Below are 72,089 nucleotides of genomic sequence, written 5' to 3'. Positions count from 1 at the left end.
GTCATAAGGCCAGTAGCAGCAAAATGAGGGGATTCAGATACGATAATTCTAAGTGAAATAAGTCACACAGAAAAAGAAAATTATCATAAGATATCAATTATGAAGATCCTGTAAACATGGCTACACATGAACTGAGTTAGGAAAGAGAAGAGAGTCTCACATTTAGAAAACACACTTATGCCTTCTTAATGGGGAAGGAGAGGTGGGGTGATGCATAAAACCAGAGTTTGATATTAGTACAGGTACACTTCCAAAAACCAAATACGGAATAGACAAGACCAACACCTTCCTCAGTGAAAGGGACTCAACACCCCATATTCACCGCAGAGTAATATGTCTTACTAGTAAGGATCTTAAAACCTATGTATTGATATGTCTCCGTAAGGGAATCAAGTGTGTCTAGACTGGCATAAACATGGCAGTGAGAATCAGCTCAACCCACTATAAAAAGGAATTTCAAAAACAAAACAAAAAAACAGGGAAATTCCTTACAATTCTTTCAGGGTCTCTGATGAAACCTGGAATGACCCTATCTACAATGACAGCTGTATGTGGAATAAGGCTGGACACTTTGGACTGAGAGGATTGTTGAGATTGGGTGAGCAAATGCAGACCCTTTAAAGCAATAATGAGTGGCACCCATTCCATGGGTCCCAACTCTCCAGGTTGAAGGGAATATTACAACAGATATAACATGTACCGGAAACCTAGAGAATGGACACACTGTGAATACGAAAGGTTTCTAAAACTCAACAAATAGTCCCTCTCCTGGTGCTCCGGTTTGACTTTCCAACTGCTTTACTATCAATCTCCCAACTTAGAGAGACAGCCTCTTTAACCTCCTGGTTCTCACAGGTTGCCAATTTGGCAGAGGATGAAAGGGAAGAGGGAGAACCAATGAGAGAGTAGCTGTTAGGCATTTGGACCGGCAAATGTCGCTCTAATTTTCTGGCCGGAAGAAGAATTAACCAAAGTCTCAGCCACCCACTGGACACCAGTATAAGTCCTGAACCAAAATTTGGACTTGCATTCAGCTCACAAAAAACGAGTTGAAAAATGGAGCTCAGTGGCACAACAATTCAACAAATGGCAGCGTAGTAAAGGACAACTCTCATCCAAAACACTGTTGAGGGAAGGTTAAGAGGCAGACGTGAAAGTGAGGCAGAATAGCAGGAAACAGATTTCAAGAGGTATGCTGGATTCGCGTTGAAAGCACAGGAAGAGGAGCTCAACTTCGACAATGATGCACTTGGCCAAAAAGTGTGTATGAGTTTTCTCCTGAATATATACAGGAGAAAACACATACGCCCTTTTTGGCCAAGCAAGCAAGCAGGCAATGCAAATCTGCACTACAAAGAAGTATCACTTCCCACCGGTCAAAAGGGACATCCACAAAATGGGTAAAAACCAGAAAGGCAAGACAGGCCCTGGAGAACAGGGAGCCATGTTATGCTGATGGGCGGGATGTAAATTGCCAACTGCCTCTCTGGAGGAGTGCATTATGTTCCCTAAAACAAGTAAACAACAGAGCTACAGAGCCAAGGGCACTTCCAGTCTAGGAAATATAGCTTGGGAAAATTGAAAATTAATAAGACAGATCCACACCAAAATTCAGGGCTGCACTGCTTACAAAAACCTCAACTTGTGTACACCTTAAATATCCCAGGAAAGACAAAAATGGTTCAAGAAATTGTGGTACTTACGTATGACAGAATATCCCTCAGCCATGAAATCAATGTCATAAGGCCAGTAGCAGCAAAATGAGGGGATTCAGATACGATAATTCTAAGTGAAATAAGTCACACAGAAAAAGAAAATTATCATAAGATATCAATTATGAAGATCCTGTAAACATGGCTACACATGAACTGAGTTAGGAAAGAGAAGAGAGTCTCACATTTAGAAAACACACTTATGCCTTCTTAATGGGGAAGGAGAGGTGGGGTGATGCATAAAACCAGAGTTTGATATTAGTACAGGTACACTTCCAAAAACCAAATACGGAATAGACAAGACCAACACCTTCCTCAGTGAAAGGGACTCAACACCCCATATTCACCGCAGAGTAATATGTCTTACTAGTAAGGATCTTAAAACCTATGTATTGATATGTCTCCGTAAGGGAATCAAGTGTGTCTAGACTGGCATAAACATGGCAGTGAGAATCAGCTCAACCCACTATAAAAAGGAATTTCAAAAACAAAACAAAAAAACAGGGAAATTCCTTACAATTCTTTCAGGGTCTCTGATGAAACCTGGAATGACCCTATCTACAATGACAGCTGTATGTGGAATAAGGCTGGACACTTTGGACTGAGAGGATTGTTGAGATTGGGTGAGCAAATGCAGACCCTTTAAAGCAATAATGAGTGGCACCCATTCCATGGGTCCCAACTCTCCAGGTTGAAGGGAATATTACAACAGATATAACATGTACCGGAAACCTAGAGAATGGACACACTGTGAATACGAAAGGTTTCTAAAACTCAACAAATAGTCCCTCTCCTGGTGCTCCGGTTTGACTTTCCAACTGCTTTACTATCAATCTCCCAACTTAGAGAGACAGCCTCTTTAACCTCCTGGTTCTCACAGGTTGCCAATTTGGCAGAGGATGAAAGGGAAGAGGGAGAACCAATGAGAGAGTAGCTGTTAGGCATTTGGACCGGCAAATGTCGCTCTAATTTTCTGGCCGGAAGAAGAATTAACCAAAGTCTCAGCCACCCACTGGACACCAGTATAAGTCCTGAACCAAAATTTGGACTTGCATTCAGCTCACAAAAAACGAGTTGAAAAATGGAGCTCAGTGGCACAACAATTCAACAAATGGCAGCGTAGTAAAGGACAACTCTCATCCAAAACACTGTTGAGGGAAGGTTAAGAGGCAGACGTGAAAGTGAGGCAGAATAGCAGGAAACAGATTTCAAGAGGTATGCTGGATTCGCGTTGAAAGCACAGGAAGAGGAGCTCAACTTCGACAATGATGCACTTGGCCAAAAAGTGTGTATGAGTTTTCTCCTGAATATATACAGGAGAAAACACATACGCCCTTTTTGGCCAAGCAAGCAAGCAGGCAATGCAAATCTGCACTACAAAGAAGTATAACTTCCCACAAGTCAAAAGGGATATCCACAAAATATGTAAAAACCAGAAATGCAAGACAGGCCCTGGCGAACGGGGAGCTTTGTTATGCTGATGGGTGGGATGTAAATTGCCAACTGCCTCTCTGGAACAGTGCATTGTGTTCCCTAAAACAAGTAAACAACAGAGCTACAGAGCCCAGGGCACTTCCAGTCTACAGAATATACCTTGGGAAAACTGAAAATCAATAAGACACAGCCACCCCAATATTTAGGGGTGCACTGCTTACAAGAACCTCATCTTGGATTCACCTTAAATATCCCAGGAAAGATAAAAATGGTACAAAAATTTGTGGTACTTACGTCCGATGAAATATCCCTCAGCCATGAAATCAATGTCCTAAGACAAGTAGCAGCAAAATGAGTGGATTCAGGTACGATGATTCTAAGTGAAATAAGTCACACAGAAAAAGAAACTTATCATAAGATATCACTTATAGAGATCCTGTAAACATGGCTACACATGAACTGAGTTAGGAAAGAGAACAGAGTCTCACATTTAGAAAACACTCTTATGCCTGCTTAAGGGGGAAGGAGAGGTGGGGTGATGCATAAAACCCAGAGTTTTATATAACCACAGGTACCGTTCAAAAAATCAAATATGGAATAGACAAGACCTACACCTTCCTCAGTGAAAGGGACTCAAAACCCCATATTTCCCTCAGAGGAATATATCTGACTAGTAAGAATCTTATAACCTATTTATTGATATGTCTCCATGAGGGAAACAACTGTGTCTAGACTGGCATAAACATGGCATTGAGAATCAGCTCAAACCCACTATAAAAAGGAATTTCAGACACACAAAAAAAACAGGAAATTCTTTACAATTTCTTCAGGGTCTCTGAGGAAACCTGGAATGACCCTATCTATAATGACAGCTGGCTTTGGCATAAGGCTGGACACTTGGGACTGAGAGGATAGGTGAGATTCGGTGAGCAAAGGCAGACCCTTTAAAGCAATAATGCATGGCCCCCCTTCCATGGGTCCCAACTCTCCAGGGTGAAGGGAATATTACTACAACTATAATATGTATGGGAAACCTAGAGAATGGACACACTGTGAACATGAAAGGTCTCTAAAAGTCAACAAATAGTCCCTCTGCTGGTGCTCTGGTTTGACTTTCCAACTGCTTTACTATCAATCTCCCAACTTGGAGAGAAAGAACCTTTAACCTCCTGGTTCGCACAGGTTGCCAATTTGGCAGAGGATGAAAGCGAAGAGTGAGAACCAATGAGAGTGTAGCTGTTAGGAATTTGGACGGGCACATGTCACTCTTATATCCCGGGAGGAAGAAGAATTAACCAAAATCTCAGCCACCCACCGGGAACCAGTATAGGTCCTGTACCAAAATTTTGGACTTGCGTTCAGCTCACAAAAAAAGGAGTTAAAAATGGAGCTAAGGGGCACAGCACTTCACAAATTGGCAGAGTAATAAAGGACAACTATCGTCCAAAAATCTGTTGAGGGAAGTCAAAGAGGCGGACTTGAAAGCGAGGCAGAATAGCAGGAAACAGATTTCAAGAGGTACGTTGGAATCGCCTTTAAAGCACAGGAAGAGGGTCACAACTTCGACAATGATGCACTAGGGCAAAAAGGGTGTATGCGTTTTCTCCAGAATATATTCAGGAGAAAACGCATACACCCATTTTGGCCAAGCAAGCAAGCGGGCAATGCAAATCTGCACTACAAAGAAGTATCAATTCCCACCTCTCAAAAGGGACATCCACAAAATGGGTAAAATCCAGAAATTCAAGACAGGCCCTGGAGAACAGGGAGCATTGTTATGCTGATGGGTGGGATGTAAATTGCCAATGGCCTCTGTGGAGGAGTGCATTGTGTTCCCTAAACCAAGTAAACAACAGAGCTACAGAGCCAAGGACACTTCCAGTCTAGGGAATATATCTTGGGAAAACTGAAAATCAATAAGACAGGGCCATTCCAAAATGTAGGGCTGCACTGCTTACAAGAACCTCAACTTGGGTACACCTTAAATATCCCAGGAAAGATAAAAACGGTTCAAAAAATTATGTTACTTACATACAATGGAATATCCCTCAGCCATGAAATCAATGTCATAAGACCAGTAGCAGCAAAATGTGTGGATTCAGGTACGATGATTCTAAGTGAAATAAGTCACACAGAAAAAGAAACTTATCATAAGATATCACTTATGAAGATCCTGTAAACAGGGCTACACATGAACTGAGTTAGGAAAGAGAAGAGAGTCTCACATTTAGAAAACACTCTTATGCCTGCTTAACGGGGAAGGAGAGGTGGGGTGATGCATAAAACCAGAGTGTGATATAAGCACAGGTACCATTCCAAAAACCAACTATGTAATAGAGAAGACCTACACCTTCCTCAGTGAAAGGGACTCAAAACCCCATATTTCCCACAGAGAAACATATCTGACTAGTAAGGATTTTAAAACCTATGTATTGATATGTCTCCGTTAGGGAATCAAGTGTGCCTAGACTTGAATAAACATGGCAGCGAGAATCAGCTCAAACCCACTATAAAAAGGAATTTGAAAAACAAAAATAAGGATATTCTTTACAATTCCTTCAGTGTCTCAGATGAAACCTGGAATGACCCTATCTACAAAGAGAGCTGAATGTGGCATAAGGCTGGACACATGGGACTGAGAGGATTGGTGAGATGGGGTGAGCAAATGCAGACGCTTTAAAGCAATAATGCATAGCACCCATTCCATGGGTCCCATGTGTCCAGGTTGAAGGGAATATTACTACCGCTATAACATGTACGGGAAACCTAGAGAATGGACACACTGTGAATACGAAAAGTCTCTAAAACTCAACGAATAGTCCGTCTCCTGGTGCTCCGGTTTGAATTTCCAACTGTTTTACTATCAATCTCCCAGCTTGGAGAGACAGCACCTTTAATCTCCTGGATCGCACAGCTTGCCAAATTGGCAGTGGATGAAAGGGAAGAGGGAGAACCAATGAGAGCGTAGCTGTTAGGCATTTGGACGGGCACATGTCACTCTTATTTCCCGGGAGGAAGAAGAATTAACCAAAGTTTCAGCCTCCTACCGGGAACCAGTATAGGTCCTGAACCAAAATATTGGACTTGCGTTCAGCTCACAGAAAACGAGTTAAGAAATGGAGCTCAGTGTCACAGCAATTCACAAACAGTCAGAGTAATAAAGGACAACTATCGTCCAAAAATCTGTTGACTGAAGGCAACGAGGTGGACTTGAAAACGAGGCAGAATTGCAGGAAACAGATTTAAAGAGGTACGATGGAATCGCCTTTAAAGCACAGGAAGAGGGGCAAAACTTCGACAATGATGCACTTGGACAAAAAGGGCGTATGTGTTTTGTCCTGAATATATTCAGAAGAAAACGCATACGCCCTTTTTGGCCAAGCAAGCAAGAGGGCAATGCAAATCTGCACTACAAAGAAGTATCACTTCCCACCAGTCAAAAGGGACATTCACAAAATGGGTAAAATTCAGAAAGGCAAGACAGGCCCTGGAGAACTGGGAGCCTTGTTATGCTGATGGGCGGGATGTAGTTTGCCATCTGCCTCTCTGGAGGAGTGCATTGTGTTCCCTAAACCAAGTAAACAACAGAGCTACAGAGCCAAGGGCACTTCCATTCTAGGGAATATACCTTGGGAAAACTGAAAATCAATAAGACAGAGCCACAACAAAATTTAGGGCTGCACTGCATACAAGAACCTCAACTTGGGTACACCATAAGTATCCCAGGAAAGATAAAAATGGTTCAAAAAATTTTGGTACTTACGTACACTGGAATATCCCTCAGCCATGAAATCAATATCATAAGACCAGTAGCACCAAAATAAGTGGATTCAGGTACGATGATTCTAAGTGAAATAAGTCACACAGAAAAAGAAACTTATCATAAGATATCACTTATGAAGATCCTGTAAACATGGCTACACATGAACTGAGTTAGGAAAGAGAACAGAGTCTCACATTTAGAAAACACTCTTATGCCTGCTTAAGGGGGAAGGAGAGGTGGGGTGATGCATAGAACCAGAGTTTGATATAAGCACAGGTACCGTTCCAAAAACCAAGTATGGAATAGACAAGACCTACACCTTCCTCAGTGAAAGGGACTCAAAACACCATATTTCCCGCAGAGGAATATATCTGACTAGTAAGAATCTTAAAACCTATGTATTGATATGTCCCTGTAAGGGAATCAAGGGTGTCTAGACTGGCATAACCATGGCAGCGAGAATCAGCTCAAACCCACTATAAACAGGAATTTGAAAAACAAAAAAAAAGGTAAATTCTTTACAATTCCTTCAAGGTCTCTGATGAAACGTGGAATGACCCTGTCTACAATGAGAGCTGGATGTGGCATAAGGCTGGACACTTGGGACTGAGAGGATTGGTGAGATTGGGTGAGCAAACGCAGACCCTTTAAAGCAATAATGCATGGCACCCATTTCATGGGTCCCAACTCTCCAGGTTGAAGGGAATATTACTACAGCTATAACATGTACGGGAAACCTAGAGAATGGACACACTGTGAATACAAAAGGTCTCTAAAACTCAACGAATAGTCCCTCTCGTGGTGCTACGCTTTGACTTTCCTAACGCTTTATTATCAGTCTCCCAACTTGGAGAGACAGCACCTTTAACCTCCTGGTTCGCACAGCTTGCCAATTTGGCAGAGGATGAAAGGGAAGAAGGAGAACGAATGAGAGAGTAGCTGTTACGCATTTGGACGGGCACATGTCACTCTTATATCCCGGGAGGAAGAAGAATTAACCAAAGTCTCAGCCACCCACCGGGAACCAGTATAGGTCCTCAACCAAAATTTTGGACTTGCGTTCAGCTCACAAAAAACGAGTTAAAAAATGGAGCTCAGGGGCACAGCAATTCACAAACTGGCAGAGTAATAAAGGACAACTATCGTCCAAAAATCTGTGGAGGGAAGGCAACGAGGCGTACTTGAAAGCGAGACAGAATAGCAGGAACCAGATTTCAAGAGGAACGTTGGAATCAACTTTAAAGCACAGGAAGAGGGGCACAACATCGACAGTGATGCACTTGGCCAAAAAGCGTGAATGTGTTTTCTCGTGAATATATTCAGGAGAAAACACATACACCCTTTTTGGCCAAGCAAGCAAGCCGGCAATGCAAATCTGCACTACAAAGAAGTATCACTTCCCACCGGTCAAAAGGGACATCCACAAAATGTGTAAAAACCAGAAAGGCAAGAGAGGCCCTGGAGAACAGGGAGCCTTGTTATGCTGATGGGCGGGATGTAAATTGCCAACTGCCTCACTGGAGGAGTGCATTGTGCTCCATAAACAAGTAAACAACCGAGCTACAGAGCCAAGGGCACTTCCAGGATAGGGAATATACATTTGGAAAGCTGAAAATCAATAAGACACAGCCACCCCAAATTTTGGGCTGCACTTCTTACAACAACCTCAACTTGGATACACCTGATGTATCCCAGGAAATATAAATATGGTTCAAAAAATTGTGGTATTTACGTATGATGGAATATCCCTCAGACATGAAATCAATGTCATAAGACCAGTAGCAGCAAAATGAGTGGATTCAGGTACGATGATTCTAAGTGAAATAAGTCACACACAAAGAGAAACTTATCATAAGATATCACTTATGAAGATCCTGTAAACCTGGCTACACATGAACTGACTTAGGAAAGAGAACAAAGTCTCACATTTAGAAAACACTCTTATGCCTGCTTAAGGGGGAAGGAGAGGTGGGGTGATGCATAAAACCAGAGTTTGATATAAGCACAGGTACCGTTCCAAAAACCAACTATGGATTAGACAAGACCTACACCTGCCTCACTGAAAGGGACTCAAAACCCCATATTTCCCACAGAGTAATATATCTGACTAGTAAGAATCTTAAAACATATGTATTGATATGTCTCCGTAAGGGAATCAAGTGTGTCTAGACTGGCATAAACATGGCAGCGAGAATCAGCTCAAACCCACTATAAAAAGGAATTTCAAAAACAAAAAAACAGGGAAACTCTTTACAATTCCTTCAGGGTCTCTGATGAAACCTGGAATGACCCTATCTACAACTACAGCTGGATATGGCATAAGGATGGACACTTGGGACTGAGAGGATTAGTGAGATTGGGTGAGCAAATGCAGACCATTTAAAGCAATAATGCATGGCACCCATTCCATGGGTCCCATGTCTCCAGGTTTAAGGGAATATTACTACAGCTATAACATGTACGGGAAACCTAGAGAATGGACACACTGTGAATAAGAAAGGTCTCTAAATCTCAATGAATAGTCCCCCTCCTGGTGCTCCGGTTTGACATTCCAACTGCTTTACTATCAATCTCCCAGCTTGGAGAGACTGCACCTTTAACCTCCTGTTTCACACAGGTTGCCAATTTGGCAGAGGATGAAAGGGATGTGGGAGAACCAATGAGAGAGTAGCTGTTAGGTATTTGGACGGGCATATGTCACTATTTCCCGGGAGGAAGAAGACTTTATCGAAGTCTCAGCCACCCACCGAAAACCTGTATAGGTCCTGAACCAAAATATTGGACATTCGTTCAGCTAAAAAAAAACGAGTTAAAAAATGGAGTTCAGGGGCACAGCAATTCACAAACTGGCAGAGTAATAAAGGGCAACTATCGTCCAAAAATCTGTTGAGGGAAGGCAACGAGGCGGACTTGAAAGCGAGGCAGAATAGCAGGAAACAGATTTCAACAGGTACATTGGAATCACCTTTAAAGCACAGGAAGAGGGGCACAGCTTCGACAATGATGCACTTGGCCAAAAAGGGCGTATGCATTTTCTCCTGAATATATTCAGGAGAAAACGCATACGCCCTTTTTGGCCAAGCAAGCAAGCAGAAAATGCAAATCTGCACTACAAAAAAGTATCATTTCCCACCGGTCAAAAGGGACATCCACAAAATGGATAAAAACCAGAAAGGCAAGACAGGCCCTGGAGAACAAGGAGCCTTGTTATGCTGATGGATGACATGTAAATTGCCAACTGCCTCACTGGAGGAGTGCATTGTGTTCCCTAAAACAAGTAAACAACAGAGCTACAGAGCCAAGGGCACTTCCAATCCAGGGAATATACCTTGGGAAAACTGAAAATCAATAAGACAAAGCCACCCCAAAATTTAGGGCTGCACTGCTTACAAGAACCTCAAATTGGGTACACATTAAATATCCCAGGAAATATAAAAATGGTTCAAAAAATTGTCATACTTAAGTACGATGGAATATCCCTCAGCCATGAAATCAATGTCATAAGACCAGTAGCAGCAAAATGAGTGGATTCAGGTACGATGATTCTAAGTGAAATAAGTCACACAGGAAAAGAAACTTATCATAAGATATCACTTATGAAGATCCTGTAAGAAGGCTAAACATGAAATGAGACAGGAAAGAGAACAGAGTCTAACATTTAGAAAACACTCTTATGCCTGCTTAAGGAGGAAGGAGAGGTGGGGTGATGCATAAAACCAGAGTTTGATATAAGCACAGGTACCGTTCCAAAAACCAACTATGGATTAGACAAGACCTACACCTTCCTCAGTGAAAGGGACTCAAAACCCCATATTTCCCACAGAGGAATATATCTGACTAGTAAGAATCTTAAAACCTATGTATTGATATGTCTCCGTAAGGGAATCAAGTGTGTCTAGATGGCATAAACATGGCAGCGAGAATCAGCTCAAACCCACTATAAAATGGAATTTGAAAAACAACCAAAAAGGGAAATTCTTTACAATTCCTTCAGGGTCTCTGATGAATCCTGGAGTGACCCTATCTACAACGACAGATGGATGTGGCATAAGGCTGGACACATGGGACTGAGAGGATTGGTGAGATTGGGTGAGCAAATGCAGACGTTTAAAGCAATAATGCATGGCACCCATTCCATGGGGCCCAACTCTCCAGGTTGTAGGGAATATTACTACAGCCATAACATGTAGGGGAAACCTAGAGAATGGACACACTGTGAATACGAAAGGTCTCTAAAACTCAATGAATAGTCCCTCTCCTGCTGTTCCGGTTTGACTTTCCAACTGCTTTACTATCAATCTCCCAACTTTCAGAGACAGCCGCTTTAACCTCCTGGTTCTCACAGGTTGCCAATTTGGCAGAGGATGAAAGGGAAGAGGGAGAACCAATGAGAGAGTAGCTGTTAGGCATTTGGACGGGCATATGTCACTCTTATTTCCCGGGAGGAAGAAGAATTGACCAAAGTCTCAGACACCAACCGGGAACCACTATAGGTGCTGAACCAAAATTTTGGACTTGCGTTCTGCTCACAAAAAACGTGTTAAAAATGGAGCTCAGGGGCACAGCAATTCACAAACTGGCAGAGTAATAAAGGACAACTATCGTCCCAAAATCTGCTGAGGGAAGGCAACTAGGCGGACTTGAAAGTGAGGCAGAATAGCAGGAAACAGATTTCAAGAGGTACGTTGGAATTGCCTTTAAAGCAAAGGAAGAAGGGCACAACTTCGACAATGATGCACTTGGCCAAACAGGGCGTATGCATTTTCTCCTGAATATATTCAGGAGAAAATGCATACTCCATTTTAGGCTAAGCAAGCAAGTGGGCAATGCAAATCTTCACTACAAAAAAGTATCAGTTCCCACCTGTCAGAAGGGACATCCACAAAATGGGTAAAAACCAGAAAGTCAACACAGGCCCTGGACAACAGGGAGCCTTGTTATGCTGATCGGCGGCATGTAAATTGCCATCGGCCTCTCTGGAGGAGTGCATTGTGTTCCCTAAAAGAAGTAAACAACAGAGCTACAGAGATAAGGGCACTTCCAGTCTAGGGAATATACCTTGGGAAAACTGAAAATCAATAAGACAGAGCCAACCCAAAATTTAGGGCTGCACTGCTTACAAGAACCTCAACTTGGGTACACCTTAAGTATCCCAGGAAATATAAAAATGGTTCAAAATATTGTGGTACTTACGTACGATGGAATATCCCTCAGCCATGACATCAATGTCATAAGAACAGTGGCATCAAAATGAGTGGATTCAGGTACGATGATTCTAAGTGAAATAAGTAACACAGAAAAAGAAACTTATCATAAGATATCACTTATGAAGATCCTATAAACATGGCTACACATGAACTCAGTTAGGAAAGAGAACACAGTCTCACATTTATAAAACACTCTTATGCCTGCTTAAGGGGGAAGGAGAGGTGGGGTGATGCATAAAACCAGAGTTTGATATAAGCACAGGTACCGTTCAAAAACCAATTATGGAATAGACAAGACCTACACCTTCCTCAGTGAAAGGGACTCAAAACACCATATTTTCCGCAGAGGAATATATCTGACTAGTAATTATTTTAAAACCTATGTATTGATATGTCTCTTTAAGGGAATCAAGTGTGTCTAGACTGGCATAAACATGGCAGCGAGAATCAGCTCAAACCCACTATAAAGAAGAATTTCAAAAACAAAACAAAAAACAGGGAAATTCTTTACAATTCCTTCAGATTCTCTGATGAAACCTGGAATGACCCTATCTACAACGACAGCTTGATGTGGCATAAGGCTGGACACTTTGGACTGAGAGGATTGGTGAGGCTGGGTGAACAAACACACACCATTTAAAGCAAAAATGCGTGGCCTCCATTCCATGGTTCCAAACTCTCCAGGTTGAAGGGAATATTACTATAGCTCTAACATGTACGGGAAACCTACAGAATGGACACACTGTGTATACGAAAGGTTTCTAAAACTCAACTATTTATCCCTCTCCTGGTGCTCCAGTTTGACTTTCCAACTGCTTTACTATCAATCTCCCAACTTGGAAGACAGCCCCTTTAACCTCCTGGATAACACAGGTTGCCAATTTGGCAGAGGATGAAATGTAACCGGGAGAACCAATGAGAGATTAGCTGTTAGGCATTTGGACGGGCATATGTGACTCTAATTGCCCGGCAGGAAGAAGAATTAACCAAAGACTCATCCCCCTGCCGGGAACCAGTATATTCCTGAACCGAAATATTGGACTTGTGGTCAGCTCACAAAAAACGATTTGAAAAATGGAGCTCAGGGGCACAGCAATTCACTAACTGGCAGTGTAATAAAGGACAACTATCATCCAAAAATATTTTGAAGGAAGGCCAGAAGGCGGACTTGAAAGTGAGGCAGAATAGCAGGAAACAGATTTCAACAGGTACGTTGGAATCACCTGCAAAGCACAGGAAGAGGGGCACAACTTCGACAATGATACTCTTGGCCCAAAAGTGTGTATTCGTTTTCTCCTCAATATATTCAGGAGAAAATGCATACGCCCTTTATGGCCAAGCAAGCAAGCGGGCAATGCAAATCTGCAGTAAAAAGAAGTATCCCTTCCCACCAGTCAAAAGGGATATCGGCAAAATGTGTAAAAACCAGAAAGGCAAGAGAGGACCTGGAGAACAGGGAGCCTTGTTATGCTGATGGGCGGGATGTAAGTTGATAACTGCCTCTCTGGAGGAGTGCACTGTGTTCCCGAAAGCAAGTAAACAACAGAGCTACATAGCCAAGGGCACTTCCAGTCTAGGGAATATACCATGGGAAAACTGAAAATCAATAAGACAGAGCCACCCCAAAATTTAGGGATGCACTGCTTACAAGAACCTCAACTTCGGTACACATTAATTATCACAAGAAAATTATAAATGGTTCAAAAAACTGTGGTACTTACGTACGATGGAATATCCATCAGCCATGAAATCAATGTCATAAGACCAGTAGCAACAAAATGAGTGGATTCAGGTACGATGATTCTAAGTGAAATAAGTCACACAGAAAAAGAAACTTATCAAAAGATATCACTTATGAAGATCCTATAATCATGGCTACACATGAACTGAGTGAGGAAAGAGAACAGAGTCTCACATTTAGAAAACACTCTTATGCCTACTTAAGGGGGAAGGAGAGGTGGGGTGATGCATAAAACCAGAGTTTGATATAAGCACAGGTACCATTCCAAAAACCAACTATGGAATACAAAAGACCTACACCTTCCTCGGGGAAAGGGATTCAAAACCCCATATTTTCCGCAGAATAATATATCTGACTAGTAAGAATCTTAAAACCTATGTATTGATATGTCTCCGTAAGGGAATCAAGTTTGTCTAGACTGGCATAAACACGGCAGTGAGAATCAGCTCAAACCCACTATAAAAAGGAATTTCAAAAACAAAACAACAAAACAGGGAAATTCCTTACAATTCCTTCAGTGTCTCTGATGAAAACTGGAATGAACCTATCTACAACTACAGCTTGATGTGGCATAAGGCTGGACACTTGGGAGTGAGAGGATTGGTGAGACTTGGTGAGCAATCACAGACCGTTTAAAGCAATAATGTGTGGCCTCCATTCCATAGTTCCAAACTCTCCAGGTTGAATGGAATATTACTACAGCTATAACATGTACGGGAAACCTAGAGAATGGACACACTGTGTATACGAAAGGTTTCTAAAACTCAACTAATTGGCCCTCTCCTGGTGCTCCAGTTTGACTTTCCAACTGCTTTACTATCAATCTCCCAACTTGGAGAGACAGCCCCTTTAACCTCCTGGATAACACAGGTTGCCAATTTGGCAGAGGATGAAAGGGAAGAGGGAGAACCAGTGAGAGAGTAGTTGTTAGGCATTTGGATGGGCACATGTCACTTTAATTGCGTGGCAGGAAGTAGAAGTAATCAAAGTCTCAGCCACCCGCCGGGAACCAGTATAGGTTTTGAACCATAATTTTGGATTTGCGGTCAGCTCACAAAAACGAGTTGAAAAATGGAGATCAGGTGCACAGCAATTTACAAACAGGCAGCGTAATAGAGGACAACTATCGTCCAAAAATCTTTTGAGGGAAGGCAGAGAGGCCGAATTTAAAACGAGGCACAATAGCAGGAAACAGATTTCAAGAGGTACGTTGGAATCGCCTTTAAAGCACAGGAAGAGGGGCAAAAATTCGACAATGATGCACTTGTCCAAAAAGGGTGTATGCGTTTTCTCCTGAATATATTCAGGAGAAAAAGCATACACCCTTTTTGGCCAAGCAAGCAAACGGGCAATGCAAATCTGCACTCCAAAGAAGTATCACTTCTCACCAGTCAAAAGGCACATCCACAAAATGGATAAAAACCAGAAAGGCAAGACAGGCCCTGGAGAACAGGGAGCCTTGTTATGCTGATGGGCGGGATGTAAATTGCCAACTGCCTCACTGGAGGAGTGCATTGTGTTCCATAAACAAGTAAACAACCGAGCTTCAGAGCCAAGGGCACTTACAGTCTAGGGAATATACCTTGGGAAAACTGAAAATCAATAAGACAGAGCCACCCCAAAATTTAGGGCTGCACTGCTTACAAGAACCTCAACTTGGGTACACCTTAAATATCCCACGAAATATAAAAATGGTTCAAAAAATTGTGGTACTTACATACGATGGAATATCCCTCAGCCATGAAATCAATGTCATAAGACCAGTAGCACCAAAATGAGTGGATTCAGGTATGATGATTCTAAGTGTAATAAGTCACACAGAAAAAGAAACTTATCATAAGATATCACTTATGATGATCCTGTAAACATGGCTACATATGAACTGAGTTAGGAAAGATAACAGAGTACCGAATCTTATCATAAGATATCACTCATAGTGGGAATGTACACTTGGCTACGAATGAACTGAATTACAAACACAACAGAGTCACACTCTTAGAAAAAAATATTCTGCCTGCTTAAGGGGAAAGGCGAGGTGGGTTGATGCATAAAACCACAGTTTTAAATTAGCACAGATACCGTTACATAAACCAAGTATATAATAGACATCACCTACTCCCCACACAATGAACTCGACTCAACACCCCCTATTCATTGCAGAGGAATATATCTGACTCCAAGAATTTTAAAACATATGTATTATCATGTCTCCATAAAGGAATCATGTGTGTGTATAATCGCATGAACATAGCACTGTAATTCAGCTAAACACCCTTATAAAAATAAATTTCAAAAGCAAAATGCAAAAACAGCGAAACAGAGGGAAAGCCTTAAGAATTACGTTCAGGGCCTGTGATGCAACCTGGATTGTCCACCTTTACACCCACAGCTGGGTGAGACATAAAACTGGGCACTTGGGGCTGACAAGATTGTTGAGGTTGTGTGAGCAAAAGAACACCACTTAGAGCAATACTGTGTACTACCCATTCTAGTGGTCCCAACTCTCCAAGTTTAAGGGAATCTTCCTACAGTTAAAGCATGCAAGGGAAACCCACTGAATGGTACACTGTGTAATTGGGAAAGTTTTCTAAAAGGTACCTCATTTTTCCTTTTGTCGTGCTCGGCTTCGCCATTCCATCTGCATTACTAAAAATCTCCTCACTTGGAGTGTCAGCGCCTTTACCATCCTGTTATGCACAGTTTGCAAATTGTGCAGAGGATGAACAGGAAGAGGGGAAACAAATGAGAGATTAGCTATAGGTGTCTGGATGGGCACATGTCACTCTAGTTTCCCATCAGCAAGAAGAATTAACCAAAGGCTCCGGCTGACGCCCTGGAACCAGACTAGGGCCTACAGCCATCCTGCGGTATTGCAGCCAGCTCACAAAGAGGCGAGTTGAACAATGGAAATCAGGGGCAGAGAAATTGACAAACTTGCAGAGTTATAAAGGACAACTATCATCCAGAAATATATTGAGGTAAGGCAGTGAAGAGGATTTGAATGCAAGGCAGAATTGAAGGAAACAGATTTCAAGAGGTAGATTGGAGTTGTCTTTAAAGCACATGAAAAGCGACAGAACTTCGACAATGTTGCCCCTGGCCGAAAAGGGAGTATGTGTATTTTCTTGAATATATTCGGGAAAAAATGCGTACACCCTTTTTGGCCATGCAAGCCATCAGGCAATGCAATTCCACACTACATAGAAGTGTCCCTTACCTCCAGTCAAAAGGGCCATCCACAAATAATGTAAAAACCACAAATGCAGGACAGGCCATGGAGAAAAGGGAGCCTGGTTACGCCGATGGACAGGATGTAAATTGCCAACAGCCTCTCTGGAGAACTGTATGTTGTTTTCTAAAACAGAGCTACAGAGCATAGCACACTTCCACTCATGGGCGTGTATTTTGGGAAAACTAAAAATCCACAACACATAGCCAGCCCAAAATTTAGAGCTGCTCTGTTTACAAGAACCTCGACTTCAGTACACTTTAAATATCCCAGGAAAGGGAAAAAAATGGATATAGATATTGTGGTACTTATATACAATGGAATGTCACTCAGACATAAAATCAATGTCATAAGGCCAATAGCAGCATAATGAGTGGCTTTAGGTACGATGATGCTAAGTGAGATGAGCCACAAAGAAAAAAAATTATTGTAATATATCACTTATAGAAGGAATGTAAACATGGCTACACATGAACTGAATTTCAAATGTGAACAGAGTTACACATTTAGAAAACACACTTATGCCTCCTTAAGGGGAAAGGTGACGTGGGGTGATGTGTAAAAGAAGAGTTTGAAATTAGCACAGATCCCATTCCATATACCAAATATGTAATAGACAAGACCTACTCCTTTCTCAATGAACTGGACACAAAACACCCTATTCACTGAAGAGGAATATTTCTGACTGGTAATAATCTGGAAACATATGTATTTATATGTCTGCATAATGGAATCAAGTGTATGTAGATTGGCATAAACACAGATCAATGGAACAGGACAGAAGGCCCAGAGATAAACCTACATACCTATGGCTATCTCATCTATGACAAAGGAGCTAAGGATATACAATGGAGAAAAGACAGTCTCTTCAGTAATTGGTGCTGGGAAAACTGGATCCCTACACATAAAAGAATGAAATTAGAACACTCCATAACACCATACACAAAAATAAACTCTAAATTGATTAGAGATCTAAATATAAGACCAGACACTATAAAACACTTAGAGGAAACCATAGGCAGAACACTCTATGACATAAATCACAGCAAGATCCTTTTTGACCCACCTCCTAGAGAAATGGAAATAAAAACAGAAATCAACAAATGGGACATAATGAAACTTAAAAGCTTTTACACAGTACAGGAAAACATAAACAAGATGCAAAAACAACCCTCAGAATGGGAGAAAATATTTTCAAATGAAGCAATTGACAAAGGATTAATCTCCTAACTTTACAAGCACCTCATGTAGCTCAATAACACAAAAACAAACAACCCAATCCAAAAATGGGCAGAAGACCTAAATAGACATTTCTCCAAAGAAGATATACAGATTACCAAGAAACACATGAAAGGATGCTGAACATCACTAATCATTAGAGAAATGCAAATCAAAACTTCCGTGAGGTATCACCTCACAGCAGTCAGAGTGGCAATCATCAAAAAAATCTACAAAACAATAAATGCTGGAGAGGCCTTTATTGGAGAAAAGGGAACACACTTGCACTGTGGGTGGGAATGTAAATTGATATGGGCACTAGGGAGAACAGTATGGAGGTTCCTTTAAATAACTAACAATAGAAGTACCATACGACACAACAATCCAACTACTGGGCATTTGCCTTGTGAAAACCATAATTCAAAAAGAGTTATGTACCAAAATGTTCATTGCAGCTCTATTTACAATAGTCAGGACATGGAAGCAACCTAAGTGTCCATCGACAGATGAATGGATAAAGAAGATTTGGCACATATATACAATGGAATATTACTCAGCCATAAAAAGAAGCAAAACTGAGTTATTTGTACTGTGGTGGACGGACTTAGAATCTGTCCTACACAGTGAAGTAAGTCAGAAAGGGAAAAACAAATACTGTATGTTAACAGAGATATACGGAATCTAATGAAGAAAAAAAAAGATTTTGAAGAACCTAGTGGCAGGACAGGATTAAGGACACAGACATAGAGAAAGGACTTGAGGACACCGGAAGGGGGATGGGTAAGCTGGGACGAAGTGAGAGAGTGGCATGGACATAAATACATTACCAAATGTAACACCGATAGCTACTGGGAAGCAGCCACATAGAACAGGGAGATCAGCTCGGTGCTTTGTGACCACATAAAGGGGTGGGATATGGGGTGTGAGAGGGAGATGCAAGAGGGAGGGGATCTGGTGATATTTGTATATGTATAGCTGATTCACTTTTTTATACAGCAGAAACGAACACTCCATTGTAAATCAATTACACTCCAATAAACGTGTAAAAGGAAAAAAAAAGAAATCACAGGGATAAACCTACACATCTATGGTCACCTAATCTATGACAACAGAAGCAAGACTATACAATGGAGATAAGACAGTCTCTTCAATCATTGGTGCTGGGAAATATGGACAGCTACATGTAAAAGAATGAAATTAGAACACTCCCCACCACCATACATAAAAATATATTCAAAATGGATTAGAGACCTTAATGTAAGACCGGATAGTATAAAACTCTGAGAGGAAAACTTACGAAGGATACTCTGACGTAAATCACAGCAAGATCTTTTTTGATCCACCTCCTATAGTAATGAAATAAAAAAGAAAACTAAACAGATGGGACCTAATGGAACGTAAAAGCTTTTTCAAAGCAAAGGAAACTACAAACAAGACGAAAAGACAACCCTCAGAATGGCAGAAAATATTTGCAAACGAATCAATGGACAAATGATTAATCTCCAATATATATAAACAGCTCATGCAGCTCAATATTAATAAAACAAACAACCCAATACAAAAATGGAAGAAGATATAAATAGACATTTCTTCCAAGAAGACATAGAGGTGGCCAGTACGCACATGAAAATCTGCTCAACATCACTAATTATTAGAGAAGTGGAAATGGAAACTACAATGAGGTGTCACAACACACCTGTTAGAATGGGCATCAACAGAGAATCTACAAACAACAAATGCTGGAGAGGGTGTGGAGAAAAGGAACCTTATTCCACTATTGGTGGGAATGTAAATTGATACAGTCTATGGGGAACAGTATGGAGGTTCCTTAAAAAACTAAACATAGAATTACCATATAATCCAGCAATCCCACTACTGGGCATATACCCAGAGAAAACCATAAATCAAAAAGACACATTCACCACAATATTCATTGCAGCACTATTTACAATAGCCAGGAAATGAAAGCAACCTAAGTGCCCACAGACAGACGATTGGATAAAGATGTGGTACATATATACAATGGAATATTACTCAGCCATACATAAGAATGAAATTGGGTCATTTGTAGAGACCTTGATGGATCTAGAGACTGTCATACAGAGTGAAGTAAGTCAGAAAGAGAAAAACAAATATTGTATATTAATGCATATATGTGGAACCTAGAAAAATGATACAGATGAACCAGTTTGCAGGGCAGAGATAGAGACACAGATGTAGAGAACAAACATATGGACACCAAGGGGGAAACGCCATGTGAGGGTGGTGGTGGGATGAATTGGGAGACTAGGATTCACATGTGCACACTTATATGTATAAAATAGATATCCAATAAAAACCTGCTGTATAAAAGAAATAAATTTAAAAAAATAAATAGCATTTAATAAAAGAAAACAGAAAAAACGTTTTTCCCTTCACATAGACGTCTTTATATTAATGCATTACTTCCATGTTTATATCTCCAAATTAAAAAAAAAGAGGAATAAATAAAATCTACCTTGAACCAAAAAGAAAAAAAGAAAAAAATAAAAATACAGAACCCACCAGTTATACAGAGGAAAATCGTATCAGGGCACTTGCTGTAGTGGTAAAAAATTCTTAAGTTGGTCAGAGGTGGGAAATCGTCTCCCATGCAGTCAGCAGCGCTCCCCCTGACAAGGAGCATCCTCATTGCAAAGCTGGGGGACTGTGTCGAGGCGTCTGTGAGTAAATGTGAGCTGAGCCCCAGTCCTGCTGCAGCTGAACTCTTCCCACCCTTTCCAGGTAAAACACCTGAATATGTACAAGCAGTTGCAAGCCTAGAGGAAGGGCTGTGGAGCCACACCAGCGACAGCACGCAGGCCGACTTGGTGCCTGCAGGCCAGCCAGGATGGTCCTGGCCCCAGATGCTCTTCTGGAATCTTTCCATTTCCCTGCCTGAGATACTCCTCCTGCCACGGCCCCCACTGCTTTTTTACATCCTCACCTCTGCCTGGGGAGAATTTCAAGCAGCAGGTATGGATGACACATCCTCATCTTTAGCAGGTGGCAGCCTGGCAACTCCTGCAGAAAGTCCAGCAGAGCCCACTCACACTGGGCCACCCACAAAGCCACGGCCCCTCACTCCCTACCACCACCCCAGCCCCGACACTGCTGACGGGGCAGAGAATATGGCGTCAGGCACAGCTACAGGGGCTCTTGCTGACTGGAGAGGTGTTTATATTGACCTCAACCCAGGCACACCTGGGGAGGGCTGGCAGGCAGTGTCAGGCTGCCAAAATCAGGCAATCCTCACCCCTCAGGGGCTCACAGTTGCAGAAAATGAACCTTGCTAAACGGGCCCGGCCCAAGGAACAGGTGTGGGCCCTTGAGAGTCAGGCTAGACAAGGGGCTGCAGCTGCGTTTTGTTTTCTTATCATTTTATCTGGTCCATGAGTGGAAAACAACTTCAAGAAGACCCTATCCTAACGAGAGGAACCCAGGAGTCAGGGAGAGGAGTGATGGTGGGTGGAGACAGAGGCCTGGTGCCCTGGCTGCAGTGGAAGTGTCTGGAAGACCAGGCAGAGAGAGGCTGCACAGAGTGATAGCCAGGGTCACAGACCTGTCAGAGCTGCTGTTTGTTAGTTCAAGTCCTGCTCTGAGGTGTTCTGTGTCAGCTGTGAGCGACAGGTGAGCTGGGGGTTCTCTGCAAGGTGGGCTATGTGCACAGTTCCTGTGTGTCGAGCCCTGCTGGGGTACCTGCCCAGGGGAGCTCTGTATCCTGGGAAGGGCCTGACTATGAGAGCCCCATGGGCTGCTGGGTAGCTGCACAGGTGAGCTCCATACCCTGGGAGGGACTTGAACACAAGAGCCCCGTGGGCTGTGGGGGTGCAGGATGCAGCCCAGGTGAGCTCCATATCCTGGGTTTGGCCTGACCACGGAGCCCCATGGGCTGCTGGAGACCTGGTAAAGGACATCAGGACAGTCAGTGAAGCCACCGAGGATCTACATCCAGTAGCTCCTATTTCCTACACACTGCTGCTCATTCTACCATCCACCAGGCCATGACATTCTGTATTACACTTCAATGATGCCTTCTTCTGTATTCCGTTCATCTCAGAGTCACAAGAATTTTTGGCTTGTGAGTGGCAGGACACAACATGCAACAAAACCAATAATGCTGGGCCATCCTGCCCCAATGGTACAAAAATCCCCAAACCATCATTGGGGTAATGACCTCTAAAGACCAAAACGTTCTACCTCTGTAAAAGGGAACCCTCCTTCAATATGCAGATGACATTCTGATCGCCAGGCCTACTAAAGACGCCTCTGAACTACCTAGCCAAGAAAGGATAGAAGGTGTCCAAGAAAAAGGCTCAAATATCACAGGCTCAGGTGACATGCCTGGGCTTCATTCTCACAGATATTCAGAGAAACGCATCCCAGGATAGGGAAGAAGCCATTTGCAGCCTTACCTCTTCTAAAACTAGAAGACAGCTTAGGGGTTCCTGGGGAGGCCAAGGTTTTCTGCATCTGGATCCCTAACTACAGTCTAATAGCTGGGACTCTACATGAAACACTGACAGGAAAATATGATGATCCTTTTGTATAGAATCCCGAAGCAGACTTTCAAGAATGGAAAGAGCAGTCAATTCAGACCCTTGCCCAGGAACTCCCTAATTTAGCTAAAATCTTTGACCTTTACATACCCGGTCAAAGGTTAATCGCCCTTGGAGCCTTAGTGCAAAAACTGGGACCACTTGAAATGGAGCAACACAAGAATGCCCTTCAGGTATGATAAACTATGGTCCCCAAGGGCTTTGCCCACCGACTCATCAGGCCAGGATACTGGGGTATCTAAAAAGCTAGAAATCAGCAGCCCACAAGGCCAGCTCCCTCCTAAGCGAAAAGGACCCCACGTCGTGATCCTAACCACCCATCATGCCCTGAAGTTGCAGGGGTCGCTCTGTGGACACACTGACCTCGAGTGAGGAGGCCCTCCAACTCCAACCTCCAGAGAGACAAATGGGGGCAACGGGCCGCCAAGATGACTCGTGTGACCATCACTTGACCTGGAGTTTCTCTCAGAAAACAACAAGACTGTGCCCCGAAAGAGCAGACTACTGCTTGCAGGACTTACTGCACCCAGAGGGGAGCTAATAAGCTTGGCGGGGGAAACGTATATCACGCTTTCACCATAGAAAACCCAACAGACACCGTGGTGATGGTGGCCAATATGACCGGCTGGACTGCTGGCTACTTCTAAAGGCCGTTGTCTCAGTGGACGTCATGGTCCTGGATCACCACTGACCCTGGACTGTCTGGGAGTTGCACAGGCAGGGCTCTGACACATGGTGCTGTTTGTACATTAATTCAGGGACCTAATTAAAGAAAGCACAGACTACTGGTCAGAGCATCTAGGCTGGCAAAAACCGTCAGCCTAAGGTCACCGAACAAATGTGGGGTGGGGTGAAACCTGCCACCTCAGCATCTCTGCACATCTCTTTCCTGGAATTTTAAAGGTCATTAGAATCTATAACACTTCCAATGCTGGTGCTCAGGCAGATGAGAAGTGAGGCAGGAGGCCTTGGGACAATCAACCTCACCAGGAGGCTGGTGGGGAGATGTTTTCCCCTCCCCCCAGGTATCAGGGCTGCTATCACAGCATGAAGCAGTTACAAAAGAGGGGTCTGCACCCTCAACACCCCAAGAATGAGGAACGGAACAAAAAGCAGAGGAGGTGTTCGTCTCCGGCAACGTTCATTAAAAATTCCTGGGAGATATAAAGAGAATCTGGGCAATAAAATAAAGTCTAACCTGTTTTTCCTTTGTGCTTTGTCTAATTTCACGTGCTCCTAGGGTTCCGCATGCAGAGGTCCCACGCCCGGCACTTCAGACCCGATTTCCTAGTGCAGAATGGCTGGGTCAACACCTCAGCTAGCGGGGTCCCAAGCAGACTCCACGGCATAGAGCCTGAGCTGCAGCCAACCCAGCCCTCGAGTGCTCCATCCCCTCCCTCCCATTGACGCTGCTGGGATCCCTACACAGCAGCCCAGCCCACAGCCCATGGGGGACTGCAAGCTCTCACCTCTCCATTCTGTTTTCAAAATAATGTTACCTTTGCTTCTGACGCAAACTCAGTCATGATCTCTTGGCTCCAAAGACACTGTGCATGGGGACTCCTGTTGGGGTACACTCTGGAGGATCAGTAACAGAAATTGAGAACATTGTAACTTCAATGAACAGATGTGTGAGCCAAACTGTAGTTAACATAGAGCAGTGTATAATGCTCGGGTGAAATAAGATGTTTCTAAGACTTACATTTGATATTTCCATCACTTTACTATAAGCAAGTTCAGTGAAGACGTCTGTCTTATTTGTCAGGTCAACATTAGAGAAATGAAGTGATTTATTTCCATGGATGTACATCGAATACTCTTGGCTGAAGCTTCAATCTTGTTTTGAATGCTTTTCCATTGAAAATGATACCTCTCTTTCAGCTCCCCCATTTCTGAGAAGTATAAAATCTTATAATTTATAATTACCAAAGGGGAAAGGTAGGAGAAGGGATAAATTAACAGTTTGGGATTAACACATACACACTGCTATGTATAAAATAGATCATCAACAAGGAACTACTGTATAGCACAGGGAACGACACTGAATATTTTGCAATAACCTATAAGGGGAAATAATCTGAAAAAGAATCGATATTTTTTTGACATCATCTATCAATGACAGATAAAATGTAACCTAAGCAAGGCAGATGGTGAACGCTTCTGACCCTGAAGATTTCAATCATCTAAAGTATGGGTTCTGCCTATTTCCCAAGGCCTTTAATGGCCATACGTGTAGCTGTAGCTTAAAAATTCCCCAATTTGTGGTACGGGGAGGCACTGATTTGGAAAAATCCCTGGTGTTCACCTTCCATGCACGGGACCCTTCCTACAGCTAAAACATGCCTGTTACACCTAGAGGATTGTACACCGTTTGATCGGAAAGAGTTTGGAAAAGGCACCTCATCTCCTCATTGTCTGGTGCTCGGGTTCACCCCTCCAGCATCTTTCTAACAATCTCCTCACTTGGGGATATCAGCACCGTCAACATCCTGTTGCACACAGTTTGGAATTTGTCCAGAGGATGAAGCGGAAGGATGAGAAAAATTTAGAGACAAGTCTTAGTTGTTCAGACAGGCACATGCCACTCTAATTTCCAATCCGGAAGACAAATTCATGAAAGGCTAGAATTGCCCACGGAAAGAGAATAGGGCTAGAGGAAATCCCGCTGTTTTGTGTCCAGTTTCCAAAAACACAAGTTGAAAAATGGAACTCAGGGGCACTAAAATTCATGAAACTGCAGAGTTGAAAATATCTATCGTCCAAAACTGTCTTGAGGTAAGTCACAGAAAAGGACTTGTAAGCAAGGGAGAGTGGCAGGAAACCGATATGAAGAGGTAGAAAGGTCTCCCCATTAAAGCACAAGAAAAGGGGCTGAACATCGCCAATGATGCAGTTGGCCCAAAAGGGCGTATGCATTTTTTTCTGAATATATTCAAGTAAAGGCCATTCACACTTTTTATCCAACCAAACAGGTGGGCACTGGAAATCAGTACTACAAAATGTATAACTTCACATCAGTCAGAAGGGCCATCCACATAAAGTGTAAACACCAGAAATGCAGGACAGGGCGGGGAGAAAAGGGAGCCCTGTGAGGCTGATAGTGGAAATGTAATTTGCCAACGGCCTCTCTGGAGAAGTGTATTGTGTTTGCTAAAACATCTAAAAGATGAGCTACAGAGCATAGTGCACTTGCACTCATGGGCGTATACCTTGGGAAAAACAAAAATGGACAGAAAACAGGCACCCCAACGTTTACCACCTCTCTGTTAAAAAGGGCCTCCACTTGGATATAACCTAAATGTCCCTGGAAGGATAAAATGGATAAAAGAGATGGGGTACTTATGTAGAGTGGAATATTACTCATCCAGAAATCAATGAAATAAGGCCAGTTGGAACAACTCTGGAGGAGTTACATACGATCATTCTAAGTGACATATGTCAGAAAGAAAAAGACACATATCATAAGATGCCACTTAAAGGTGGAATCAAACATGGCTGCACATGAAATAAACTACAAAACAGAAACATAGTCAAATATGTAGAAAATAGACATAAGGCTGCTAAATGGGAAAGGTGGGGAATGGTGAGGTCTTATCCAGGAGGTTGAAATTAACAAAGATACCATTCCAAGTACCAAATTGAATAACTGACAAGGCCTACACGGTACCTCAAAGAACTGCACTCAGCCCACTCAAGTCACTGGACAATAATACATATGACTCGTAAGCATCTGAAAAAGAATGTATTGTTGTCTCACAGTACATGAATCAAGTGGATGTACAGCAGCAAAAAACAGAGCTTTGAAAATCAGCTGTAACCAATATAAAAATAAATTTTAAAATATTTATAAAAACGGTGAGACAGACAAAAATTCTTACAACTTTTGTTGAAGGGTTTCGATGTAACATGGATTGAACACATGTAGACCCACAGCAGGATGATATATAAGGCTGGAAGCTATGCACGCTAAGAGATGTTAGAGAGGCTGGGTGAGGAAATGCAGACCTTTTAAAGTAATACTGCCTGGTACCCATTCCATGGGTCCCAAATCGGCAGGTTCAAGGGAATCTTCTGACAGCAAAAACATGCCTGCGAAACCAAGATGAATGTACACCGTGTGCTCAGGAAAGGTGTCTAAAATGCACCTCATTTTTGATCTCCTGGTGCTGGGGTTCGCCATTCCAGCCACATTATTATCAATCTCCCCTCTTGGAGAATTAGCACCTTTAACCTCCTGTTTCACACAGTTTGCAATTTGTGTAGATGATAAACTGGAAGAGGGGGAACCAATGAGAGATTAGCTGTAGGAGTTTTGACAGGCACATGTCACTCTAATTTCCCATTAGGAACAAGAATTAACCAAAGGCTCATCCTGCCTCCTCAGAACCAGAATAGGGCCAGAAGCAATCCAATGGTTTGGCGGCGAGCTCACAATAAAATTGAGTTGCAAAATGGAGCTCAGGAGCAGACAATTCAAAGACCTGCAAAGATATAAATGATAACCAACGTCCAAAAATATATTCAGGTAAGGCAACAAAGAGGATCTGAATGAGAGGCAGAATTGCAGGAAACAGATTTCAAAAGGTAGATTGTACTCACATTTAAAGCATATGAAAAGCAGCAGAATTTCTAAAATGATGCAGTTGGGCAAAAGGGTGTATGCCTTTTTTTCGTGAATATCTTCAGGAAAAAAACACATACAGAGTTTTTGGCCAACCAAGCAAGCGGGAAATGCAAATCCGCACAACAAAGTCTCAATGTCCACTGCTCAGAAAGGCCATCCAAAAAATGTGTACAAACCAGAAATGCTGGAGAGGCCATGGAGAACAGGGATCCTAGTCACGCTGATGGGTGGGGTATAAATATCCAAGAGCCACTCTGAAGAAGTGTATGCTGTTTCCTAAAATATTTAAATGCAAAGCCCCCGAGCAAAGGGGACTTCAACTCATGGACATATAACTTGGGAAGACTAAATATCGACAACACACAGGCACCCCAAAATTTAGGGCTGCTCTGCATACAAGAACCTCAACTTCGGTACACCTAAAATATCCCAGGAAAAACAGAAATGCATAAATAACTTGTGGTAATTTTGTACAACAGGATATCACTCAGACGTGAAATCAATGTCATAAGGCCAGTAGCAGCATAAAGAGTGGATTTAGGTATGATGATTCTAAGTGAAATTAGTCACACAGAAAAAGAATCTATTCATAAGATATCACTTACAGAGGGAATGTCAACATCACAACACATGAACTGAATTAAGAAAGAGAACAGAGTCTCACATTTAGAAAACACTCTTATGCCTGTTTAATGGGAAAGGAGAGGTAAGGTGATGCATAAAACCAGAGTTTGATATTAGCACAGGTACCATTCCATAAACCAAACAGAGAATAGACGAGACCTACCCCTTCCTCAGTGAACGGGACTCAAACCCCCTATTCCCCGCAGAGGATTATATTTGACTAGTGAGAATCTTAAAACTTATGTATTGATTTGTCTCCATAAGGGAATCAAGTTTGTCTAGACTGGCATAAACACGTCAGCGAAAAGCAGCTCAACCCCATTATAAAAATGAATTTCAAAAACAAACAAAAGGGCTTCCCTGGTGGCGCAGTGGTTGAGAGTCCGCCTGCCGATGCAGGGGACACGGGTTCGTGTCCCGGTCCGGGAAGATCCCACATGCCGCGCAGCAGCAGGGCCCGTGAGCCATGGCTGCTGAGCCTGCGCGTCCGGAGCCTGTGTTCCACAACGGGAGAGGCCACAACAGTGAGAGGCCTGCGTACCACACAAAAAAAACAAAACAAAACAAAACAAAAACAGCGAAATTCTTACACAATTCCTTCAGGGGTTCTGATGAAACCGGGAATGACCCTATCTGCAAAGACAGCTGGATGAGACATAAGGCTGGACACTTGGGACTGAGAGGACTGGTGAGATTGGGAGAGGAAATGCAGACCCTTTAAAGTAGTAATGCATGCCACGATTCCATGGATACCAAAACACCAGGTAGTAGGGAATATCACTACACTTATAACATGTAAGGGAAACCTAGAGAATGGACACCCTGTGATGGTGAAAGGTTTCTAAAAGTCTCCTAATTTTTCCTCTCCTTGTGCTCCAGTTTGGCATTCCAACTACTTTACTATCAATCTCCCAACTTAGGAGAGCCAGCGCCTATAAACTCCTGGTTCGCACAGTTTGCTAATTGTGCATATGATGAAAGGGAAGAGGGAGAACCAATCAGAGAGTAGATGTAGGCATTTGGACGGGCACATGTCACTCTAAATTCCCGTCAGGAAGAAGAATTAACCAAAGCCTCAGCCACCTGCAGGGAACAGTATAGCCACCCCTGGAACAAGTATAGGTCCTGAAGCAAAATTGTGGATTTGCGGTCAGCTCCCAAAAATGGGATTTGAAAATTGGAGCTCATGGGCACAGCAATTCACAAACCTACAGTTATAAAGGACTACTGTCTTCCAAAAATCTGTTGAGGGAAGGCAACGAAGCTGACTTGAAATTGAGGCAGAATTGCACAAAACATATTTCAAAAGGTAAATTGGAATCGCCTTTAATGCACAGAAAAAGCATCACAATTTCGACAATGATGCACTTGGCCAAAAAGGACGTATGCTTTTTCTCCTGAATATATTCAGGAGAAAACGCACACGACCTTTTTGGACAATCAAGAAAGTGCGCAATGCAAATCCACACTACAAAGAATTGTCACTTCCCACGGGTCAAAAGGGACATCTGAAAATCAGTAAAAACCAGAAAGGCAAGAGGGAGATGACAAGGGCATGAAGCAATATGATCCAAAATGTCATGAAGGATTGTGATGACAAGCGCATGGAGCATTGTGATGACAAGATTGTGTAGCATATTGCTGACAAAGGCATGGAGCATTGTGATGACAAGGTTCATGGAGCACTGTGATGACAAGCGTCACAGAGCATTGTGATTACAGGGGTCATGGAGCATTGGGATGACAAGGGCATGGAGCATTTTGATGACAAGAGTCCCGGATCATTGTGTTGTCAGGGTTCATGGATCGTTGTGATGACAGGAGTCATGGAGCATTGTGATGACAGGGCTCATGGAGCATTGTGATGAGAAGGTCAAGGAGCATTGGGCTGAAAACGTTCATGGAGTATTGGGATGACAGGGGCCATGGGGGCTTGTGATGAGAAGTCTCATGGAATATTCTGATGAAAAGGGGCATGGAGCATTGTGATTACAGGGGTCTTGGGGCATTGTGATGACAAGGGCATGGAGCATTGGGATGAGATGGCCATGGCACGTTCTGATGGTATGCATCATGGAGCTTTGTGATGACAAGGGCATGGAACATTGTGATGAAAAAGGCATGGAGCCTTGTCATGACAGGGTTCAAGGAGCATACTGACGACAAGTGTCAGGGAGCATTGTGATGACAAGTGTATTGAGCATTGTGATGAAAAAGTTCATGGAGCATTGTGATGAGAAGACCATGGAAAATTGTGATGACGAGCGTCATGGGGCATTGTGATGATAAGTGTTATGGAACATTTTGATCACAAGGATTTGGAGCATTGTGATGACAGAGATCATGGAGAATTTTGATTTCATTGTGATGACAATAGCATGAAGCATTTTGATGATGGGCATGGTGCATTGTGATGACAGGGTTCATGGATCATTGAGATGAAAAGGGGCATGGAGCATTGTGATTACAGGAGACTTGGAACATTGTGATTAGAAGGGTCACGGAGCCTTGTGATGGCAAGGGAATGGAACATTGTGATGAGAAGGCCATGGAGCATTCTGATGACATGCATCATGGAGCTTTGTGATGACAAGGTCATGGAGCAATGTGATGAGAGCGTTCATGGAGCATTGTGATGACAATGACATTGAGCATTTTGATGAAAAGTTCATGGAGCATTGTGGAGACAAATTTCACAGAGCCTTGTGATGATGAGGGCATTTACCTTTGTGGTGACACAGGTCATGGAGTCTTGTGATGACGGGACACACGGAGCATTGTGATGACTGGGGTCATGTAGCATTTTGATGACAGGAGCATGGAGCATTGGTCTGACAAGTTTCATGGATAATTGTGTTGACAGTGGGCATGGCACATTGTGATGACAAGGGCATGGAGCATTGTGATGACAAGGTCATGGAGTATTGTGAAGACAGGTGTCAGGGAGCATTGTGATGGCATATTTCATGTTCAATTGTGATGACAATGGCATGGAGCATTGTGATGCCGAGTGTTATGGAGGATTGTGATGACAAAGGTAATGGAGCATTGTGATGACAAGGGCTTGGAGCATTGTGATGACAAGGGCATGGAGAATTGTGATGACAACGGCCATTGAGAATTTTGATGAAAAGGTCGTGAAGCATTGTGATGACAAAAGCATGGAGCTTGCTATGACAGGGGTCATGGGGCATTGCGATGACAAGTGCATGGAGAATTGTGATGACAAGAGCATGTAACATTGTGATGAGAACTGTCATGGAGCATTGTGATGACAAGGACGTGGATAATTGTGATGACAAGGGACATGGAGCATTGTGATGACCAGGGCATGGAGCATTGTTATGGCAAGACCGTGGAGCACTGTGATGAGAAGACCATGGATAATTCTGGTGACGAGCATCATGGAGCACTGTAATGACAAGGGGCATGGAGAATTGTGATGATACATCTCATGGAGCATTGTGATGACAGGGGTCATGGATCATTGTGATGACAAGGGTCATGGAGCATTCTGATGACAAGCTTGTGCAGTATTGTGATGACAAAGCATTTAACACTGTGATGGGAAGTGTCATGGAACATAGTGATGCCAAGAACGTGGAGAATTGTGATGACAGGGAACATAGAGCATTGTGAGGACCAGGGCATGGAGCATTGTGATGGCAAGACCGTGGAGCACTGTGATGTGAAGACCATGGATAATTGTGATGACGAGCGTCATGGAGTGCTATAATGACAAGCGGCATGGAGCATTGTGATTAGAGGGGCCTTGGAGCATTGTGATGACAAGGGCATGGAGCATTGTGAAGACAAGGCCATGGAGCATTCTGATGAATGCGTCATGGAGCACTGTGATGACAAGTGCATGGAGCATTGTGATTACAGGTGTCTTGGAGCATTGTGATGAAAAGGGCATGGATCATTGTGATGAAAAAGGCATGGAGCCTTGTCATGACAGTGTTCAAGGAGCATACTGACGACAAGTGTCAGGAAGCATTGTGATGACAAGTGTATTGAGCATTGTGATGACAAAGGTTATGGAGCATAGTTATGAGAAGACCATGGATAATTGTGATTATGAGCATCATGGGGTGTTGTGATGAGAAGTGTTATGGAACATTGTGATCCCAACGGTTTGGAGCATTGTGATGACAGAGGTCATGGAGCATTTTGATTTCATTGTGAGGAAAATAGCCTGAAGCATCATGATAATGAGCATGGTGCATTGTGATGATAGGATTCATGGAGCTTTGAGATGAAAAGGGGCATGGAGCATTGTGATAAAAAGTGTCTTGGAGCATTGTGATGACAAGGGCATGGAGCATTGTGATGAGATGTCCATGGAACATTCTAATGACATGCATCATGGAGCTTTGTGATGACAAGGGCATGGAGCATTGTGATTACAGGGGTCTTGGAACATTGTGATGACAAGTGTCATGGAGCCTTGTGAATGACAAGGCCGTGGAACTTTGTGATGGCAGGGTCATGGAACATTGTTATGACAGTTGTAATGGAGCATTGAGATGAGAAGGACAGGAAGCATTGGTGTGAAAAGTTTCATGGATTATTGTGATGAGAGTGGGCATGGAGCATTGTGATGACAAGAGCACGGAACACTGTGATACAATGGTCATAGAGGATTGTAATGACAAGGGCATGGAGCATAGTGATGAGAAGGGCATCGATCATTGTGATGACATGAGTCATGGAGCTTTGTGATGACAAGGGTATGGAGAAATATGATGAGAGTGTTCATGGAGCATTGTGATGAAAATGACATGGAGCATTGTGATGTCAAGGGTCATGGAGCTTTGTGATGACAAAAGTCATGGAGCATTTTGATGACAAGGGTGTGGTGCATTGTGATGAGAAGGGCAGGGAGCATTTTGATGACAGGGTCATGCAGCAATTTGATGAAAATTGTAATGGAATATTTTGATGACAGGGGTTATAGAACATTGTGATGTCAGGGGTCATGGAGCTTTGGGATGAAATGGGTCATGGAGCATTTTGATGACAGGGGTTGTGGAATATTGTGATGTCAGGTGTCATGGAACATTGTGATGATAAGGGGATGTAGCATTGTGATGACAGGGGTCATGGAACATTGTTATTAGAGGGGTCTTGGAGCATTGTGATGAGAAGGGTCATGGTGCCTTGTGATGACAATGCCACGGAACATCGTGATGGCAGTTGTCATGGAGCATTGTTATCACAGGGCTAATGGAGCACTGTGAAGGCAAGGGCATGGAGCATTGTGATGAGAAGGCCATGGAGCATTCTGATGACATGTGTCATGGAGCTTTGTGATGACAAGCTCATGGAGCAATATGATGAGAGCGTTCATGGAGCATTGTGATGACAATGACATGGAGCATTGTGATGCCAAGAGTAATGGATCTTTGTGATGACAAGGGTCATGGAGCATTGTGCTGAGAAAGGCATAGAGCATTGTGATGACAAGGGTCAAAGAGCATTGTGATGAAAAGTTCATGGAGCTTTGTGGTTAAAAAGGTCACAGAGACTGTTGATGACGAGGGCATGGACCATTTTGTTGACAAAGGACATGAAGAATTGTGATGACTGGAGTCACGGTGCATTGTGATGACAGGGGTCATGGAGCATTGTGATAACAAGGGCATGGATCATTTTGATGACAAGGGCATGGAACATTAGTCTAATAAGTTTCATGGATTGTTGCGATGACCGTTGGAATGGCACATTGTGATGACAAGGGCATGGAGCACTGTGATGACCAGGTGATGCAGTATTGTAAAGAGAGTTGTCAGGGAGCATTGTGATGACATATGTAATGGCCCATTGTGATGACAATGGCATGGAGCATTGTGATGCCAAGTGTCATGGAGAATTCTGAAGAGAAAGGTAATGGAGCATTGTGATGACAATGGCTTGGAGCATTGTGATGACAAGGGTCGGAGCATTGTGCTGACATGTGCATGGAGAATTGTGATGACAAGGGTCATGGAGCATTCTGATGACAAGCTTGTGGAGTATTTTGTTGACAATGGCATGGAGCATTGTGATGAAAACGGCATGGGACATTGTGATGAAAAAGGCATGGAGCCTTTTCGTGACAGGTTTCAAGGAACATTCTGATGACAAGTGTCAGGGAGCATTGTGATGACAAGTGTATTGAGAATTGTGATGACAAAAGTCATGGAGCATTGTGATGAAAAGGGCATGGAGTATTGTGATGACAGGCATCATGGAGCATTGTGATGACAAGTGTTATGGAACATTGTGTTCACAACAGTTTGGAGCATTGTGATGACAGAGGTCATGGATCATTTTGATTTCAAGGAGCATGGAGCATTGTGATGACAAGGGCATGAAGCAATGTGATCCCAAGGTTCATGGAGGATTGTGATGACAATGGTAAAGGAGAATTGTGATGACAAGCGCATAGAGCATTGTAATGACAAGGTCATGTAGCATTTTGCTGAAAAATTCTTGGAGCATTGTGATGACAGGTGTCATGGAGCATTGTGATGACAAGCATCAAGGAGCATTGTGAATACAGGGGTCATGGAGCATTGGGATGACAAGGGCAAGGATCATTGTGATGAAAAGTGTCATGGAGCATTGGGCTGAAAATGTTCATGGAGTATTGTGATGACAGGTGTCATGGAGCATTGTGATGACAGAGGTCATGGAGAATTTTGATTTCATTGTGCAGACAATAGCCGGAAGCATTATGATGATGAGAATGATGCATTGTGATGACAGGGTTCATTGAGCATTGAGATGAAAAGGGGCATGGAGCACTGTGATTACAGGTGTCTTGGAGCAATGTAATGACAAGGGCATGGAGCATTTTGATGAGAAGGCCATCGAACATTCTGATGACATGTGTCATGGAGCTTTGTGATGACAAGGGCATGTAGCATTGTGATTAAAGGGGTCTTGGAGCATTGTGATGACAAGTGTCATGGAGCCTTGTGATGACAAGGCCGTGGAACATTGTGATGGCCGTGGTAATGGAGCATTGTTATGACACGGGTAATGGAGCATTGTGATGAGAAGGGCATTGAGCATTGTGATTACAAGGTTTATGGATCATTGCGATGACAAATTTGTGGACCGTTGTGATGAAAAGCGCATGGCACATTTTGATGACAAGGGTCATGGAGTATTTTTCTGACAAAGGCATTGAGCATTGTGATGACAAGAGTCACGGAGCATTGTGATGAAAAGTTCATGGAGCATTGTGGTAACTAAGGTAACAGAGCCTTGTGATGACGCGGGCATGGACCATTGTGATGAAAAATGATATAATGCATTGTGATGACTGGAGTCACAGAGCATTGTGATGACAGGGGTCATGGAGCACTGTGATGACAAGGGCAAGGAGCATGTGCTGAGAAGAGCATAGAGCATTGTGTTGACAAGGGTCAAAGAGCATTGAGATAAAATGTTAATGGAGCATGGTGGTTAAAAAGGTCACAGAGACTGTTGATGATGAGGACATGGACCATTGTGATGACAAAGTTCATGAAGCATTGTGATGACTGGAGTCATGGAGCACTGTGATAACAAGGGCATGGAGCCTTGTGATGACAAGGGCATGGAGCATTGGTCTTATAAGTTTCATGGATTATTGCGATGACAGTTGGAATGGTGCATTGTGATGACAAGGGCATGGAGCATTGTGATGACCAGGTGATGCAGTATTGTGAAGACAGGTGTCAGGGATCATTGTGATGAGATATGTAATGGCCCATTGTGATGACAATGGCATGGAGCATTGTGATGCCAAGTGTTATGGAGGATTCTGATGACAAAGTTAATGGAGCAATGTGATGAAAATGGCTTGGAGCATTGTGATGACAAGGGTCAGGGAGCATTGTGCTGACAACTGCATGGAGAATTGTGATAACAAGGCTCATGGAGCATTCTGTTGACAAGCTTGTGGAGTATTTTGATGACAATGGCATGGAGCATTGTGATGAAAATGGCATGGGGCTTTGTGATGAAAAAGGCAAGGAGCCATTTCGTGACAGGGTTCAAGGAGCATTCTGACGACAAGTGTCAAGGAGCATAGTGATGACAAGTGTATTGAGAATTGTGATGACGGAGGTCATGGAGCATTGTGATGAAAAGGGCATGGAGTAATGTGATGACAGGTGTCGGAGCATTGGGTTGACATATTTCATGGTCCATTATGATGACAATGGCAGGGAGCATTGGATGCCAAATGTAATGGAGGATTGTGATGATAAAAAAAAATGGAGCATTTTGATGACTGGGGCTTGGAGCATTATGATGACAAGGGCCATTGAGAATTTTCAGGACAAGTCATGAAGCATTCTGATGACAATGTCCTGGACAATTGTGATGAGAATACCATGGAGCATTGTGATGTCAAACCTCATGGAGCATACTGATGAAAAAGGGCATGGACCATTGTGATTACAGGGGTCTTTGAACATTGTGATGACATGGGCTTCGAGCATTGTGAGGAGAAGACCAAGGAGCATTCTAAAGACATGCGTTATTGAGCTTTGTGATGACAAGGGAATGGAGCATTGTGATTACAGGGGTCTTGGAGAACTGTGATGAAAAGTGCATGGACCATTGTGATGAAAAAGGCATGGAGCCTTGTCATGACAGGGTTCAAGGAGACTACAGACAAAAAGTGTCAGGGAGCATATTGATGACAAGTGTATTGATCATTGTGATGACAATGGTTCTGGAGCACTGTGATGACATGGGCATGGAGCATTGTGATGACAGGGGAATGGAGCATTCGTCTGACAAATTTCATAGATTATTGTGAAGACAGTGGCCATGGTGCATTGTGATGACAAGGGCATGGAGCATTGTGATGAGAAGGTCATGGAGTATTGTGAAGACAGGTGTCAGGGAGCATTGTGATGACATATGTCATGGTCCATTGCGATGACAATGGCATGGAGCATTGTGATGCCAAATGTAATGGAGGATTGTGATGACAAATATAATGGAGCATTGTGATGATTAGGTCTTAGAGCATTATGATGACAAGGGTCATTGAGAATTTTCATGACAAGGTCGTGAAGCATTGTGCTGACAAGCTCCTGGAGCAATGTGATGACAAAACTATGGAGGCTTGTAATGACAAGTCTCATGGAGCATACTGATGAAACGGGGCATGGAGCATTGTGATTACAGGGGTCTTGGAACATTGTGATGACAAGGGCATGGAACATTGTGAGGAGAAGACCAAGGAGCATTCTGATGGCATGTGTCATTGAGCTTTGTGATGACAAGGGCATGGAGCATTGTCATTACATTTGTCTTGGAGCATTGTGATGGAAAGGGCATTGATCATTGTGATGAAAAAGGCATGGAGCCTTGTCATGACAGGGTTCAAGGAGCATACAGACAACAAGTGACAGGGAGCATTTTGATGACAAATTTATTGAGCATTGTGATGACAAAGGTCATGGAGCATTGTGATGAGAAGACCATGGATAACTGTGATGACGAGTGTCATGGGGCACTGTGATGACAAGTGTTTTGGAATATTGTGATCACAAGGGTTTAGAGCATTGTTATGACAGAGCTCATGGAGCATTTTGATTTCATTGTGATGACAATAGAATGAAGCATTATGATGATGGGCATGGTGCATTGTGATGACAGGGTTCATGGAGCATTTAGACGAAAAGGGGCATGGAACATTGTGATTACAGGGTTCTTGGAGTGTTGTGATGAGAAGGGTCATGGAGCCTTGTGATGACAAGGCCATGGAACATCGTGATGGCAGGGGTCATGGAGCATTGTTATGACTGTGGTAATGGAGCATTGTGATGGCAAGGTCATGGAGCATTGTGATGAGAAGGCCATGGAGCATTCTGATGACATGTGTCATGGAGCTTTGTGAACACAAGGGCATGGAGAAATGTGATGAGAGCATTCATGGAGCATTGTGATGACAATGACAGGGAGCATTGTGATGACAAGGGTCATGGATTTTTGTGATGACAAAGGTCATGGAGCATTTTGATGGCAAGGGCATTGTGCATTGTGATGAGTAGGGCAGGGAGAATTGTGATGACATGATCATGGAGCAATTTGATGATAATTGTCATGGAACATTTTGATGACAGGTGTTATGGAACACTGTGATGTCAGTGGTCATCGAGTATTGTGATGATAAGTGCATGTAGCATTGTGATGACAGGACTCATGGAACATGGTGATGACAGGGGTGAGGGAGTATTGTGACAAATAGTGATGTAGCATTGTGATAACAGTGGTGAGAGCATTTTGGTGAGAAGTGCATGGAGCATTACGATGACAATGTTTATGGAGCATTGTGATGACAAGATTGTAGAGCACTGTGATGACAAGCGCATGGTGCATTGTGATGATATGTGTCATGGAACATTGTGCTGACAAGAGCATGGAGCATTGTGAAGACAACGGTCATGGAGCATTGTGCTGAGAAAGGCATAGAGCACTGTGATGACAAGGGTGAAAGAGCATTGAGATGAAAAGTTCATGGAGCATTGTGGTTAAAATGGTCACAGAGACTGTTGATGACGAGGGAATGGACCATTGTGATGACAAAGGTCATGAAGCATTTTGATGACTGGAGTCACGGAGCATTGTGATGACAGGGGTCAGGGAGCATTGTGATAAAAAGGGCATGGACCATTGTGATGACAAGGGCATGGAACATTAGTCTAATAAGTTTCATGGATTGTTGCGATGACAGTTGGAATGGTGCACTGTGATGACAAGGGCATGGAGCACAGTGATGACCAGGTCATGCAGTATTGTGAAGAGAGGTATAAGGGAGCATTGTGATGACATATGTAATGGACCATTGTGATGACAATGGCATGGAGCATTGTGATGCCAAGTGTCATGGAGGATTCTGATGACAAAAGTAATGGAGCATTGTGATGACAATGGCTTGGAGCTTTGTGATGAAAAGCGTTAGGGAGCATTGTGCTGAAAACTGCATGGAGAATTGTGATGACAAGGGTCATGGAGCATTCTGATGACAAGCTTGTGGAGTATTTTGATGACAATGGCATGTAGCATTGTGATTAAAACGGCATGGGACATTGTGATGAAAAAGGCATGGAGCCTTTTCGTGACAGTGTTCAAGGAACATTGTGATGACAAGTGTCAGGGAGCATTGTGATGACAAGTGTATTGAGAATTGTGATGACAAAGGTCATGGAGCATTGTGATGAAAAGAGCATGTAGTATTGTGATGACAGGCATCATGGAGCGTTGTGATGACAAGTGTTATGGAACACTGTGATCACAGGATTTTGGAGCATTGTGATGACAGAGGTCATGGATCATTTTGATTTCAAGGAGTATGGAGCATTGTGAGGAGAAGGGCATGAAGCAATGTGATCCCAAGGTTCATGGAGGATTGTGATGACAATGGTAATGGAAAATTGTGATGACAAGCGCATAGAACATTGTAATGATAAGGTCATGTAGCTTTTGGCTGACAAAGGCATGGAGCATTGTGGTGACAGGTGTCATGGAGCATTGGGATGACTAGGGCATAGATCATTGTGATGACAATGGCTATGGAGCATGGGGCTGAAAAAGTTCATGGAGTAATGTGATGACAGGGGCCATGGAGCACTGTGATAACAAGGGCATGGAGCATTGTGATGACAAGGGCATGGAGCTTTGGTCTAATAAGATTCATGGAATATTGCGATGACATTTGGAATGAAGCTTTGTGATGACAAGGACATGGAGCATTGTGATGACAAGAGTCCCGGATCATTGTGTTGTCAGGTGTCATGGTGTGTTGTGATGACAGTGGTCATGGAGCATTGTGATGATATTGGTCAGGGAATATTGTGATGAGAAGGTCATGGAGCATTGGGCTGAAAATATTCATGGATTATTGTGATGACAGGGGTCATGGAGCATTGTGAGGAAAAGGGCATGGATCATTGTGATGAAAAAGGCATGGAGACTTGTCATGACAGGGTTCAAGAGCATACTGACGACAAGTGTCAGGGAGCAATGTGATGACAAGTGTATTGAGCATTGTGATGACAATGATCATGGAGCATTGTGATGACAACGCCATGGATAATTGTGATGATGATCGTCATGGGGTGTTGTGATGATAAGTGTTATGGAACATTGTGATCACAAGGGTTTGGAGCATTATGATGACAGAGGTCATGGAGAATTTTGATTTCATTTTAATTATAATAGCCTGAAGAATTATGATGATGGGCATGGTGCATTGTGATGACAGTGTTAATGGAGCATTGAGATGAAAAAGGGCATGGAGCATTGTGATTACAGTGGTCTTGGAGCATTCTGATGACAAGGGCATGGAGCATTGTGATGAGAAGGCCATGGAACCTTCTGATGATATGCGTCATGGAGCTTTGTGATGACAAGGGCATGGAGCATTTTGTTTACAGGTGTCTTGGAGCATTGTGAATACAACGGTCATGGAGCCATGTGATGACAAGGCCGTGGAACATTGTGATGACAGTGTTCATGGAGCATTGTTATGACAGAGGTAATGGAACATTGTAATGAGAAGGGCATTGAGTACTGGTCTGAAATATTTCATGGATTATTGTGATGAGAGTGGGCATGATGCATTGTGATGACAAGGGAACAGAACACTGTGATACATGGGTCATGGAGGATTGTAATGACAAGGGCATGGAGCAATGTGATGACAGTGTTCATTGAGCATTGTGATGAAAATGACATGGAGCATTGTGAGGAGAAGGCCATGGAGCATTCCGATTACATGCATCATGTAGCTTTGTGATGACAAGGGCTAGGAGCATATTGATTACAGGGGTCTTGGAACATTGTGAAGAAAAGGGCATGGATCATTGTGATGAAAAAGGCATGAAGCCTTGCCATGACAGGGTTCAAGGAGCATACTGACAAGTGTCAGGGAGCACTGTGATGACAAGTGTATTGAGCATTGTGATGAGAAGGATCATGGAGCATTGTGATGAGAAGACCATGGATAATTGTGATGATGATCGTCATGGGGTGTTGTGATGATAAGTGTTATGGAACATTGTGATCACAACGGTTTGGAGCATTATGATGACAGAGGTCATGGAGGATTTTGATTTCATTGTAATGACAATTGCCTGAAGCATTATGATTATGGGCATGGTGCATTGTGATGACAGGGTTAATGGATCATTGAGATGAAAAGTGCATGGAGCATTGTGATTACAGGGGTCTTGGAGCATTGTGATGACAAGCACATAGAGCATTGTAATGACAAGGTCATGTAGAATTTTGCTGACGAAGGCATGGAGCATTGTGATGAGAGGTGACATGGAGCACTGTGATGACAAGTGTCACGGAGCATTGTGAATACAGGGGTCATGGAGCATTGAGATGACAAGGGCATGAATCATTGTGATGACAAGGGTCATGGTACATTGGGCTGAAAATGTTCATGGAGTATTGTGATGAGAGGAGTCATGGAGCATTGTGATGACAGAGGTCATGGAGAGGTTTGATTTCATTGCACTGACAATAGCCGGAAGCATTATGGTGATGGGCATGATGCTTTGTGATGACAGGGCTCATGGAGCATTGAGATGAAAAGGGGCATGGAGCACTATGATTACAGGGGTCTTGGAGCATTGTGATGACAAGGGCATGGCTCATTTTGATGAGAAGTCCATGGAACATTCTGATGACATGTGTCATGGAGCTTTGTGATGACAAGGGCATGGAGCATTGTGATTACAGGGGTTTTGGAGCATTGTGATGACAATTGTCATGGAGCCTTGTGATGACGAGGCCGTAGAAAATTGTGATGTCAGGGGTCATGGAGCATTGTTATGACAGGGGTTATGGAGCATTGTGATGAGAAAGGCATGGAGCATTGTGATTACAAGGTTTATGGAGCATTGCGATGACAAATTTGTGGACCGGTGTGATGAAAAGTTCCTGGCACATTTCTATGACAAGGGTCATGGAGTATTTTTCTGACAAAGGCATGGAGCATTGTGATGACAAGGGTCACGGAGCATTGTGATGAAAAGTTCATGGAGCATTGTGGTAACAAAGGTAACAGAGCCTTGTGATTACGTGGGCATGGAACATTGTGATGACAAATATTATGAAGCATTGTGATGACTGGATTCACAGAGCATTGTGATGACAGGGGTCACGGAGAACTGTGATGACAAGGGCAAGGAGCATTGTGCTGAGAAAGGCATAGAGCATTGTGATGACAAGGGTCAAAGAGCATTGTGATAAAATGTTAATGGAGCATGGTGGTTAAAAAGGTCACAGAGACTCTTGATGTTGAAGGCATGGACCATGGTGATGACAAAGATAATGAAGCATTGTGATGACTGGAGTCATGGAGCATTGTGATAACAAGGGCATGGAGCATTGTGATGACAAGGGTCATGGAGCATTGGTCTAATAATTTTCATGGATTATTGCAATGACAGTTGGAATGAAGCATTTTGATGACAAGGACATGGAGCATTGTGATGACAAGAGTCCCGGATCATTGTGTTGTCAGGAGTCATGGAGTGTTGTGATGACAGTGGTCATGGAGCATTGTGATGATATTGGCCATGGAGCATTATGATGTGTAGGTGGTGGAGCATTGGGCTGAATATGTTAATGGATTATTGTGATGACAGGGGTCATGGAGTATTGTGATGACAAGGGAATGTAGAATGGTGATGACAAGGTCCTGGCGCATTGTGATGAGATGACCATGGAGACTTGTCATGACAAGTCTCATGGAGCATTCTGATGAAAAGGGGCATGGAGCATTGTGATTACAGGGGTCTTGGAGCGATGTGATGACTAGGGCATGGAGCATTGTGATGAGAAGGCCATGGAGCATTCTGATGACATGCTTCATGGAGTTTTGTGATGACAAGGACATGGAGCATTGTGATTACAGTGATCTTGGAGCATTGTGATGAAAAGGGCAGGGATCATTGTGATGAAAAAGGCATGGAGCCTTGTCATGACAGGTTTCAAGGAGCATTCTGACGACAATTGTCAGGGAGCATTGTGATGACAAGTGTATTGAGCATTGTGATGACAAAGGTCATGGAACATTGTGATGAGAAGACCATGGATAATTGTGATGATGATCGTCATGGGGTGTTGTGATGACAAGTGTTATGGAACATTGTGATCACAAGGGTTTGGAGCATTATGATGACAGAGGTCATGGAGAATTTTGATTTCATTGGGATAACAATAGCCTGAAGCTTTATGATGATGGGTACGGTGCATTGTGATGACAGGGTTCATGGAGCATTGAGATGAAAAGGGTCATGGAGCACTGTGATTACAGAGGTTTTGGAGCATTGTGATGACAAAGGCATGGAGCACTGTGATGAGAATGCCATGGAACATTCTCATGACATGCGTCATGGAGCTCTGTGATGAGAATGTCATGGAGCATTGTGATTACAGGGGTCTTGGAGCATTGAGATGACAGAGGTAATGGAGCATTGTGATGAGAAGGGCATTGAGCACTGGTCTGATATGTTTCATGGATTATTGTGATGAGAGTGGGCATGTAGCATTGTGATGACAAGGGCAGGGAACACTGTGATACATGGGTCATGAAGGATTGTAATGACAAGGGCATGGATCATTGTGATGAGAAGGGCATCGAGCATTGTGATGACAAGTGTCATGGAGCTTTGTGATGACAAGGGCATTGAGCAATGTAATGAGAGGTTTCATGGAGCATTGTGATGACAATGACATGGAGCATTTTGATGCCAAGGGTCATGGAGCTTTGTGATGAAAAATGTAATGGAGCATTTTGATGAGAAGGGTGTGGTGCATTGTGATGAGAAGGGCAGGGAGAATTTTGATGACAGGGTCATGCAGCAATTTGATGAAAAGTGTCATGGAACATTTTGATGACATGGGTTATAGAACATTGTGATGCCAGTGGTCATGGAGCTTTGGGATGAAAAGGGTCATGGAGCATTTTGATGACAGGGTTTATGGAACATTGTGATATCAGGGGTCATGGAACATTGTGATGATAAGCGGTGAGGGAGTATTGTGATGACTAGGGATGGAACATTGTGATATATCTGGTGAGAGAGCATTTGGATGAAAAGTGCGTGGAGCATTGTGATTACAATATTTATGGAGCATAGCGATGACAAGTTTGTGGACCGTTGTAATGAAAACCGCGTGGCACAGTGTGATGAAAAGGGTCATTGAGCATTGTTCTGACAAAGGCATGGAGCATTGTGATGACAAGGGTCACGGAGCATTGTGATGAAATGTTCAAGGAAGACTGTGGTTTAAAAGGTCACAGAACCTTGCAATGACGCGGGCATCGACGATTGTGATGACAAATGTTATGAAGAATTGTGATGACTGGAGTCACGGAGCATTGTGATGACAGGGGTAATGGAGCATTGTGATGAGAATGGCATGGAGCATTGTGCTGAGAAAGACATAGAGAATTGTGATGACAAGGGTCAAATAGCATTGTGATGAAATGTTCATGGAGCATTGTGGTTAAAAAGGTCACAGAGACTGTTGATGATGAGGGCAAGGACCATAGTGATGACAAAGTTCATGGAGCACTGTGATGACAGGAGTCACGGAGCATTGTGATGACAGGGGTCATGGAGCATTGTGATGAAAAGGGCATGGATCATTGTTCTAATATATTCATGGAGTATTGTGATGACAGTTGGAATGTCGCATTGTGATGACAAGGGCATGGAACATTGTGATGACCAGGTCATGCAGTATTGTGAAGATAGGTGTCAGGGAGCATTGTGATGACATATGTAATGGCCCACAGGGATGACAATGGCATGGAGCATTATGATGGAAACGGCATGGGGCATTTGGATGAAAACGTCATGGAGCCTTTTTGTGACAGGTTTTAAGGAGCATTCTGAAGACAAGTGTCAGGGAGCATTGTGATGACAAGTGTATTGAGAATTGTGTTGACAAAGGTCATGGAGCATTGTGATGAAAAGGGCATGGAGTATTGTGATGACAGGCATCATGGAGCATTGTGATGACAAGTGTTATGGAACATTGTGATCACAAGTGTTTGGAGCATTGCGATGACAGAGGTCATGGATCATTTTGATTTCAAGGAGCAGGGAACATTGTGATGACAATGGCATAAAGCAATGTGATCCCAAGGTTCATGGCGGATTGTGATGACAATGGTAATGGAGTATTGTGATGAGAAGCGCATAGAGCATTGTAATGACAAGGTCATGTAGCATTTTGCTGACAAAGGCATGGAGCATTGTGATGACAGGTGTCATGGAGCACTGCGATGAAAAGCGTCACGAAGCATTGTGAATGCAGGGGTCATGGAGCACTGGGATGAAAAGGGCATGGATCATTGTGATGACAAGCGTCATGGATCATTGGGCTGAAAATGTACATGGAGTACTGTGATGACAGGGGTCATGGAGCATTGTGATGACAGAGGTCATGGAGAATTTTGATTTCATTGTGCTGACAATAGTCAGAAGCATTATGATGATGGGAATGATGCATTGTGATGACAGGGTTCATGGAGCATTGAGATGAATAGGGGCATGGAGCATTGTAATTACAGGCGTCTGGGAGCATTGTGATGACAAGGGCATGGAGCATTTTGATGACACGGGAATGAAATATTTGTCTGATAATTTGCTTAGATTATTGTGATGACAGTGGACATGGTGAATTGTGATGACAAGGGCATGGAGCATTGTGATGAGAAGGTCATGGAGTGTGGAGAAGACAGGTGTCAGGGAGCATTGTGATGACATGTGTCATGGTCCATTGCGATGACAATATAATGGAGCATTGTGATGCGAAATGTAATGGAGGATTGTGATGACAAATATAATGGAGCACTGTGATGACTAGGGCTTGGAGCATTATGATGACAAGGGCCATTGAGAATTTTCATAACAAGGTCATGAAGCATTGTGATAAAAAGGTCCTGGAGCATTTTGATGAGAAAACCATGGAGCCTTGTGATGAAAAATCTCATGGAGCATACTGATGAAAAGGGGCATGGACCATAGTGTTTACATGGGTCTTGGAACATTGTGATGACAAAGGCATGGAGCATTGTGAGGAGAAGGCCAAGGAACATTCTCGTGACATGCGTCATTGAGCTTTGTGATGGCAAGGACATGGAGCATTGTGATTACAGTGGTATTGGAGCATTGTGATGAAAAGGGCATGGATCATTGTGATGAAAAAGGCAAGGAGACTTGTCATAACAGGTTTCAAGGAGCATACAGACAACAAGTGTCAGGGAGCATTTTGATGACAAGTGTATTGAGCATTGTGATGACAAAGGTCATGGAGCATTGTGATGAGAAGACCATGGATAATTCTGATGACGAGCGTCATGGGGCATTTTCATGACAAGTGTTATGGAATATTGTTATCACAAGGGCTTGGAGCATTTTTATGACAGAGGTCATGGAGCAATTTGATTTCACTGTGATGACAACAGCATGAAGCATTTTGATGATGGGCATGGTGCACTGTGATGACAGGGTTCATGGATCATTGAGATGAAAAGGGGCATAGAGCATTGTGATTACAGTGTTCTTGGAGCATTGTGATGAGAAGGGTCATGGAGCATTGTGATGAAAAGGCCATGGAACATCCTGTTGGCAGGGGACATGGAGAATTTTTATGACAGGTGTAATGGAGATTTGTGATGGCAAGGGCATGGAGAATTGTGATGAGAAGGCCATGGAGCATTCTGATGACATGTGTCATGGAGCTTTGTGATGACAAGGGCATGGAGCAATGTGATGTGAGCGTTCATGGAGCATCGTGATGACAAAGACATGGAACATTGTGATGCCAAGCGTCATGGATCTTTGTGATGACAAAGGTCATGGAGCATATTGATGACAAGGGCGTTGTGCATTGTGATGAGAAGGGCAGGGAACATTGTGATGACAGGATCATGGAGCAATTTGACGAAAAGTGTCACTGAACATTTTGATGACAGGGATTATGGATCATTGTGATGTCAGTGGTCATGGAGCATTTTGATGACAGGGGTTATGTAACATTGTGATGTCAGTGGTCATCGAACATTGTGATGATAATGCATGTAGCATTGTGATGACAGGAGTCATGGAACATTGTGATGACGGGGGTGAGGGAGTATTGTGACGAATAGTAATGTAACACTGTGATATCAGTGGTGAGAGAGCATTTTGATGAGAAGCGCATGGAGCATTGTGATGACAAGGTTTATGGAGCATTGTGATGATAAGATTGTGGAGCACTGTGATGACAAGCACATGGTTCATTGTGATGACATGTGTCATGGAGCACTGTGCTGACAAGCGCATGGAGCATTGTGATGACAAGTGTCATGGAGCATTGTGCTGAGAAAGGCATAGATAATTTCGATGACAAGGGTCAAAGAGCATTGAGATGAAAAGTTCATGGAGCATTGTGATTAAAAATGTCACAGAGACAGTTGATGATGAGGGCATGGACCATTGTGATGACAAAGGTCATGAAGCATTGTGATGACTGGAATCACGGAACATTGTGATGACAGGGGTCATGAAGCATTGTGATAACAAGGGCATGGAACATTGTGAGGACAAAGGCATGGAGCATTGGTCTAATAATTTTCATGGATTATTGCGATGAGAGTTGGTATGGCGATTTGTGATGACAAGGGCATGGAGCATTGTGATGACCAGGTCATGCAGTATTGTGAAGAGAGGTGTCAGGGCGCATTGTGATGACATATGTAATGGCCAATTGTGATGCCAAGTGTCATGGAGGATTCTGATGACAAAGGTAATGGAGCATTGTGATGACAATGGCATGGAGCATTGTGATGACAAGGGTCAGGGAGCATTGTGCTGACAAGTGCATGGAGAATTATGATGACCAGCGTCATGTAGCAATCCGATGACAAGGTTGTGGAGTATTTTGATGACAATGACATGGAGCTTTGCGAGGAACACGGCATGGGGCATTGTGATGAAAATGTCATGGAGCCTTTTGTGACAGGTTTCAAGGAGCATTCTGATGACAAGTGTCAGGGAGCATTGTGATGACAAGTGTATTGCAAATTGTGATGACAAAGGTCATGGTGCATTGTGATGAAAAGGGCATGAAGTATTGTGATGACAGGCATTATGGAGCGTTGTGATGACAAGTGTGATGGAACACTGTGATCACAAGTGTTTGGAGCATTGCGATGACAGAGGTCATGGATCATTTTGATTTCAAGGAGCATGGAGCATTGTGATGACAAGGGCATGAAGCAATGTGATCCCAAGGTTCATGGAGGATTGTGATGACAATGGAAATGGAGTATTGTGATGGCAAGCACATAGAACATTGTAATGACAAGGTCATGTAGCATTTTGCTGACAAAGGCATGGACCATTTTGATGACAGGTGTCATGGAGCACTGTGAAGACAAGCGTCATGGAGCATTGTGAATACAGGGGTCATGGAGCATTGGGATGACAAGGGCATGGATCATTTTGATGACAAGGTTCACGGAGCATTGGGCTGAAATGTTCATGGAGTATTGTGATGACAGGGGTCATGGAGCATTGTGATGAGTAGGGAATGGAGAATTGTGATGAAAAGAGGCCCGGATCATTGTGTTGTCAGGTGTCATGGAGTGATGTGATGACAGTGGTCATGGAGAATTTTGATGACAACGGAATGGAGCATGGTGATGACAAGGTCCTGGAGCATTTTGATGATTAGACCATGGAGACTTGTGATGACAAGTCTCATGGAGCATTCTGATGAAAAGGGGCATGGAGCATTGTGATTACAGGGGTCTTGGAGCATTGTGATGACAAGGGCATTGAGCATTGTGTGGAGAGGGACATGGAGCATTCTGATGACGTGTGTCATGGAGCTTTGTGATGACAAGGGCATGGAGCATTGTAATTACAGGGGTCTTGAAGCATTGTGATGAAAAGGGCATGGATCATTGTGATGAAAATGCATGGAGCCTTGTCATGACAGGTTTCAAGGAGCATACTGACGACAAGTGTCAGGGAGCATTGTGATGACAACTGTATTGAGAATTGTGATGACATGGTCATGGAGCATTGTGATGAGAAGACCATGGATAATTGTTATGATGAGCGTCACAGGGTGTTGTAATGACAAGTGTTATGGAACATTGTGATCACAAGGTTTTGGAGCATTATGATGACAGAGGTCATGGATAATTTTGATTTCATTGTGATGACAATAGCCTGAAGCATTATGATGATGGTCAAGGTGCACTGTGATGACAGGGTTCATCGATCACTGAGATGAAAAGGGGCATAGAGCATTGTGATTACAGGGTTCTTGGAGCATTGTGATGAGAAGGGTCATGGAGCTTTGTGATGAAAAGGCCATGGAACATCGTGATGGCAGGGTTCATCGAGCTTTGTTATGACTGGTGTAATGGAGCATTGTGATGGCAAGGGCATGGAGCATTGTGATGAGAAGGCCATGGAGCATTCTGATGACATGTGTCATGGAGCTTTGTGAAGACAAGGGCATGGAGCAATGTGATGAGAGCGTTCATGGAGCATTGTGATGACATTGACATGGAGCACTGTGATGCCAAGGGTCATGGATCTTTGTGATGACAAAGGTCATGGAACATTTTGATGGCAAGGGCATTGTGCATTGTGATGAGAAGGGCAGGGAGAATTGTGATGACAGGGTCATGGAGCAATTTGATGAAAATAGTCATGGAACATTTTGATGAAAGGTGTTATGGAACATTGTGATGTCAGCGTTCTTGGAGCATTTTGATGAGAAGCATCATGGAGCTTTGTGATGACAAGGCCATGGAACATCGTGATGGCAGGGGTCATGGGGCATTTTGATGAAAAATGTCATGGAGCATTTTGATGACAGGGGTTATGGAACATTCTGATGTCAGTGGTCATGGAGCATTTTGATGAAAAGGGTCATGGAACATTTTGATGACATGGGTTATGGAACATTGTGATGTCAGGAGTCATCGAACATTGTGATGATATGTGCATGTAGCATTGTGATGACAGGAGTCATGGAATATTGTGATGACAGGGGTGAGGTAGTATTGTGACGAATAGTGATGTATCATTTTGATATCAGTGGTGAGAGAGCGTTTTGATGAGAAGTGAATGGAGCATTGTGATGATAAGTTTTATGGAGCATTGTGATGACAAGATTGTGGAGCACTGTGATGACAGGTGCATGGCGCATTGTGATGACATGTGTCATGGAGCATTGTGCTGACAAGCTCATGGCACTTTGTGATGACAAGGGCATGGAGCACTGTGATGACAAGGTCATGGATTATTGTGAAGAAAGGTGTCAGGGAACATTGTGATGAAATATGTCATGTTCCAGTTAGATGAAAATATCTTTGAGCATTGTGATGCCAAGTGACATGGAGGATTGCTGTGACAAATTAAAGGAGCATTGTGATGACAACGGCATGGAGCATTGTGATATCAAGGGCCATTGATAATTTTAATATCCAGGTCTTGAAACATTGTGATGAACAGCGCATGGAGCTTCCTATGACAGGGGTCATGGAGCATTGCAATGACAAGTGCATGGAGTATTGTGATGACAAGAGCATATAAAATTTTGATGTGAAGTGCCATGGAGCATTGTAATGACAAGGACGTGGAGAATTGTGAGGACAAGGGACATTGAGCTTTGAGATGACAAGGCATGGAGCAAGGTGATGGCAAAACCGTGGAGCATTGTGATGAGAAGACCTTGGGTAATTGTGGTGTTGAGCATCATGGAGCACTGTAATGACAAGGGGCATGAAGCACTGTGATGACAGGTGTCAGGGAGCATTGTGATGACAGGTGTCATGGAGCAATGTGATGACAAGGGCATGGAGCATTGTGATGACAAGTGCATGGAGCATTGTGATGACAAGTGCATGGAGCATTGCAATTTCAAGTGCATGGAGAATTGTGACGACAAGAGCATGTAATATTTTGATGAGAATTGTCATGTAGCATTGTGATGACAAGGACGTGGAGAATTGTGATAACAAGGGACATGGAGCATTGTGATAACCAGGGAATGGAGCATTGTGATGACAGGGGTCATGGAGCATTATTATGACAAGGCCATGGTGCATTCTGACATAAGATATCACTTATGAAGGGAATGTAAACATGGCTACATATGAACTGAATTAGGGAAGAGAACAGAGTCTCAGATTAAGAAAACACTCTAACGCTTACTTAAGGGGAAAGACAGGTGTGGAGATGCACAAAACAAAAGTTTGAAATTAGCACAGGTAACGTTCCATAATCCAAAAACAGAAGAGACAAGCCCTACTCCTTCCTCGGTGAACGGAACTCAACATCCTTATTCCCCGCAGAGAAATATATCTGACTAGTAAGAATTTTAAAACCTATGTATTGATATGTCTCCATAAGGGAACTAAGTGTGTCTAGAACGACATAAACATGGCAGTGAGAATCAGCTCAAACCCAATATAAAAATGAATTTCAAAACAAAACATAAAAACAGTAAAATTCTTACACAATACCTTCAGGGGTTCTGATGAAACCTGGAATGACCCTATCTAAAATGACAGCTGGATGTGGCATAAGGCTGGTCACTTGGGACTGAGAGGCTTGGTGAGATTGGGTGAAAAAATGCAGACCCTTTAAAGCAATAATGCCTGCCACGCATTCCATGGTTCCCAACTCTCCAAGTAGAAGGGAATATCACTACAGTTATAACATGTATGGGAACCTAGAGAATGGAAACCATCTGATGGTGAAAGGTTTCTAAAACTCTACTACTTTTTTCTCTCCTTGTGCTCCAGTTTGACATTCCAACTGCTTTACTATCAATCTCCAAACTTGGAAAGTCAGGCCCTATATCCTCCTGGTTCGCACAGCTGGCAAATTGTGCAGAGGATATAAGGGAAGAGAGAGAACCAATGAGAGAGTAGCTGTAGGCATTTGGATGGCCACATTTCAATCTAATTTCCCGTCACGAATGAGGAATTAACCAAAGACTCAGCCTGCCCCCCCCAGAACCAGTATAGGTCCAGAAGCAAAACTGTGGATTTGCGGTCAGCTCACAAAAACGCGAGTTGAAAAATGGAGCTCATGGCCACAGCAATTCACTAACCTGCAGAGTTATAAAGGACTACTCTCTTACAAAAATCTGTTGAGGGAAAGCCACGAGGCGGAAGTGAAAATGAGGCAGAGTGGCATGAAACAGATTTCAAGAGGTACATTGGAATCGCCTTTAAACACAGGAAAAGCATCACAACTTCGAAAATAATGGAAATGGTCATAAAGGGCATGTGGGTTTTCACGTGAATATATTCAGGAGAAAACGCATATGCCCTTTTAGGCCAAGCAAGCAAGCAGGCAATGCAAATCTGCATTACAAAGAACTATCACTTTCCACCAGACAAAAGGGATATCCGCAAAATGTGTAAAAACCAGACAGGCAAGACAGGCACTGGAGAACAGGGAGCATTTTTATGCTGATGGGCGGGATGTAAATTGCCAACTGCCTCTCTGGAGGAGTGCATTGTGGTCCCTAAAACAAGTAAACAACAGAGCTACAGAGCCAAGGGCACTTCCAGTCTAGGGAATATAGCTTGGGAAAACAGAAAAATAATAACACAGATCCACACCAAAATTCAGGGCTGCACTGCTTACAAAAACCTCAACTTGGGTACACCTTAAATATCCCAGGAAAGACAAAAATGGTTCAAGAAATTGTGGTACTTACGTATGATGGAATATCCCTCAGCCATGAAATCAATGTCATAAGGCCAGTAGCAGGAAAACGAGAGGATTCAGGTACGATAATTCTAAGTGAAATAAGTCACACAGAAAAAGAAAATTATCATAAGATATCAATTATGAATATCCTGTAAACAAGGCTACACATGAACTGAGTTAGGAAAGAGAAGGGAGCCTCACATTTAGAAAACACCCTTATGCCTTCTTAAGGGGGAAGGAGGGGTGGGGTGATGCATAAAACCAGAGTTTGATATTAGTACAGGTACAGTTCCAAAAACCAAATATGGAATAGACAAGACCTACAACTTCCTCAGTGAAAAGGACTCAACACCCCATATTCACCGAAGAGTAATATATCTTACTAGTAAGAATTTTAAAACCTATGTATTGATATGTCTCCGTAAGGGAATCAAGTGTGTCTAGACTGGCATAAACATGGCAGTGAGAATCAGCTCAACCCACTATAAAAAGGAATTTCAAAAACAAAACAAAAAAAACAGGGAAATTCCTTACAATTCCTTTAGGGTCTCTCATGAAACCTGGAATGACCCTATCTACAATGACAGCTGGATGTGGCATAATGCTGGACACTTTGGACTGAAAGGATTGTTGAGATTGTGTAAGGAAATGCAGACCCTTTAAAGCAATAATGAGTGGCACCCATTCCATGGGTCCCAACTCTCCAGGTTGAAGGGAATATTTCAACAGCTATAACATGTACGGGAAACCTAGAGAATGGACACACTGTGAATACGAAAGGTTTCTAAAACTCAACTAATAGTCCCTCTCCTGGTGCTCCGGTTTGACTTTCCAACTGCTTTACTATCAATCTCCCAACTTAGAGAGAGAGCCCCTTTATCCTCCTGCTTCTCACAGGTTGCGAATTTGGCAGAGGATGAAAGGGAAGAGGGAGAACCAATGAGAGAGTAGCTGTTAGGCATTTGGACCGGCAAATATCACTCTAATTTTCCGGCCGGAAGAAGAATTAATCAAAGTCTCAGCCACCCACCGGACACCAGTATAAGTCCTGAACCAAAATTTGGACTTGCATTCAGTTCACAAAAAACGAGTTGAATAATGGAGCTCAGTGGCACAGCAATTCACCAAATGGCAGAGTAGTAAAGGACAACTATCGTCCAAAACTCTGTTGAAGGAAGGTTAAGAGGCAGACGTGAAAGCGAGGCAGAATAGCAGGAAACAGATTTCAAGAGGTATGCTGGAATCACCTTTAAAACACAGGAAGAGGGGCTCAACTTCGACAATGATGCACTTGGCCAAAAAGGGTGTATGAGTTTTCTCCTGAATATATTCAGGAGAAAACACATACACCTTATTTGGCCAAGCAAGCAAGCGGGCAATGCAAATCTGCACTACAAAGAAGTATAACATCCCTCAAGTCAAAAGGGATATCCACAGAATATGTAAAAACCAGAAAGGCAAGACAGGCACTGGCGAACTGGGAGCCTTGTTATGCTGATGGGTGGGATGCAAATTGCCAACAGACTCTCTGGAGCAGTGCATTGTGTTCCCTAAAACAAGTAAACAACAGAGCTACAGAGCCAAGGGCACTTCCTTTCTACGTAATATACCTTGGGAAAACTGAAAATGAATAAGACACTGCCACAGCAATATTTAGGGGTGCACTGCTTACAAGACCCTCATCTTGGATTCAACTTAAATATCCCACGAAAGATAAAAATGATACAAAAATTTGTGGTACTTACGTACAATGGAATATCCCTCAGCCATGAAATCAATGCCATAAGACATGAAGCAGCAAAATGAGTGGATTCAGGTACGATGATTCTAAGTGAAATAAGTCACACAGAAAAAGAAAGTTATCATATGATATCACTTATAGAGATCCTGTAAACATGGCTACACATGAACTGAGTTAGGAAAGAGAACAGAGACTCACATTTAGAAAACACTCTTATGCCTGCTTAAGGGGGAAGGAGAGGTGGAGTGATGTATAAAACCAGAGTTTGATATAAGCACAGGTACCGATCCCAAAACCACCTATGGAATAGACAAGACCTACCTATACATTCCTCAGTGAAAGGGACTCAAAACACCATATTGCCCGGAGAGGAATATATATGACTAGTAAGAATCTTAAAACCTATGTATTGATATGTCTCCGTAAGGGAATCAAGAGTGTCTAGACTGGCATAAACATGGAAGTGAGAATCAGCTCAAACCCAGTAAAAAAGGAATTTCAAAAACAAAACAAAAAAACAGGGAAATTCTTTACAATTCCTTCAGGGTCTCTGATGAAACCTGGAATGAACCTGTCTATAATGACAGCTGGATGTGGCATAAGGCTGGACACTTGGGACTGAGAGGATTGGTGAGATTGGGTGAGCAAATGCAGACCCTTTAAAGCAATAATGCATGGCACCCATTCCATGGCTCCCATGTCTCCAGGTGGAAGGGAATATTACTACAGCTATAACATGTATGGGAAACATAGAGAATGGACACACTGTGATATGAAAGGTCTGTAAAACTCAACGAATAGTCCCTCTCCTGGTGCTCCGGTTTGACTTTCCAACCTCTTTACTATCAATCTCCCCAACTGGAGAGAGAGCACCTTTAACCTCCTGTTTCGCACAGGTGGCCAATTTCGCAGAGGATGAATGTGAAGAGGGAGAACCAATGAAAGAGTAGCTGTTAGGCATTTGGACGGGCATATGTCACTCTTATTTCCCGTGAGGAAGATGAATTGACCAAAGTCTCAGCCAACCACCGGGAACCAGTATAGGTCCTGAACCAAAATATAGGACTGGCGTTCAGCTCACAAAAAACGAGTTAAAAAAAGGAGCTATAGGGCAGAGCAATTCACAAACTGGCAGAGTAATAAAGGACAACTATCATCCAAAAATCTGTTGAGGGAAGGCAACGAGGCGAACTTGAAAGTGAGGCAGAATAGAAGGAAACAGATTTCAAGAGATACTTTGGAATCGCCTTTAAAGCACAGGAAGAGGGGCACAACTTCGACAATGATGCACTTGGCCAAAAAGGGCGTATGCATTTTCTCCTGAGTATATTCAGGAGAAAACGCATACACTCTTTTCGGCCAAGCAAGCAAGGGAAAATGTAAGTATGCACTACAAAGAAGTATCACTTCCCACGGGTCCAAAGCGACATCCACAATAAGGGTAAAAACCAGAAGTTCAAGACAGGCCCTGGGGAACAGGGAGCATTGTTATGCTGATGGGCGGGATGTAATTTGCCAACTGCCTCTCTGGAGGAGTGCATTGTGTTCCCTAAAACAATTAAACAACAGAGCTACAGAGCCAAGGACACTTCCAGTGTAGGGAATATACCTTGGGAAAACTAAAAATCAATAAGACAGAGCCACCCCAAAATTTAGGGCTGCACTGCTTACAAGAACCTTAACTTGGGTACACCTTAAATATCCCAGGAAGTATAAAAATGGTTCAAAAAATTGTGGTACTTACGAACGATGGAATATCCATCAGCCATGAAATCAATGTCATAAGACCAGTAGCAGCAAAATGAGTGGATTAAGGTACGATGATTCTAAGTGAAATAAATCACACAGAAAAAGAAACGTATCATATGATATCACTTAAGAAGATCCTGTAAACATGGTTACACATGAACTGAGTTAGGAAAGAGAACAGTGTCTCACATTTAGAAAACATTCTTATGCCTGCTTAAGGGGGAAGGAGAGGTGGGGTGATGCATAAAACCAGAGTTTGATATAAGCACAGGTACCGTTCCAAAAACCAACTATGTAATAGACAAGACCTACACCTTCCTCAGTGAAAGGGACTCAAAACCCCATATTGCCCGCAGAGGAATATATCTGACTAGTAAGAATCTTAACACCTATGTATTGATATGTCTCCGTAAGGGAATCAAGTGTTTCTAGAATGGCATAAACATGGCAGTGAGAATCAGCTCAAACCCACTATAAAAAGGAATTTCAAAAACAAAACATGAAAATAGGGAAATTCTTTACAATTCCTTCAGAGTCTCTGATGAAACCTGGAATGACCCTATCTACAACTACAGCTGGAAGTGGCATAAGGCTGGACACATGGGACTGAGAGGATTGGTGAGATTGGTTGAGAAAATGCAGACCCTTTAAAGTAATAATGTGTGACACCCATTCCATGTGTCCCAACTCTCCCGGTTGAAGGGAATATTACTATAGTTATAACATGTAAGGGAAACCTAAGAATGGACACACTGTGAATACGAAAGGTTTCTAAAACTCAACGAATAGTCCCTCTCCTTGTGCGTCACTTTGACTTTCCAACCGCTTTACTATCAATCTCCCAACTTGGAGAGACAGCACCTTTAACCTCCTCGTTCTCACAGGTTGCCAATTTTTCAGAGGATGAATGGGAAGAGGGAGAACCAATGAGAGAGTAGCTGTTAGGCATTTGGATGGGCATATGTCACTCTTATTTCCCGGGAGGAAGAAGAATTGACCAAAGTCTCAGCCACCCACCGGGAACCAGTATAGTTCCTGAACCAAAATATTGGACTTGCGTACAGCTCAGAAAAAAACAGTTAAAAAACGGAGCTCAGGGGCACAGCAATTCACAAACAGGCAGAGTAATAAAGGACAACTATCGTCCAAAAATCTGTTGAGGCAAGGCAGCGAGGCGGACTTGAAAGCGAGGCAGAATAGCCGGAAACAGATTTGAAGAGGTACGTTGGAGCAACCTTTATAGCACAAGAAGAGGGGCACAACTTCGACAGTGATGCACTTGGCCAAAATGGGCTTATGCATTTTCTCCTGAGTATATTCAGGATAAAACGCATACGCCATTTTTGGCCAAGCAAGCAAGTGGGCATGCAAGTCTGCACTACAAAGTAGTATCACTTCCCACCGGTCCAAAGGAACATCCACAAATGTGTAAAAACCAGAAATTCAAGACAGGCCCTGGAGAACAGGGAGCCTTGTTGTGCTGATGGGCGGGATGTAAATTGCCACCTGCCTCTCTGGAGGAGTGCAGTGTTCCCTAAGAGAAGTAAACAACAGAGATACAGAGCCAAGGGCACATCCAGTCTAGGGAATATACCTTGGGAAAACTGAAAATCAATAAGACAGAGCCACCCCAAAATTTAGGGCTGCACTGCTTACATGAACCTCAACTTGGGTACAACTTAAATATCCCAGGAAATATAAAAATGGTTCCAAAAATTGTGGTACTTACATACGATGGAATAACCCTCAGCCATGAAATAAATGTCATAAGACAAGTAGCAGCAAAATGAGTAGATTCAGGTACGATGATTCTAAGTGAAATAAGTCACACAGAAAAAGAAACTTATCATAAGATATCACTTATGAAGATCCTGTAAACATGGCTACACATGAACTGAGTTAGGAAAGAGAACAGAGTCTCACATTTAGAAAACACTCTTATGCCTGCTTAAGGGGGAAGGAGAGGTGGGGTGATGCATAAAACCAGAGTTTGATATAAGCACAGGTACTGTTCCAAAAACCAAATATGGAATAGAGAAGACCTACACATTCCTCAGTGAAAGGGATTCAAAATCCCATATTTCCTGCAGAGGAATATATCTGACTAGTAAGAATCTTAAAACATATGTATTGATATGTCTCTGTAAGGGAATCAAGTGTGTCTAGACTAGCATAAACATGACAGTGAGAATCAGCTCAAACCCACTATAAAAAGGAATTTCAAAAACAAAACAAAAAAAAACAGGGAAATTCTTTACAATTCCTTCAAGGTCTCAGATGAAACCTGGAATGACCTTATCTACAATGACATCTGGATGTGGCATAAGGCTGGACACATGGGAATGAGAGGATTGGTGAGATTGGGTTAGCAAACGTAGACCCTTTAAGGCAATAATGCATGGCACCCATTCCATGGGTCCCAAGTCTCCAGGTTGAAGGGAATATTACTGTAGCTATAACATGTATGGGAAACCTAGAGAATGGACACACTGTGAATACGAATGGTCTGTAAAACTCAATGAATAGTCCCTCTCCTGGTGCTCCGGTTTGACTTTCCAACCTCTTTACTATCAATCTCCCAACCTGGAGAGAGAGCACCTTTAACCTCCTGTTTCGCACACGTGGCCAATTTCGCAGAGGATGAATGGGAAGAGGGAGAACCAATGAGAGTGTAGGTGTTAGGCATTTGGACGGTCATATGTCACTCTTATTTCCCGGGAGGAAGAGGAATTGACCAAAGTCTCAGCCAACCACCGGGAACCAGTATAGGTCATTAACCAAAATATAGGACTGGCGTTCAGCTCACAAAAAACGAGGAAAACAAAAGGAGCTATAGGGCAGAGCAATTCACAAACTGGCAGAGTAATAAAGGACAACTATCATCCAAAAATCAGTTGAGGGAAGGCAACGAGGCGAACTTGAAAGTGAGGCAGAATAGCAAGAAACAGATTTCAAGAGTTACGTTGGAATCGCCTTTAAAGCACAGGATGAGGGGCACAACTTCGACAATGATGCACTTGGCCAAAAAGGGCGTATGCCTATTCTCCAGAGTATATGCAGGAGAAAACGCATATGCTCTTTTTGGCCAAGCAAGCAAGCGGACAATGTAAGTATGCACTACAAAGAAGTATCACTTCCCACCGTTCAAAGGGACATCCACAAAAAGTGTAAAAACCAGAAGTTCAAGACAGGCCATGGAGAACAGGGAGCCTTGTTATGCTGATGGGCAGATGTAAATTGCCAACTGCCTCTCTGGAGGAGTGCATTGTGTTCCCTAAAACAAGTAAACAACAGAGCTACAGAGCCAAGGACACATCCAGTCTAGGGAATATACGTTGGGCAAACTGAAAATCAATAAGACAGTGCCACCCCCAAATTTAGGGCTGCACTCTTTCCAAGAACCGCAACTTGGGTACACCTAAAGTATCCCAGGAAATATAAAAATGGTTCAAAAAATTTTGGTACTTACGTACAGTCGACTATCCCTCAGCCATGAAATCAATATCATAAGGCCAGTAGCAGCAAAATTAGTGGATTCAGGAACGATGATTCTAAGTGAAATAAGTCACACAGAAAAAGAAACTTATCATAAGATATCACTTATGAAGATCCTGTAAACATGGCTACACATGAACTTTGTTAGGATAAAGAACAGAGTCTCAAATTTAGAAAATACTCTTATGCCTGCTTAAGGGGGAAGGAGACGTTGGGTGATGCATAAAACCAGAGTTTGATATAAGCACAGGTACTGTTCCAAAAACAAACTATGGAATAGAAAAGACCTACACCTTCCTCAGTGAAAGGGACTCAAAACCCCATATTTCCCAAAGAGCAATATATCTGACTAGTAAGAATCTTAAAACCTATGTATTGATATGTCTCCATAAGGGAATTAAGTGTGTCTAGACTGGCATAAACATGGCAGCGAGAATCAGCTCAAACCCACTATAAAAAGGAATATCAAAAACAAAACAAAAAAACAGGGAAATTCTTTACAACTCCTTCAGGGTCTATGATGAAACATGGAATGACCCTATCTACAATGGCAGCTGCTTGTGGCATAAGGATGCACACATGGGAATGAGCGGATTGGTGAGATTGGGTGAGCAAATGCAGACGCTTTAAAGCAATAATGCATGGCACCCATTCCATGAGTCCCATGTTTCCAGGTTGAAGGGAATATTACTACAGATATAACTTGTACGGGAAACCTAGAGAATGGACACACTGTGAATACGAATGGTCTCTAAAACTCAACCAAGAGTCCCTCTCCTGGTGCTCCGGTTTGACTTTCCACCTGCTTTACTATCAATCTCCAAGCTTGGAGAGACAGCACCTTTAACCTCCTGGATCACACAGGTGGCCAATTTGGCAGTGGATGAAAGGGAAGAGGGAGAACCAATGAAAGAGTAGTTGTTAGGCATTTGGATGGGCACATGTCACTCTTATTTCCCGGGAGGAAGAAGAATTAACCAAAGTCTCAGCCACCCACCGGGAACCAGTATAGTTCCTGAACCAAAATATTGGACTTGCGTTCAGCTCACAAAAAACGAGTTAAATAATGGAGCTTGGGGGCACAGCAATTCACAAAATGGCAGAGTAATAAAGGGCAACTATCGTCCAACAATCTGTTGAGGTGAGGCAATGAGGCGGACTTGAAAGCGAGACAGAGTAGCAGGAAACAGATTTCAAGAGGTACCTTAGAATCGCCTTTAAAGCACAGGAAGAGGGGCACAAATTCGACAATGATGCACTTGGCCAAAAAGGGCATATGCATTTTCTCCTGAATATATTCAGCAGAAAACGCATACGCCATTTTTGTCCAAGCAAGCAAGTGGGCAATGCAAATCCGCACTACAAAGAAGTATCACTTCCCACTGGTCAAAAGGGACATCCACAAAATGGGTAAAAACCAGAAAGGCAAGACAGGCCCTGGAGAACAGGGAGCCTTGTTATGCTGATGGGTGGCATGTAAATTGCCAATTGTCTCTCTGGAGGAGTGCATTGTGTTCCCTAAAACAAGTAAACAACAGAGCTATAGAGCCAAGGGCACTTCCAGTCTAGGGAATATACCTTGGGAAAACTGAAAATCAATAAGACAGAGCCAACCCAAAATTTAGGGCTGCACTGCTTACAAGAACCTCAACTTGGGTACACCTTAAGTATACCAGGAAAGATAAAAATTGTTCAAAAATTGTGGTACTTACGTATGATGGAATATCCCTCAGCCATGAAATCAATGTCATAAGACCAGTAGCTGCTAAATGAGTGGATTCAGGTACGATGATTCTAAGTGAAATAAGTCACACAGAAAAATAAACTTATCATAAGATATCACTTATGAAGGTCCTGTAAACATGGCTACACATGAACTGAGATAGGAAAGAGGACAGAGTCTCACATTTAGAAAACACTCTTATGCCTGCTTAAGGGGGAAGGAGAGGTGGGGTGATGCATAAAACCAGAGTTTGATATAAGCACATGTTCCGTTCCAAAAACCAACTATGGAATAGACAAGACCTACACCTTGCTCAGTGAAAGGGACTCAAAATCCCATATTTCAGGCAGAGGAATATATCTGACTAGTAAGAATCATAAAACCTATGTATTTATATGTCTCCGTAAGGGAATCAAGTGTTTCGAGACTGGCATAAACATGGCAGCGAGAATCAGCTCAAACCCACTATAAAAAGAATTTAAAAAACAAAAAAAAAAAGGGAAATTCTTTACAATTCCTTCAGGGTCTCTGATGAAACCTCGAATGACCCTATCTACAACGACAGCTGGATGAGGCATAAGGCTGGACACATGGGACTGAGAGGATTGGTGAGATTGGGTGAGCAAATGCAGACCCTTGAAAGCAATAATGCATGGCACCCATTCCATGGGTCCCAACTCTCCAGGTTGGAGGGAATATTACTACAGCTATAACATGTATGGTAAACCCAGAGAATGGTCACACAGTGAATACGAAAGGTCTCGAAAACTCAACGAATAATCTCCCTCCTGGTTCTCCGGTTTGAATTTCCAACTGGTTTACTATCAATCTCCCAACCTAGAGAGACAGCACATTTAACCTCCTGTTTCGCACAGGTTGCCAATTTGGCAGAGGATTAATGGCAAGAGGGAGAACCAATGAGAGAGTAGCTTTTAGGCATTTGGAAGGGCATATGTCACTCTTATTTCCCGGGAGGAAGAAGAATTAACCAAAGTTTCAGCCACCCACTGAAAACCAGTATAGGTCCTGAACCAAAATATTGGACTAGCGTTCAGCTCACAAAAAACGAGTTAAAAAATGGAGCTCAGGGGCACAGCAATTCACAAACTGGCAGAGTAATTAACGGCAACAATCATCCAAAAATCTGCTGAGGGAAGGCAACGAGGCGGACTGGAAAGCAAGGCAGAATAGTAGGAGACAGATTTCAAGAGGTGCGTTGGAATCATCTTTAAACACAGGAAGAGGGGCACAACTTCTACAATAATGCACTTGGCCAAAAAAGGTGTATGTGTTTTCTCCTGAATATATTCAGGAGAAAACGCATATGCCCCTTTTGGCCAAGCAAGCAAGCAGGCAATGCAAATCTGCACCACTAAGTAGTAGCACTTCCCACGTGTGAAAAGGGACATCCGCAAAATATTTAAAAATCAGAAAGGCAAGACAGGCCCTGGAGAACAGGGAGCCTTGTTATGCTGATGGGCGGGATGTAAATTGCCAACTGCCTCTCTGGTGGAGTGCATTGTGTTCCCTAAAACAAGTAAACAACAGAGCTACAGAGCCAAAGGCACTTCGAGTCTAGGAAATATACCTTGGGAAAACTGAAAATCAATAAGAGAGAGCCACCCCAAAATTTAGGGCTGCACTGCTTGCAAGAACCTGAACTTGGGTACAACTTAAATATCCCAGGAAATATAAAAATGGTTCAAAAAATTGTGGTACTTACGTACGATGGAATATCACTCAGCAATGAAATCAATGTCATAAGACCAGTAGCAGCAAAATGTGTGGATTCAGGTACGATGATTCTAAGTGAAATAAGTCACAAAGAAAAATAAACTTATCATAAGATATCACTTATGAAGATCCTGTAAACATGGCTACACATGAACTGAATTAGGAAAGAGAAGAGAGTCTCACATTTAGAAAACACTCTTATGCCTGCTTAAGGGGGAAGGAGAGGTGGGGTGATGCATAAAACCAGAGTTTGATATAAGCACAGGTATCGTTCCAAAAACCAACTATGGAATAGACAAGACCTACACCTTCCTCAGTGAAAGGGATTCAAAATCCCATATTTCCCTCAGAGGAATATATCTGAATAGTAAGAATCATAAAACCTATGTATTGATATGTATCCGTAAGGGAATCAAGTGTGTCTAGACTGGCATAAACATGGCAGCGAGAATCAGCTCAAACACACTATAAAAAGGAATTTCAGAAACAAAAAAAACGGGAAATTATTTACAATTCCTTCAGGGTCTCTGATGAAACATGGAATGACCCTATCTACAACGACAGCTGGATGTGGCATAAGGCTGGACAAATGGGACTGAGAGGATTGGTGAGATTGGGAGATCAAATGCAGACCGTTTAAAGCAATAATGCATGGCACCCATTCCATGGGACCCAACTCTACAGGTTGCAGGGAATATTAATACAGCTATAACATGTACGGGAAACCTAGAGAATGGACACACTGTGAATACGAAAGGTTTCTAAGACTCAACGAATAGTCCCTCTCGTGGTGCTCCAGTTTAAATTTCCAACTGCTTTACTATCAATCTCCCAACTTGGAGAGACAGCCCCTTAACCTCCTGGTTCTCACAGGTTGCCAATTTGGCAGAGGATGAAAGGGACGAGGGAGAACCAATGAGAGAGTAGCTGTTAGACATTCGGACGGGCACATGTCACTCTTATTTCCCGGGAGGAAGAAGAATTAACCAAAGTCTCAGCCACCCGGCGGGTACCAGTATAGGTCCTGAACCAAAATACTGGACTTGCCTTCAGCTCACAAAATACGAGTTAAATAATGGAGCTCAGGGGCACAGCAATTCACAAATAGGCAGAGTAATAAAGGACAACTATTGTCCAAAAATCTGTTGAGGGAAGGCAACGAGGGGGACTTGAAAGCGAGGCAGAATAGCAGGAAACAGATTTCAAGAGGTACGTTTGATTCGCCTGTAAAGCACAGGAAGAGGGGCACAACTTCGACACTGATGCACTTGGCCAAAAATGGCGTATGCATTTTCTCCTGAATATTTGCAGGAGAAAACACATACGTCCTTTTTGGCCAAGCAAGCAAGCGGGCAATGCAAATCTGCACTACAAGGAAGTATCACTTCCAACCGGTCAAAACGGACATCCACAAAATGGATAAAAAACAGAAAGGCAAGACAGGCCCTGGAGAACAGGGAGCCTTGTTATGCTGATGGGGGGGATATAAATTGCCAACTGCCTCTCTGGAGGAATGCATTGTGTAACCTAAAACAAGTAAACAACAGAGCTATAGAGCCAAGGGCACTTCCAGTCTAGGGAATATACCTTGGGAAAACTGAAAATCAATAAGACAGAGCCTCACCAAAATTTAGGGCTGCACAGCTTACAAGAACCTCAACTTGGGTACACCTTAAGTATACCAGGAAAGATAAAAAATTGTTCAAAAATTGTGGTACTTACGTATGATGGAATATCCCTCAGCCATGAAATCAATGTCATAAGACCAGTAGCAGCAAAATGAGTGGATTCAGGTACGATGATTCTAAGTGAAATAAGTCACACAGAAAAAGAAACTTATCATAAGATATCACTTATGAAGGTCCTGTAAACATGGCTACACATGAACTGAGATAGGAAAGAGGACAGAGTCTCACATTTAGAAAACACTCTTATGCCTGCTTAAGGGGGAAGGAGAGGTGGGGTGATGCATAAAACCAGAGTTTGATATGAGCACAAGTTCCGTTCCAAAAACCAACTATGGAATAGACAAGACCTACACCTTGCTCAGTGAAAGGGACCCCAAATCCCATATTTCAGGCAGAGGAATATATCTGACTAGTAAGAATTAAAAAACTTATGTATTGATATGTCTCCGTAAGGGAATCAAGTGTTTCGAGACTGGCATAAACATGGCAGCGAGAATCAGCTCAAACCCACTATAAAAAGAATTTCAAAAACAAAAAAAAAAAAGGAAAATTCTTTACAATTCCTTCAGGGTCTCTGATGAAACCTCGAATGGCCCTATCTACAATGACAGCTGGATGAGGCATAAGGCTGGACACATGGTACTGAGAGGATTGGTGAGATTGGGTGAGCAAATGCAGACCCTTTAAAGCAATCATGCATGGCACCCATTCCATGGGTCCCAGCTCTCCAGGTTGGAGGGAATATTACTACAGCTATAACATGTATGGGAAACCTAGAGAATGGACACACTGTGAATACGAAAGGTCTCTAAAACTCAACGAATACACTCCCTCCTGGTTCTCCGGTTTGAATTTCCAACTGCTTTACTATCAATCTCCCAACCTAGAGAGACAGCACCTTTAACCTCCTGTTTCGCACAGGTTGCCAATTTGGCAGAGGATTAATGGCAAGAGGGAGAACCAATGAGAGAGTAGCTGTTAGGCATTTGGACGGGCATATTTCACTCTTATTTCCTGGGAGGAAGAAGAATTAACCAAAGTTTCAGCCACCCACTGAAAACCAGTATAGGTCCTGAACCAAAATATTGGACTAGCGTTCAGCTCACAAAAAACGAGTTAAAAAATGGAGCTCAGGGGCACAGCAATTCACAAACTGGCAGAGTAATTAACGGCAACAATCATCCAAAAATCTGCTGAGGGAAGGCAACGAGGCGGACTGGAAAGCAAGGCAGAATAGTAGGAAACAGATTTCAAGAGGTGCGTTGGAATCATCTTTAAACACAGGAAGAGGGGCACAACTTCTACAATAATGCACTTGGCCAAAAAGGGCGTATGTGTTTTCTCCTGAATATATTCAGGAGAAAACGCATACGCCCTTTTTGGCCAAGCAAGCAAGCAGGCAATGCAAATCTGCACTACTAAGAAATAGCACTTCCCACGTGTGAAAAGGGACATCCGCAAAATATTTAAAAATCAGAAAGGCAAGACAGGCCCTGGAGAACAGGGAGCCTTGTTATGCTGATGGGCGGGATGTAAATTGTCAACTTCCTCTCTGGAGGAGTGCATTGTGTTCCCTAAAACAAGTAAACAACAGAGCTACAGAGCCAAGGGCACTTCCAGTCTAGGGAATATACCTTGGGAAAACTGAAAATCAATAAGACAGAGACACCCCAATATTTAGGGCTGCACTGCTTACAAGAAGCTCAACTTGGGTTCACCTTAAATATCCCATGAAATATAAAAATGGTTCAAAAAATTGTGGTACTTACGTACGATGCAATATCCCTCAGCCTTGAAATCAGTGTCTTAAGACCAGTAGGAGCAAAATGAGTGGATTCAGGTACGATGATTCTAAGTGAAATAAGTCACACAAAAAAATTAACTTATCATAAGATATCACTTATGAAGTTCCTGTAAACATGGCTACACATGAACTGAGTTAGGAAAGAGAAGAGTCTCACATTTAGAAAACACTTATGCCTGCTCAAGGGGGAAGGGGAGGTGGGGTGATGCATAAAACCAGAGTTTGATATTAGTACAGGTAACAATCCAAAATCCTAATAGGGAATAGACAAGACGTACACCTTCCTCAGTGAAAGGGACTCAACACCCCATATTCCCCGCAGAGTAATATATCTGACAAGTAAGAATCTTAAAACCTATGTATTGAAATGTGTCTATATGGGATTCAAGTGTGTCTCGACTGGCATAAACATGGCCGTGAGAATCAGCTCAAACCCTCTATAAAAACGAATTTCAAAAACAAAACAAAAAACAGGGAAATTCTTTACACTTCCTTCAGCGGCTCTGATGAAACCTGAAATGACCATATCTACAATGACAGCTGGATGTGTCTTATGGCTGGATACTTGTGATTGAGAGGATTGGTGAGATTGGGTGAGCAAATGAAGACCCTTTAAAGCAATAATGCGTGGCACATATTGCATTGGTCCCAACTCTCCTGGTTGAAGGGATTATTACTAGAGCTATAACATGTACGGGAATCCTAGAGAATGGAAACACTGTGGATACGAATGGTATCTAAAACTCAACGAATAGTCCCTCTCCTGGTGCTCCGGTTTGACCTTTTAACTGCTTTACTATCAATATCCCTACTTTGAGAGACATCCCCTTTAACGTCCTGGTTCGCACAGGTTACCAATTAGGCAGAGGATGAAAGGGAAGAGGGAGAACCATTTAGAGAGTAGTTGTTAGGCATTTGGACGGGCACATGTCACTCTAATTTCCCATCAGGAAGAAGAATTAACCAAAGTCTCAGCCTGCCTGTAGGAACGAGTATAAGTCCTGAACCAAAATTGTGGATTTGCGGTCAGATCACAAAAAAGCGAGCTGAATAATGGAGCTCAGGGGCAGAGCAATACACAAATTGGCAGAGTAATAAAGGACAACTATCATCCAAAAATCTATTGAGGGAAGGCAATGAGGCGGATTTGAAAACGAGGCAGAATAACAGGAAACAGATTTCATGAAGTACATTGGAATCACCTTTGAAGCACAGGAAGAGGGGCACAACTTCGAGAGTGATGCACTTGGCCAAAAAGGGCGTATGTGTTTTATCCTGAATATATTCAGGAAAGAACGCATATGCCCTTTTTGGCCAAGCAAGCAAGCGGGCAATGCAAATCTTCACTAAAAGAACGATCACTTCCCACAGGTCAAAAGGGATATCCGAAAAATGTGTAGAAACCAGAAAGTCAAGAGAGGCCCTGGAGATCAGTGAACCTTGTTAGTCTAAAGGGCAGGATATAAATTGCCATCTACCTCTCTGGAGGAGTGCATTGTGTTCCCTATATCAAATAAACAACAGAGCTAAAAATCCAAGGGCTGTTCCCGTCTAGGGAATATACCCTTGGAAAACTGAAAATCAATAAGACACATCCATGCCCAAATTTAGGCCTTCACTGCTTACAAGAACCTCAACTTGGGTACACCTTAAATATCCCAGGAAAGACAAAAATGTTTCAAGAAATTGTGGTACTTACGTACGATGGTATATCCCTCAGCCATGACATTAATGTCATAAGGCCAGTAGCAGCAAAATGAGTGGACTCAGGTACGATGATTCTAAGTGAAATAAGTCACACAGAAAAAGAAACTTATCATAAGATATCACTTATGAAGGTCCTGAAAACATGGCTACAGATGAACTGATTTAGGACAGATAACAGAGTAACGAGTCTTATCATAAGATATCACTCATAGTCGGAGTGTACACATGAATACACATGAACTGATTTAGAAACACAACAGAGTCACACATTTAGAAAAGAATCTTCTTCCTGCTTAATGGGAAAGGCGAGGTGAGGTGATGCATAAAACCACAGTTTTAAATTAGCAAGCATACCATTACATAAACCAAGTATTTAATAGACCACACCTACTCCCCGCATAATGAACTGGACTCAACAACCCTTATTCATTTCAGAGGAATATATATGACTCTAAGTATTTTAAATCATATGTATTCTCATGTCTCCATAAAGGAATCATGTGTGTGTATAACGGCATGAACACAGCACTGAAATTCAGTTAAACCCACTTATAAAAATAAATTGCAAAAGCAAAATGCAAAAACAGTGAAACAGAGAGAAAGTCTTACAATTTACGTTCAGGGCCTGTGATGCAACCTGGATTGTCCACCTTTACACGCTCAGCTGGATGAGACATAAGACTGGACACTTGGGGCTGACAAGATTGCTGAGGTTGTGTGAGCAAAAGAGAACCACTTAGAGCAATACTGTGTGCTACCCATTCTAGTGGTCCCAACTCTCCAGGTGTAAGGGAATCCTCCTACAGTTAAATCATGCATGGGAAACCCAGTGGATGGTACACTGTGTAATTGGGAAAGTTTTCTAAAAGGTACCTCACTTTTCCTTTTGTCGTGCTCGGCTTCGCCATTCCATCTGCATTACTAAAAATCTCCCCACTTTGAGTGTCAGCGTCTTTACCCTCCTGTTATGCACAGTTTGCAAATTGTGCAGAGGATGAACAGGAAGAGGGGAAATAAATGAGAGATAAGCTGTAGGTATTTGGATGGGCACATGTCACTCTAGTTTCCCTTCAGGAAGAATAATTAACCAAAGGCTCAGCCTGAAGCCCCGGAACCAGACTAGGGCCTAAAGCCATCCTGCGGTATTGCAGCCAGCTCACAAATAGGTGAGTTGAAAAATGGAAATCAGGGGCACAGCAATTCACAAACTTGCAGAGTTATAAAGGACAACTATCATCCAGAAATATATTGAGGTAAGGCAGTGAAGAGGATTTGAATGCAAGGCAGAATTGAAGGAAACAGATTTCAAGAGGTAGATTGGAGTCGTCTTTAAAGCACATGAAAAGCGACAGAACTTCGACAATGTTGCTCTTGGCTGAAAAGGGAGTATGTGTATTTTCTTGAATATATTCGGGAAAAAATGCATACACACTTTTTGGCCAAGCAAGCCATCAGGCATTTCAAATCCACACTACAGAGAAGTGTCCCTTACCTCCAGTCAAAAGGGCCATCCACAAATAGTGTAAAAACCACAAATGCAGGACAGGCCATGGAGAAAAGGGAGCCTGGTTACGCCGATGGACAGGATGTAAATTGCCAACAGCCTCTCTGGAGAACTGTATGTTGTTTTCTAAAACAGAGCTACAGAGCATAGCACACTTCCACTCATGGGCGTGTATTTTGGGAAAACTAAAAATCCAAAACACACAAACAGCCCAATCTTTAGGGCTGCTCTGTTTACAAGAACCTCGACTTTGGTACACTTTAAATATCCCAGTAAAAGAAAAAAAATGGATATAGATGTTGTGGTACTTATATACAATGGAATGTCACTCAGACATAAAATCAATGTCATAAGGCCAATAGCAGCATAATGAGTGGCTTTAGGTACGATGATGCTAAGTGAAATGAGCCACAAAGAAAAAGAAACTTATTGTAATATATCAGTTATAGACGAATGTAAACATGGCCACACATGAACTGAATTTCAAAAGAGAACAGAGTTACACATTTAGAAAACACACTTATGCCTCCTTAAGGGGAAAGGTGCCGTGGGGTGATGTGTAAAAGCAGAGTTTGAAATTAGCACAGATCCCATTCCATATACCAAATATGTAATAGACAAGACCTACTCCTTTCTCAATGAACTGGACACAAAACACCCTATTCACTGAAGAGGAATATATCTGACTGGTAATAACCTTGAAACCTATGTATTTATATGTCTCCATAATGGAATCAAGTGTATGTAGATTGGCATAAACACAGATCAATGGAACAGGACAGAAAGCCCAGAGATAAACCTACATACCTATGGCTATCTCATCTATGACAAAGGAGCTAAGGATATACAATGGAGAAAAGACAGTCTCTTCAGTAATTGGTGCTGGGAAAACTGGATCCCTACACATAAAAGAATGAAATTAGAACACTCCATAACACCACACACAAAAATAAACTCTAAATTGATTAGAGATCTAAATATAAGACCACACACTATAAAAGAGTTAGAGGAAACCATAGGCAGAACACTCTATGACATAAATCACAGCAAGATCCTTTTTGACCCACCACTTAGAGAAATGGAAATAAAAACAGAAATCAACAAATGGGACCTAATGAAACTTAAAAGCTTTTACACAGTACAGGAAAACATAAACAAGATGCAAAAACAACCCTCAGAATGGGAAAAAAATATTTTCAAATGAAGCAATTGACAAAGGATTAATCTCCAAACTTTACAAGCACCACATGTAGCTCAATATCACAAAAACAAACAACCCAATCCAAAAACGGGCAGAAGACCTAAATAGACATTTCTCCAAAGAAGATATACAGATTACCAAGAAACACATGAAAGGATGCTGAACATCACTAATCATTAGAGAAATGCAAATCAAAACTACCCTGAGGTATCACCTAACAGCAGTCAGAGTGGCAATCATCAAAAAAATCTACAAAACAATAAATGCTGGAGAGGCCTTTATTGGAGAAAAGGGAACACAATTGCACTGTGGGTGGGGATGTAAATTGATATGGGCACTAGGGAGAACAGTACGGAGGTTCCTTTAAATAACTAACAATAGAAGTACCATACGACACAACAATCCAACTACTGGGCATTTGCCTTGCGAAAACCATAATTCAAAAAGAGTTATGTACAAAAATGTTCATTGCAGCTCTATTTGCAATAGCCAGGACATGGAAGCAACCTAAGTGTCCATCGACAGATGAATGGATAAAGAAGATTTGGCACATATATACAATGGAATATTACTCAGCCATAAAAAGAAGCAAAACTGAGTTATTCGTACTGAGGTGGATGGACTTAGAATCTGTCCTACACAGTGAAGTAAGTCAGAAAGGGAAAAACAAATACTGTATGTTAACAGAGATATACGGAATCTAATGAAAAAAAAAAGATTTTGAAGAACCTAGTGGCAGGACAGGATTAAGGACACAGACATAGAGAAAGGACTTGAGGACACCGGAAGGGGGATGGGTAAGCTGGGACGAAGTGAGAGAGTGGCATGGACATAAATACATTACCAAATGTAACAC

This window comes from Mesoplodon mirus (genome assembly GCF_964341445.2).
Source record: "Mesoplodon mirus genome assembly, contig: HAP1_SCAFFOLD_34, whole genome shotgun sequence".
NCBI classification, from domain to species: Eukaryota; Metazoa; Chordata; class Mammalia; order Artiodactyla; family Ziphiidae; genus Mesoplodon; species Mesoplodon mirus.
This window is presented reverse-complemented; position numbering follows the sequence as displayed.